The sequence below is a fragment of the Dasypus novemcinctus genome, chromosome 1 (assembly GCF_030445035.2).
Source record: "Dasypus novemcinctus isolate mDasNov1 chromosome 1, mDasNov1.1.hap2, whole genome shotgun sequence".
Classification (NCBI taxonomy): Eukaryota; Metazoa; Chordata; class Mammalia; order Cingulata; family Dasypodidae; genus Dasypus; species Dasypus novemcinctus.
Genome location: NC_080673.1, coordinates 138,926,479 through 138,998,567, shown reverse-complemented (window position 1 = coordinate 138,998,567; position 72,089 = coordinate 138,926,479). Strand labels below are relative to the sequence as shown.

At 35.9% G+C, this 72,089-nt stretch overlaps 1 long non-coding RNA gene across 1 annotated transcript; it reads right to left on the bottom strand.

Moving 5' to 3' along the window:
- Nucleotides 1-31,946: 31,946 nt before the first annotated feature.
- LOC101434073 (uncharacterized) lies at nucleotides 31,947-45,280 on the bottom strand. The gene is made up of 3 exons (XR_009185935.1): nucleotides 44,899-45,280; nucleotides 44,318-44,370; nucleotides 31,947-32,156 (listed from the first exon to the last, which is right to left on the bottom strand). It is a non-coding gene; the product is annotated as an uncharacterized lncRNA (long non-coding RNA).
- Between the last annotated feature and the right edge of the window lie 26,809 nt (nucleotides 45,281-72,089).

The following is a 72,089-nucleotide window of genomic DNA, read 5'->3' as shown; positions in this document are numbered from 1 at the left end:
AACCAAAAGAGTCAAGACTGTGGTGGAGAACATTTGCCTTGAATAGGAAAGATATTTCTGTTTCTGAAGTAGGAGGAAATAAGTAAAGGATAAAGACAGACTTTTTTACATCAAAAAGTGAGAATTCTAAACTAAAGTCAGACAACCTCAGAAAATAGTTAGCAGTGCCTGTCATAGTGTGGAAACTGAATACAATTTGACACATTAAATAACTGTTTAGAATTTTGAGTATACAATAGGAAGATTAAGGAAAAAGGAAAGGCATTTATATATTTCCAAGTAACCTGGAGTTAAGCATGAGTGTGTAGATGGCAGGGATTATGGATTCTCTGATCCTCTGTGATGTGTCCACCCAAGGCCATGATAGGAAAGTATCTAAGAAATTATACTAGAAAAGAAAAAGTGAACTTTAACATTTTTATCTTTATACCTTTCATATAACTACAAATATGATATGTCCTTCTAGCTTTTGGAAATAGCCAAGTTGGAAGATATTTACTATACATTTTTACTCTAGTTTTATCATTTGATATTGTAGAATTCAGCTCTCCAAGGTCAGGGAATATATCCTATTCACCTTGGTATCCCAAGCATCTGAAACCCAATAAGTAAGTATAAATATTGAGTAGAAATACAACTACATATATATTTAAGACACTTTCTAGAAGAATAATATGTTTATGATTTAATAAAAATAGAATAACCTAAAATTTGCTGTTTTCATGTTGTGAAATCTATCTATCTATTTATCTATCTATCTATCTATCTATCTATCTATCTATCTATCTATCTATCTATCTATCTATCTAATGAAAATCTCATCTAGTTGCCAAACCACCACCAGTGCTGATAATTATTGCTTGCTTACATACTCATCCACCACAATGACAAGAAACTAATGTGGAGGGAAACTAGTATTGCTGGTGTCCTTTAAAAATAAAAACCTATTGTACTGCAAGATTTTAATGCCCAGGTGATACCTAATGTGCTGTAAATATGTATAGCAGACAATGTCAGAACAAGCCTATTTCATTTCCATGGAAACATCAGAGCCACAACAGAGGATACTGGTTAAAAATGGATTCTTTTCATTAGGATCACACAAGGGGAGGGGACAATTAACAGACTGAATAGAAAGCCTAATGAATTTAGCAAAAATACAATAAAGCTGTCTCTCTTTTTATGTAAGCAGTTAGGAAGAAAAGACTCCAAAGGAAATGCTTTGTTTGACACATTCTTCCCTATTTCAAGAAACAATTCTACAACTCTCTGATTTCCAATGTTGCATTATATATTTTACGATTTCCTGACCATATTGAATAGGAAAAAGAATAGCAGACATAAACCTCCAATAAGTTTTATTACAATTATCGAGATCCCTTAAAATCCATCTGGTAAACAGAATTGCACACCTTAATCAATATTCAGCAGAAACAACTAGAAAATTCAAATGGCTAAGCTAAAATTTACATAAGCATAATATAAGATTAATAAGCAATACTATAAAGCATAATTTTCCCAAATCAGCTGAAGCTACTATTGGTCAAGATGGAAGGAATTCTTTTAAAAGTCATGCATTTATTTGTCTGATACTCTGTCACTGTCTGGCACCAAAGAATGTAATTTAAAGTGAAAATTGCGTCAGTCATTCAGAGCTTTTGCCTGCACAAGGCCAAACATCTGCATATTTGGATGAATGCCTGACATTCTAACACTAGCTGAGAGAAGATGCATCATTAGTTGTTATCCTAACATCAAGAATTTAATTCATTATGCACATCATATATCAGTGCACTTCTTGTTTTGGATATATTTATCTTATAATCAAAGATTAAGTTGATTTATTTAGATTATGCCCACAAATAAAAGATAATTAAACAGCTATGTTACAGGAAAGAATCCACTGTTGGAGAAATATGATAAAATGAAATAAAACTCTTTGGATGACTGTCTGGATATAGGAGAAAGATATGAGAACAAGAATCCAAAGGTCTACATCCAGCCTCTATCACTACAAGCAATGTGTGTTTTGTCAAGTCATTTAAAGTATCTGTGCCTCAGTTTCCTAATTCATAAAATGAGACTGAAAATTCTTGACTCACCTATATGTAGATGTAGTGAAAAGATTAGTGATTAGTGATAGAAGAGTGATTAAGAGCCAAAGCTTTAGAGTCAGATAGGCCTGGTTTGAATCCTAGTTATGGTTAACTTGTTATAAATTTAGGCATGCTTCAGTTTTCTCACCTGCAAATTGTTGACAATCACAGTATCTAAGGATTAAATGAGAACTTGAATCCTGAATGCTTAATGCCATACCTGGTACACTGTAGGCAATCAATAAATGTGAGTTTGAATGTATAAAAGAGAAAATACATTCAAAAGTGCTTGGAAATGTTGAGAGCAATAGACTCTATCATTACTCATATTTAAAGTGCCAAAATATGTAAATTATGTCCTATTTTCTAAGATCCCAGAACTTTAAAAAACAAAAAACCATCATCAACACTAGCATAAATCATGTACAAAATTAAGTTTTAAAAGTATTATTTTTTGAATGTATCATTTAAAATAAATAAATAAAGAGATTGTAGGAAGAACAAAAAACAAAACAAAACAAAAGCCCCACTCCCCAGAGAACCCAGATATATAAAAATGGGTACACATACATGCACACACAAAGGCAAAGACACAACATGCCAGTTTGGGTGTAAGTGTGTTCTAGTAATAGGCTAGGATTCTGAAATTTGGGGGTCATGATGGTATGATCTTGAAATAAAATTCGTCTGAAATAACAAGAAAAAAGTATTTGTATTTTCCTTACCACATTTACTTTTCTTTATGCCCATTTCTTTTCTTTTTAAATCTTTCAAACATCTGCCCAAAGATATTCCAGAAGTTCCCAGAAATCAGTCTATCCTTCTACACAAAAGGGCTCAAACTGGAAGTCAAAGGTGACTTAAGATATGTTTCATCTGGTGTCACAGTGCTTTAAAAAAAATTACCTAAAATTGAAAATTTGAAGTTGACAAAATTCAGATTCCTTAAGTGATTGTTACGTTCGTATATAAACTTGGCCAGGTTATGATATCCAGTTGTTTGTTCAAAAAGACATTAACTTGTTCGTTACTATAAGGATATTTAATGGAGGATATTTGAGGATTCATGGGTTTAAATCACTAGTATCAATGGCTGGTTACATCTACAATTAACTGAGGAAATAGCCTCTAACAATGAGAGAAAGTATCATCTGATCATGTGAAGGCCTTAAAAGGAGAAGTGATGATTTCAGCTGTGATAAGAAAGAATTTCCATCTCTGCTGCATCCAGCCAGCTGCTCCTGGAGATTCCCAGATTGGATTCCCAGATTGTGTTCTGCCCTACAGAATTTGGGCTTGCCCATTCCTACTAAGCCCATTTTTATTTTAAAAATCTCATAATATTTACTATTTATATCCTGTTGGTTATCTTTCCCTAGAGAAAGCTGACTAATACACCTGGCTTCACTTAAAAAATTAGAAAATCTGCTAGCCCCTAGGTCATATAGTAATACCCACAGGGACATATACCCATATAGCATTAATCTGCTGAAATATATAAGATGCCCCCTGCAGATAGACTTGGACTCTCCAGTTCTCTTTATTTCTCTGATATCAAACCCCAGTGCATTTAATACCACATGCACCCAATTATTTTTCTTATAGTAAAGAAACATTCCTCTGTTCCCATGCATCTATTGAAAGCTAGAAAGGAAGAGTTAGACCTCTAGGGAAAGAAGTTTCAAAAAAAAAAGGGGGGTGTGTGTGACAAATATTTTTGTGGGTATGAAGATTTGAAGACAGTGGGATATACTTTTAAACTGTTTATTGAAATTCAACTTATGTACAGAAAGGAAGATAGTTCCATGAATTCATCTGTGTAACCAGCACACACGTCAAGAAACAGAACATTACCAGCACCTCTTAAGCCCCTTTTGGGCCTCATTCCAGGCACTACTGCCCACAAGGGAACCACTATTCCAACTTGTAATGCCATAGCCTTGTTTTATCTGTTTAAACTTTATGTTAAGGGAATTATATAGAACGTATTTTTTGTTCACCTGACTTCCTTCATTCAACATCATGTCTGTGAGCTCAAATCACATGCTTACATGTGGTTACAGTTCTATTGGTGCAATTATAAAATGAACATAAAGCTTGTCCATATCCCCTTTTCTTACTTATGTTACCTGCCTAGCCTGTACTCACAACTTAATTTGCAACTCTGATCTAGACATAAATCTTTCTTTCAAAAAGAATCTTTTCCTCTATGATTCTCTCAGCACATCGAAATTTCTTAGGCTTTTCCCATCCATCTGAATTCTTGACTCATGATTTAAATCTTCAGATGGTCCTTGCTAATGCACAAAGTTGCACAATCACTGACTGATTTGGTACTCTTTTCATCACTAATCTCTTTCCCCTTCAAGCTCCACAGCAGAGATTATTTCAAAGATGTTGAAAACATCTTGAACTGCCAAAAAGAGAAGTTTGAATTTTTGTTACCTGCTTGCTGGTCTATTGTTCTATATGTTCTTTATGAAGAGGACAGGACATTAAGATATAATAGTTCCATTGTAAAACAATCTAGAATTGGTGCTTAGTGAACAAAAGCATGAGACACAAACTGAAATAACCCTGTTAGTCTGTTCTGAATGTTAAAATATTTTAGATCTAATATGTAACCATCTTCAGTTACTGACTCCATATTGCTAACTACTCTAGACTTTAGAGAGGGAGAATAAAACTAGTGATTCTTAAACACAAACTTATCATCTGTCCAGATCTCTACTAGCTAACAAAAATCTTGTGCTTAAGCCACCCACACATGGGATATGTGTATTTAAAGTGTTCTTTTGTAAAATTTAATATATTATGATTCAAAATATTATGTGACCAACAAAGAAATAAAGATTAAATAAAGATTACAATGTCATAAACAAAGCATAATTTATCTGTGTCCTCTAATTCAAATTTTCTCTTGAGATTTTTAAATAGGCTTTTAAAGCAGATGCTGAGCTAGAAACTAATACAAGAAATAAAGAAAGCCAAGGGGAAAAATAATAATAATGGACAGTTGTACTTGATTGTTTTCATGGTCAGGGCATCCTCCTGAGTGACAGACAATTCATCTTTGTCAGTTTCCATTGCCTAGATATCATTCTGAGCATTGTTATCAGCAAAACCTCCACAAAGTAAAGGATTTTCAAACAGGAAACCAGATGTGATGAGGTCAGGCCCTGCAAGTGATGGGGATATTTGGGTTAATGATGATTGATGCCATATCACATTTCATAAATGGCACACTCGCCAAATCAGGTATTTTTCCTGTCACATAGGAGCAGTCACTGAATGCCTTTACAACAAAGCACCAAGGTCAAAGAGGAAGGAGTGGCCAAAAATAAAACCCAGTGCCCTTGGAAAGGTGGCATAATAAAATTAGGATAACTATGTCGTGTATTGTATAAGATTTGTATGACAATCATTTAAAAATCTGTTATCTGGGATGTCTAAGAAAATATTCAAAATTTTCATAACTAATTTTTTATCACTTTGTTTCTCTAAATTGTTACATTTACATAAACCCTTAATATAATGACTTTATCAAAACTCAATGATTAAAACGGTGAAATATTAACTTTTTCATAGCACATTTGGTGATTTGGGACAAAAATGTGTGCAAAATACAAATCTGTACTCGAAAAGTACTCTCTTTTATTTTATGGGTTCTTTTTCATTTTAAGGTGGGTTTTTTTCATTTTAATATGATCATATATTTAGATGCAATAAGGGAACAATTTCCAAGCATGCTCAAGGGGAGAAAAGTATTCTCCCTTTAATCTTAGAGTAAATCTTTAAAAATGCCTTATGCTGTTCCTTAGGAAACTAACTGTAGAATTGGCATATGATCCAGCAATCTCATTACTAGGTATATATCCAGAAGAATTGAAAGCAAGGACACAAAGCTCATCAATGTGCATAGCAGCATTATTCACTATTGCAAAAGTTAGAAGCAACCCAAATGTCCATCAATAGATGAATGGATAATCTAACTGTAGTGTATGCATTCAATGGAATATTACTGTAAGAAGAAATGCAGCATTAACACACAGGATAACATGAATGAATCTTGAAGAACTTATGTTACAGGAAATAAGCCAGGTGCTGAAGGACAAATATTACTTGACCTAACTGATATGACTTAAGCAAATTGAGCAAACTCACAGAGCTAGTCTGGAAGATAGGTTTACAGGAGACAGGAAAGGAGTAGAGGGTGGTGAGTCAATGCCCACATGGGCAAAATCTTTGTTAATGTGGAAGGATGTGGTTGGACAGTGGATGGGCATGGGAGGGTACAGTGATGTGACTGGGCTCGGTGGTGGTGGTCTATGGGCAGGAGTAGGGTGGGGGAGGTTGAGTTGGACTATCCAAGGAATCAGGAGGGGGATTGGTGGTAAGGAGCAGATGAACTCTGGGGATTTGCAGGTCTGTGTTTAAAACTACATTGTTGGGAAAGTTCTTTTGGCAGATATGGCAGGGGAGGGTTTCTGGTATAGGGCATTGGATGTGTGGGGAGAGGTAGGATAGGGCATACCTGGGCCATGCTTCTAAGGAATATGTAAATGTTCATCTTGTCATATTGCATTATATCAGTCGGTGGAGACCCACAGAGTAGACAAAAAAATATTAAACTCCCCATCCTGGACAAGAATCTCCCAAGAACATAGGCGGCACCCAATAAAACAAAACAGACCAACATGTCAAACCCTCAGTATTATTGCAAGTAACTCTGAATCGTATTCTTCAGTAATTGAAACTTAGTGATTGCCATAGTTTCCAAGGGGAGGGGGAAGGAAGAATAGAATAGGTGGAGCATAAGGCGTTTTTATGGCATTAGAATTGTTCTTCGTGATCTTGCCATAATGGATACAGGCCATTTTAAATTTCATCAAAACCTTCAAAGGTATATGGTCCAAAATGCAAACCATAATGTAAAAACATTGACCATGGTTAGAAGCAATGCTTCAATTTTTGTATATCAATTTTAACAAATGTACCACCCACGTGTAAAATGTTACTCACAGGGGAGAGTGAAAAAGGAGGAAAGTAGTGGGATATGTGGGGAATTCCCTGTATTTTCTGTGTGACTTTTCTGTAACCTATAGTTTCTTTGAAGATAAAATAGAAAAAATAAGACATTGGGGGAATATATGGAAGAAATTGTTACTGTATATATAAGACAACACATCTTATGGTGATGAAAGACACAATGTCTAAAAATCTTTTATATCACTTTCATGTTTTTAAATATTTTTTGTATTTTGCTTTTTTTTCAATTTGGATACTTTTTTTAAAAAATTTTATTAAATTGTCTTTTTTTAAAGATACATAGATCACAAAAAAAATGTTACATTAAAAAATATAAGAGATTCCCACATACCCCCACATCTCACTCCCCTCCCCCCGACTCCTTCCATATCAACAACCTCTTTCATCATTGTGGCACATTCATTGAATTTGGTGAATATATTTTGGAGCATGTCTGCACCACATGGATTATAGTTTACATTGGAGTTTACACTCTTCCCTAGCACATTCAGTGGGTTACGGCAGGATATATAATGTCCAGCATCTGCCACTGTAATACCATTTAAGACAACTCCAAGTCCCAAAAATGCCCCCACATCTCATCTCTTCTTTCCTCTCCCTGCCCTCAGCAACTACAGTGACCAGTTTCTCCAGATCAATGCTACAGTTTCTTCATTACTAGTCACAATAGTTCTATAGTAGAATACCAGTAAGTTCACTCTAATCCATATTTTATTCCTCCATCCCATGGATGCTGGGTTGGTGATGTCCACTCCACCTCTATATCAAGAGAGAGCTTAGATGCCACATGGTTGATGGATGCAATTCTCCCAAGTGGAGTTGGAGGCACTCTCGCATCCCTGGTGCTTTGGTTGACCATGTTCACGTCCCTGTCAGCTGTTTTAAAACTATCATTATTTCATTTTCTTATTAATTTTAGTTGGCTATTTTGTTGGCTTTGTTCTTGAAGAGATTTTGAATCAGAGAAGGGTCACTACTGTGATAGGGGAATATCACTTTTTTTGTGAAATTGGACCTTAGTCTAGTACTTTTATTAATTTTTTATTTTTAGATTTAAAAAAAAAATATTTCTCTCCCCTTCCCACCACCCCCCCTCTGGTTGTCTGTTCTCTGTGTCCACTCACTGTGTGTTCTTCTGTGTCCACCTCTATTCTTGTCAGTGGCACTGGGAATCTGTGTCTCTTTTTGTTGCATCATCTTGCTGCGTCAATTCTCTGTGTGTGTGGTGCCACTCCTGGGCAGGCTGGACTTTTTTCATGCTGGGCGGCTCTCCTTATGAGGTTCAGTCCTTGCACGTGGGGCTCTCCTATGCCGGGGACACCCCTAATGGCATGGCACTACTTGCACGCATCAGCACTGCACATGGGCCAGCTCCACACAGGTCTAGGAGGTCCTGGGTTTGAATCGTGGACCTCCCATGTGGTAGGCAGATGCTCAAGCCATTGAACCAAGTCCACTTCCCAGTCTAGTACTATAGATAGCCAAAGACTTATCTCCTGAAAGTTTCCTTTTTGCTCACATGTGGCCTCTCTCTAAACCAAACTCAAGGAAGTGGATTTGGCTCAATGGGTAAATAAATAATAAAATCAAAATAAATAAATAAATAAACCAAACTCAGCATATCAATGCACTACCAGTACCCTGCTCTGGTATGGGACACAACTCCAGGGAAAGAGCCTCTCTGGCACTGAGGGCTTATTACAAAGTTTCAACTAGCAATGCATCTGGAAAAAGACCTTGACCAAAAGGTGGAAATATTAAGTACAAATGAGTTTCAATGGCTAATTGAATTGGGAGTCCATTCCTGAGGTTATATTTATGTATGTCTCAGCAGGATCTCATTGACTGTCACAGTAAACAGAGTCTTAAACAGTGGGACTCCTAAGGGCTTTAGAGACATCCAGAAACTGTGCAAACATCCAGAAACTGTGCAGACAAGCACAGGAATTTGGCACTGTGTGAGCAGACTTTATTCTGGAATTTATGTTTCCCAGTGTAACAGAGTTAGACTTATTTATAATTTCCCTACACATAGTTCTTCTGCCCCTTTTATTTGAACCTATAATAAGCACTACATTTGTTAAATGTATGTCCCAGAGACTTAAACCTTTGGTCTGTTCATGTGCCAGTTGAGTCCTGAATCTCAGCAGAATTGCAACACATACTCTCCAACTCACTGGACTCACCCAGGGCAACTAACAAGGAGATAATGACAGACAAAGATGGAGAGAGTCTGAAACTGCAATTAAGATAGTCCCATCCATCTGGCCCCTGGGCTCTAAGCCCCTTCTCAGTTAGAAACAGAGTAGGCATCACCCTTCCAAAATCCTCAAGATTGAGGAATGAACAATGGATTAAAGTAGACTTATTATTATTCCACTATAGACTTATTATTATTCTAGCAATGGGAGAACTCTTATCATTGATATAAAGGCAGTGACCACCACAGGTTCTGAGAGGAGGAAGAGGGAAATATAGATGTTACATGTGGGCATTTTGGGGACATTGGAATTATTCTGCATGACTTTGCAATGATGGATGCAAATCATTATACATTTTGACAAAAACCTATAAAATTGTGCAGGACAAAGTGTAAACTATAATGTAAATTATAGTCCATATCTAGTAGCAATGTTTCAATATGTGCTCCTCAATTGTAAGAAATATACCACACTAATGAAAGATGTTGTTAATGTGGGAAAGTGTGGGAGGGAGAGGAGGTGGTGTATATGTGAATCCCCTATATTTCTGAGGTAACATTCATGTAATCTAAAGCTTCTTTAAAAATAAAAATATATTTTAAAAAGAAAGTAAATCATTACAAAACCATTATGCTATTTTTTAGAGTTTGGTGTTTTTAAAGGAAGGATAATGATATTACAACTATCCTAAAATAGTCATGGAAAAGCTTAATAGTTATTATTACATTGCTGTATTTACTAGACTCTTAAAGCATTTCTGGTTTTCTAAAGCTATTGGTATACCTACTTTTCCAAATTAAGCATAATATTTTAAAGAAGCTTATAGTCAGGATTGGTGTGGATGCCTGCATGACTGACTTTATAATTCCTTGCCTACAACAAACCTTGTGTGATGAGAAGAAATGGAAAAAAGAAATAGTTCTAAAAGCCTAGGTGCTAAATTAACAAAATACTTGCATGGTCAGTGGTAGATTAGAAATTAGTTAATCTAATGAAATAGAAAGGGAAAATTCCAAACTGAACCTTGGTTACAAACAGGGGTTTTAACCAACTCCCAACATGATTAGAATGCACTCAGGATAACTGAGGTCATAGGATACTCATGAGAACACAAAAACAAAACCTAAAAATTGTCAAAGCTCTTTGAGACATCAGCATTGGGTCCTTCCCTATATCCTTCAAAAGAATAATCATTGCTCATTTCATGTATTTGAATTCTTCAAGCTAAAGATTCCAAGCATGTCCAAAGAGGGACTGTAGTCAGGTCAAGCTAAACAGATAGGAATGCAGAAGAGAGTTGTTCACATTAACCTGTGAGAACTGTATTTAAGGCTCTGTGATTTCTCTTTTGGAGATCTTATTTTCAGAGCATATTTATTACTAAGAAGCAGAATTACCTATTTCTGTCTTGGCTAAGGGAAGTGCCTAATCAATTAACCTGTTTAGTAAAATATTGACAGAACTCATTCTCTCTTTGCAGTAACTAATCTAATAATATTTTAAACATATACTACAGAAGGATATTTGATGACATTTTGAAGGAAGATCTGCACATGTAGTACCAGAATTAGAACTACAGAAAACAAGTTCTTTTAAATCGGCTTTCACAAATCTTTGATAGACAGAAATGCCTGGTACAAAATCAGTAGAGGAGTGTTCATAGTCTTCTGCCAGAGGTGTAGGTGAAAAGTGAGAATTTTATTTTCTAGTTGTTCAAGGTAAAATTGCTCCAACCTAATGGCACCATGAAAAATGGTGGAGAAAAGGGTGAGCATAGATGAGTAACCATGAGAATCATTTTCTCCCAAAGTTTTCCCTTTTCACAGTGACATCTTGGTTAGAATAGAATTGGCAAGCCTGACAGAATCCACCATTGGCCACATATCCAGAAGATGTGATTTTCACATTCTTTCAAATGTATTCTGAGACACTACCCATTCTGAAAAAAGAAGAGTGCTATATAACAGTTGAATAGATTGCTATTTATAATCTAAATCTAATCCAAAATATATATTACACCACTACATTCCCTTAGCATCTCCCAGGAAGAGCACATGACATGCTGAATCAAAGGTAATCTTTCAGTGTTATCAACAATAACTCCATGTAAACATAAAAAGGGAACTACAGATAATGAGCTTCACAGTTCAGAGGAATAAGGACAAGAACAGGAGGATATTATAGTTGCATATCTTTTAAAAGATTCACACAACCCTATCAAAACCACCCAACAATATTCCAGAAAAAGGACTACATTGAAAATGTGGCACTGGTGTGAAGAAAGTGGCCATGGTGGCTGCTGGGGGTAGGGAGTGGGAAGAAGAGATGAGATGTGGGGACGTTTTCAAGATTTGGAGTTGTCCTGGGTGGTGCTGCAAGGACAGTTTCCGGACTTTGTATGTCCTCCCATGGCCCACTGGGTGGACTGTGGGAGAGTGTGGGTTATGATGTGGACCATTGACCATGAGGTGCAGCGGTGCTCAGAGATGTATTCACCAAATACAATGAATATCTCATGATGATGGAGGAGATTGCTGTTATGGGAGGAGTAGCGGGTTCAGGGGGGTGAGGGGTTTATGGGAACCTCATATTTTTTTAATGTAATATTAAAAAAATAAAGACAAAAAATAAATAAATAAATATATTAGTAAGAACCAGAAAAGTCAAACAGCTTGAATATGGCATGCAAATGCCCAAGTTCTGCATAGAAATTTCCAATTGAGATACCTAAAAGCAGCTCACATCAAAAGCAGCCTCTTAATAAAAACCCATCAATGCTTTTAAGTTCAGTCTTGTTTTTAAAACTAAAATTCTTTTATTAAATTAATGCACACATTGGTAAAAATAAAAATATACAAAAGGACTGGATTCAAAGTATTAGTTCTCTTCCTTCCTTCCCCACCTTAAGTTTAGCTTTGTACCTCAGAATGCACCACTTTTAACAATTTTATGTTGTTTTAGTTTTTTCTGTTATTTGTATTTATGATTAATATAGTCATGTAACCATTTTTAGCTTTACCAAATTTGGACATTATCCATTCCCTTTCTATGAAACTATAGGAAGACCTAACTCATTTACATCAATGCCTGTCACTTTTCCCTTCAATATGATATTATTAATATTCTATTTGGCTAATTTTATAGTTAAATAATCTGCTTACAACTTTATGTTTACTCCAAAAAATATAGTCAATTGCTCTTGGTTCCTCACTTTGTATAATAAGGCCATTTTAGCTCTAACTCCTCCCTTGACTTGCCCCCTACCCGCCATCGTCTAGCCCCTAGTTTTGTCAGGTCTACTTTTCTGCTTAAGTTTTCAATGTTCTACTTCTCATTTGATTTTAAAAACTGAAAATCAATAAAGGATTTTTTTTTTGCTGGATATTCTAGCTATTGTATAGCCTATAGTATACTATTATTATATTTTTGGATGGTATAGACTTTTTGTAATTTTTTTTCCCTAGGATTACTACTTGTCTTTATATTTTTGTATGTATTAACTGTCCTCTTCAGCTCCTTTTATTATTCCAATATTTCAAGAAAGTATCAAATCTCTCAAATCCCATTTTTTTCACTATCTACTTTTACCAGAGTATTACTTCAAGTAACAGTCTAATAAAAAACAAGGGAGGGAGCAGATGTAGCTCAAGTGGTTGAGTGCCTGTTTCCCATGTACAAGGTACTAGGTTTGATCCCTGTTACCTCCTATAAACAAACAAATGAAAAGCACCAACCCTCATTAGGTAGTGGTTCTAGCTCCGTAATTGAGTGTTGGCTTCCCATGTACAGGGGAGGTCCTAGGTCCAATTCCTGGTACCTCTTAAAATAAAACAAAAACATAAACAAAAAAACAATGGAGAGATTTATTTTCTGAGTCCCTGGATGCCAAAAATAAAATGGTTTTTGGTACAGAATTCTAGATTTAAAATTATTTTCTTTTGAACTTCAAAACATTTCCTATTGCAGTCTGATTCTCATTTCCATCAGTCCGTCTATTTATTTATTAATCTATTTATCAATACATTTTCTGAAATCTTGAGTGTAGGTTGAATACATCATATTTCTTGTACACTTAATACTGCCATGTTCATTTCCTAGGACCAAGGATAATCACGAACGTATACACCTTAAGTACAGTTATCAAGTTCAATAAATTTAGCATTGATATAGAGCTTATAGTCTATATTCTGTTTTTCACATGTCCCAATAATGTCCCTTAGAGCCTTCTCACCTCTCTTGTTAGATTCCATCCAGGATCATGTATCGCGTTTAATTGTCATTGTCTCTTTAGTTGCTTTGTTTTTTAACTGTGGGAAATGTATACAACATAAACTTTCCTGTCTCAGCCACTCACAAGCATATCATTCAGTGGGTTTAATCACATTTATTATGTTGCAGTATCTTCGCTAACTTTACTAAACTTTCCCACCTTATTATAGAAGCCCCATACCATTTTGTTATTAGAACCCCATTCCCCTTGCCCCATGCCCCTGGCAACGTTTATTTTTATTTCTGTCTCTATGAGCTTGCATATTATCTGATATTTTCTTTGTAGTTGGGCCTTCAATTAACATTATAAATCTACAAAAATCTCCTTTGCTTTGATACCAACTTAACTTCAATAGTATATACAAACTATGTTCTTACATCCCTCTTTCTTCCCATCTTTATGTAGTTCTTGTTATAACCCACTAATTTATCATTACATTTATGTATTTGCCTTTCAGATCTCATAGGAAATAAAAAGTGGAGTTATAAACCAAAAATACAAGAGTACTGGCATTTATAATTACCCCTGTCATTACCGTTACCAGAGATCTTTATTTCTTCATATGGCTTCAGTCTATTGTCTAGTGTCCTTTTCTTTCAACCTGCAGAACTCTCTTAAGCATCTCTTGTAGGGCTGGTTTAGGGGTAATGAATGTCCTCAACTTTTGTTTATCTTGAATATCTTAACTCACCCTCATTTTTGATAGTTTTGTCAGGATAGAATGGCAGTTTTTTGTTTGGCAGTTTTTTGCTTTCAGTACTTTTCATCTTATTGAGGCTTCCTTGTATGTAACATGTTTCTTCTTTCTTGCAGCTTTCAGGACTCTCTCTTTATCACAAAGATATGGTCTTGTTCTGGAGAAAGCAAAGTAACCCTCATGTACTTATTGGGAGCATGTATGTCTGACCCAATCTGTCTGGCAGTGGCCTGATGAACTTGCCCTGCATGTAGAAGGCAGTTCACAGTGTGTTTTTACAGAACCCTGTGAGAGAGCAGTCAAGTCATGCTAAATGGGACAAGGGATTTCTGGCTATAAAACATAGAGTGCAGTGCCTAGGACTGTGAGGAAAATTTCTCATAGTTGAGAAGAAATACAGAACTAAATAAGGAAGGAATTCCTCGGTCCACATGAGCATGCCCAAGACAAAATGCAGGTGCAGAAAGGATCAGGGAGGCTCCTATAAGCTAGTCTCTCAACTCATTATATGAATAAGCCTTGAAGAACACTTCCCAGGTCAGTCTGCGAGGACTAAAAGTGGTGTTTTCTTTATCATAACACTAGCTGGATATAAACTTAAAGATATGTCTCATAGCCTAAATTCCAGCAAGAACACATCATACAATTATCCAAATATCCAGGTTTCAACAAAAGACTATAAATCAAACAAACAGAGAGTAATGGCCTAGGCAAAAGGCAAAATTAAAGCATTAGGAACCAGCAATGCAAAGGACCAGACTTGAAACAACCAGAAAAAGAGTTTTTTTAAATGGTCTTAAATATGTTCAAAGAGCTAAAAGGAAATCACTCACAAAGAGTTGAAGGATATCAGGAAAACAATAGATGAAAACAAAGTGAATATCAATAGAGAGATGGAGATTACAAAAAGGAACCAAAGAGAGCCAAAGACAACTGTAACAGAAATTATATATTCCCTACAGGGATTCAACAGATGGGAGCTGAAAGAATCAGTGAACTTCAAGATAGACAAATGAAATCATCCAGTCTAAGGAGAAGGAACAAAGAATGAAGGAAAGTAAGCAGAACTTGAGAAACCTGTGGGACACCATTAAGTATACCATTATATACATTGTGAGAATCCCAGAAGTAGAAGAAAAAGAGGCAGAGAGAATATTCAAAGAAATAATGGCTGAAACTTCCCAAAGTTAATGAAAAACATGAATATACACATCCAAGATATTCAGCATACTCCAAACAGGATACATCAAAAAAGACTCATGTTCCATTTAACCTTACTCATTTTCTTTAGAAAATCTTTCAAGATCATCTCTTTACCCTTAGTATCTTCAAAGATCACAATGGTTTGTGTTTCCTTTTCTTTTTTCACTCATTTGGTTAGACATTTGGTTAGCTCTTCAGGTTGTTTGACCTTCCCTTGTTGCTTTTACATAGCATCCTATTCTTGTTTCATGTAATGCAAATTTTCTCAAAACAATATAATTTGGAATATTTAAAAATTTATCTTTCTTTTGTTCACTAAACAATCTGTTGCCTCTAATGTTTTTCTTTTTTACATTTTTATATTTTATATATTGCTTTATCTCTTTATAAAATAGTCTTTTCTTGAATGACTCAGGTGATTCTGGAATATTCAAGACTTGGTTGTTGCTGTTTTGTTTTTTTGTTTTTGTTTTGTTTTTGCTTTTGTTATACAAAGTACCTGGATTACTTCTTCAGTTTTCAACCTATTTGAAGAAATTTAAATTTATTCACTTGTTTAATATATCTCATAACTACTATCTATACACTAGTAATGACTCTCCAATTGATATCTCTAGCCAGAACTTATATCATTTATAAATAATAATAAAACCACTTATTCAAATCTTTACTTTATTCCTAGTTGGCATCTCACTCTTAATATGTCTCAAACTAAATTCCTATCCTTCACCCCACCAAACTTTCTCCTCCAGTGAGAAAGAAAGAAAGGAAAGAAAGGAAAGAAAGAAAGAAAAGAAAGAAATAAAGGAAAGAAAGGAAGGAAGGAAGGAAGGAAGGAAGGAAGGAAGGAAGGAAGGAAGGAAGGAAGGAAGGAAGGAAGGAAGGAAGGAAGGAAGGAAGGAGGGGAGGAGGGGACGAAGGAAGGAGGGGAGGAGGGGATGAGGGGAGGAGGGAAGGAGGGAAGGAGGGAAGGAAGGAAGGAAAGAAGAAACCACCAAACTAGAATCTTACATAACTCCCTTCCATAACCACCATCAAATTCATCAGCAAATTCTGTCAGCCTACATTCAGAATACTTCCAGAATCCAATTTTTCTGTAAAGAGTTCATTGCTGCCTACCTAATTCAGGTCCCTATCCTATCATTCCTAGAATATGACTGTAGCCTCTTATCTGGTGTCCCAGCTGCACCAGTATTCCCTAGCACCTTTATCTTTGGAGCATTCAGAGCAACTATTTTAGCACATTTTTGTTAAAAATTCTACAAAGACATTAAAGTCTAGAAAGCCCTCATTTATCTGATGGTCTGATTTCATATACACACATTCTCCCTTTCTATGCTCTTCTCCAGGCACTCTTTCTCTCACTCACTCTGTTTGAGCCACACTAGCTTTCTTACTGGTTTTCAAACATCTCAAGCTCTTCCCTACCAAAAGGCATTGTCATATTACTTCTGTTCCCTTGCCTGCGTTCTCTTTTCTCAAACATTCATATAGCATACTCTGTCACTTCCATTGTGTTTAGCTCCAATATCACCTCTCCATTCTATAAAATAGGAAACTTCTGCTTACCAGAATCTCCTACTTCTTCACCCAGCCTTGTTATTTTCCATAACACTTATTAAGACCTGACCTTTTATATTAACTTGCTTATTTCTTCCTCATCACCACAGCCATTAAAATAAAAGATTTATGATAGCAGATAACTTTTTCTCCCTCTGTTCACTCCTCTTATCCTCAGCACTTATAAGAGTGTCTGGCACATATTAGGAGCTTACTTAATATTTCTTGAATAAATGAATTAGTGAAGGGATGTGTGAATTATTAATATGATAAAGTTATATATATAAATAAGATCAACAAAATGAGTTAAAAATCTTGCCAGATTTGGTCCTGAGAGAAATCCAGAAAGGCTGACTCAAGGAAAAAGGAAAATGGTTTTGGAATGACAATGGTTAAGTCAGGGACAGGCTGATCACACGGAGACTTGTGAGCTAGGCTGAGGAATTTTAATTTTACTTCAAGAGTCATAATAAGCCATGAAATATTTAAGCAAAGGAGTAACAATCTCATTTAGTTCCTGAAAATGTTACTTTGCTGAGTAAGACATAGAATAAAGAAGGGCATGAGAAGAAAAAGAGACTATCAATAAAGCCATTGTCATAGTTAGGGGAGACACAATGCCCTTTTGGACCATAATGGTAGCAGTCGAAAATGGAGAGTAAAGAAAGAGTTGGAATATATTTGGGATGTATTTTGTAAATAGAAACAAAAGGAATTGCTAATCATTCGCATGCAGCAGGTGAGACAGAGGGATTTTGGGTTGAGTAATTGGGTATGTAGTGCTAATAATTAAAACGGAAAGACTAAAAGAGGAACAATTTTGTGAGCAGAAATCAAGCATTTCATTTGGACTCATGTAAGAATGATGGATTAAAGGCTCTCTCCATCCATGAGAATTTACTTTACCACTCTCCTCTACATAAGTAGATACTGCCTCAGGCAACTTCACAGACATCTGTCTATCTGCTAAACAACTGCCATGGAATGAAGCACAGCAACCCTCTGAGTGTTAGAATATTTTAGGCTACCTTTATTTAGAGATTCCTGAAGCCAATATGAGAGAAAGTCAATGAAGCCTCCCATAGATTTTGTAATAGAACTTAAAGTAAATCAATGCTATATGACTTAACTCGGGGGTTCTTAACCTTTTTTGTTCCAAGGACCCATTTGCCAGTCAGATGAAAACCACGGACCCCTTACTAAATCCACACTATTCTGTGTATTATTTAATAAATATATCACACCTGCACTAACACGTCCCCACAAGAATAATGGGCTGTTTTTTTTTCAATTTTCACTTCAAGCTCATGGACTCCCTGAAACCTTTTCATGTGGATCCCTGGTTAAAAATCCCTGACTTAACCTCTGTTACTCCTTAGATGGGAAAAATCCTAGCAGAAATTCTGACGTGATATCAAAAGTTTATTATGAAATTCATATTTAATGGCTTTCTTTCTCTACGTCAGATAACCCCAAATTACCACCATGAAGTTGCATCTCCTTTTTTACATAGCAGGGAAATGATGAACATCCTAGGAGTAGCTACACTTAGACAGATAGGGACTTATCCATTAGGTACATACTTATTGGAAAGTTCTCAACCTCCATTATTTTCTCCTAACCCTATAGTCAAGAATTGTCAGTAACATATAAAAATCTGGGGCTCAAATAAGTTCTTTAGACTGGAAAGACAAATTTGGAAATCATCAATGTAAAGGAGGCATCTAACCATGGTAATAAGTAAGATACTTAGGAGAGATCTATATAAAGAAGAGAGATTTGAGAAGTGAGTTTGAGTGTTATTTGGTTGGTAGAGGAGGAATCCTGTAAGGGAGACTGAGAAAGAGAGATGGCAGAGAAAAGATGAAACCCAAGGGACTGATGTATGACAAATAAGAAAAGCTAGTGTTTTTGATAAGGTAGAAATGGTCTATTTTATCAAACTTGCTGAGAAAATGGATAAAAAAAAGGACAGAAATTGTGTGGGGCTGTATTGCTGATTTCAACAAGAATAGTTTCAGTGACATAATGGGGATGAAAGCAAAATTGTAATGGCTCAGTGAGTGATTGGGCAGTCAGCAAGTGAAGATTTCTTTTATAGAAAACACCTCATAAAAAAATTGGATTATAAGGAGGAGCAGAGATATGCAGCAGTAGCTGGAGAGGTAAGAGAACATATCTAGAGGTTAGCAGAGAATGCGAAGTGACGTCCAGTAAGCTGAACAGACCCCATCAGCGTGTTAGCCAAGCTTACATTGAGCACACTGTGAAACTGTGGCTAGAGGGGGTTGGAGAAATAAACCCACTGTAAAGCCTGCAGCATTACAGGCCTCAGGGATCTGGGCATAGAAAATGTCTTCCAATAACCTGAGGCAACTTTAAGTAGTATTCTTTTGGGCAATTAAATATTATGTGAAACATTATGAGACTTTGAGAGACTAGAGCACTGTATGTGGGACCTTTAGGGTTACTCTGCTACTGATATTTGTTCATGTAGCTGATGGTTTGGCTTTTTTTGTTGTTAAACCTGTTTTCCTGATATTTTTATGTGTGTAGACTCACCTGGTGCTTGGCACTATCCTAAGCACTTTACAAATATTAACTCATTTTATCCTTGTTACAATCCTAATCATGTGGGTACTATTATTGCCCTCACTTTACAGATGAGGAAACTAAGGCACAGATAATTTTATAAGCAAAGCAGTCTGTTTTCAGAGTAAAGTAACTTTAACTTCTGCATTAAGTTGGTCCTAGTTCATAAAAGGGCTTGTTTGCAAATAAGGGTCATTGCATTGTCAAGTGGAAAGCATTTCACCTAGCCGCTGGATGAGTGATTCAAGCTAAATGCAGAGAACTATCCTTCTGTTAATTAAGTTGTGCCCTCTTTTTTTCGGTGTTGCTAACATAAAGAGCCTACCAGTAAGCAGCATTGGCATCTTGCCTTTCATTAGCAGTTTTCTTTAAACCTACATTATATGCAGCCACCTAGAACAAAAACTTCAACTTTATCATTAGAATGTATTAGCAATTATTATGATTAATGAAAGATAGGTATTTTTACTTTGTTTTACTTGGGGGACAAGATTCCTTCCTGATTCCCCATCTCTTTTTATGATTCTTCTCTGAGAAGTCAGGAAAACAGCGTCTGTGAGAATTGCTGAAGTTGGGCTATCACCTTTGAAACCAAAATCTCAACATCCCTGTTCAGCAAATCTAGTTTTTCCCTCATTCCCATTATCCATGATCTATGGCCTCAAAGTATCTTGAGTCCTTTCATCCTTCTCCTTTTCCCTCTCCACCACTGCTTTAGTTTCCCAGCTGCTAAAACAAATATCATACCATGGGCTGGCGTAAAAAACAGGAATTCACTGGTACACAGTTAGGAGGAAAGAAACCCAAAGCATCAGCAAGGTAATTCTTTCTCCCTGAAGACAGTGGTGTTCTCAGACTGGCTGCCAGAGATCAATGGATCCTTGGCTTTTCTAACACATGACAATGTCTTCTCCCTTCTTTTCTGAGTTTCATTGAATTCCAATGTCTACTCTTTCTCTCATTTTCTTTCTATTCTGAATATCATCTGCTTAGGAAGGGTTCCAGTAATCTGGATGAAAGCACATCCTGTTTTAGCTGGCCACCCCATAACTAGGAGCATGTTTTTCTGAAGTTCACAATTCAGCTTAACACAACCATCTTACTTCCACTCTTGGTCCATGCCTCCTTACTTGTCCATCCTAGATCTATTTCTGTCATTCTAATGACCCTCTTGCCAACATCCTCAATTTCTTTATCTTTCTACATTTCTAGCTCAACATGCAGAAAAGTGATCACTTTAATAAATCTAAACATCTGAATTCCATGCTCCTCTAACTGGACTTCTAAAGACCCAACTATATAAAATAAGACAATTATATGAATTGACATTGTTATAAGACCTGGACATAACTAATCAATCCTTTTAGAGATGGATCAAGGCAGTGCACATTCTCTTTATCTCCTTTCATTAAGACACTGGACTGACTCTGTCTGACTCAATCTCATTTTCATGTTACAGAGAGGAGAAAAGTATGTCATCTGTAAATGTATCTGCTTCCTCACCATCACTATCACCTTGATCTTTTCCAATACATATAGCTAAACATACAAATATAGCCAAAAGACATAAACTAAATAAATAGAAAGCCTGCTACACATCGCTGTTTCCTCTTACATGGTACCTTTTATTTATATTCATCACAACAGCCCTTCCAAAATAAGGATTGCTTACTACATAGTACTCAATATGTGTCAGGCGTTGTTCTAAGAACTTTACATACATTAACTTATTTAATCTTTAAAATAACCCTATTATGGGGAAGCAGATTTGGCTCAACTGATAGAGCATCTGCCTACCACATGGAAAGTTCAGGGTTCGAACCCAGGGCCTCCTGACCTGTGTGGTGAGCTAGCCTATGTGCAGTGCTGATGCATGCAAGGAGTGCTGTGCCACATAGGGGTATCCCCTGTGTAGGGGACCCCCAAGCATAAGGAGTGTGCCCTGTAAGGAGAACTTCCCTGTGCAAAAAAAGCGCAGCCTGCCCAGGAGTGGTGCCGCACACACGGAGAGCTGACACAGCAAGATAATGCAACAAAAAGAGACACAGATTCCCAGTTCTGCTGACAAGAATGCAAGAGGACACAGAAGAACACAGAGCGAATGGATACAGAGAGAAGATAACAGGGAGAGAGGGAAGAGGAAGGAGGGGGGAGGGGAGAGAAATAAATAAAAAATAAATCTTTAAAAAAATAAAATAAAATAACCCTATTAGGTACACACTTTTATAATCCCCATTTTAGAGATGAAAAACTGAGGCACAGTGGGTAGATTGAGTTAGGTACCCAATGAAAGACTTGTTTTTAATCTTAAGCCACTGTCTTAAAGTTTGCCACAGGCTTCCAATACAACATATCAGAATGGGTTGGCTTTTATAATGGGAATTTATTACATTTCTGAGGCTGTAAAAATGTCCAAACAAAGGCATCATTAGAGAAACTATCTTACCAAAAGTTGGTTGCTGGCAGTCCTAGACTCTTGCCACATGGCAAGGCAAAATAGTGGCAGTCTCTGCCTTCTCCTCCAGGTGTACTTCTCCCCAAGCTCAGCTGTGGGTGTTTCGACATATGACTCATCTTTCCCCTTTCCTCTAGGACATGTTACTTCAGCTTTGGGCTGTTCCACTGAATCCAGTCTCCAGCCTCACAGCTTCTCAGGTTTCTCTGTCTTTCTGCAGCAACATGATCCTGCAGTCCACTTTCACAAGGCAGGGTAAAATGGCAGCTCTTCTCCTCTCTCCTCCATGTATATAGGTCCCCAGTAAACCATTAAGCCCCACCTTGGGTCTCACAATCTTATCAAAGGGTGATCTAATCAAAAGGCCCTACATAACTAAGCTTACATGTACATGAGTGGGTTAGCTTAAGAGCATAATTTTCTGAAGTCCACAAAAGACTCAAGCCAGCACCACCACATGTAGGTATGAACCCATGCAAATAGGACTTTTTGAAGATGTTATTTTTAACTAAGTGTGGATCAGATGAATCAAGATGGACCTTCATCTGTATTACTGGAATCCACTAAAAGCAAAAGAAATTTGCATACAGTGGGTCAGAGAAGGCCTCAGGGAGGATCCAGAAGTCAGTGAAAACTAGAAGAGCAACACGAGAAGAGAGAGATCATCATGTGGCAAAGGGCAGAGATACAAGCCAAGGAATCTCAAGGATTGCAAGAAGCCAGCACCAGAACACCAAAGATATCCAGAAGAAAGCATAGCCCTGCTGATTCCTTGATTTGGGACATCTAGCCTCCAAAACTGTGAGAAAATAAATTCTTGTTGTTTAAGCCAGCCCATTATATGGTATTTGTCATAGCAGCTCTAGCAAACTTATAAGGAAGATAGAAATTGCACACATGAAATGAGACAATGAGTTTAAGTAAATTGTTCAAAGTCATACAGTATCACTTCTTCATGTCCCATTGTCTCTTTGCCTTGTTCATAAATTTTATGTTAATCATCAGGTGCAGTCATCTACTTACTTTTATTGTTTCAGGTTTTTAAGCTTACAACCTTTTTGTAAATTTTTAAATTTCTTTTTATTTCAGCATTTTAAATTTCTCTGAGCACTATTTTTGTATTTTCTATTTCTCTCACACTTTATTTCCCACAATCTGAGGGATCTAAATGATTAAGAAAAGAAAATGTCATTGAATTGAAAGTGTGCGAAATGTGAATATAAAGAAACCATTATTTTCATGTATATTATTCAAAAATATTTTTAAATATTCAAAAATTAAAAGGAACAATTTCCTAGTTTCCTTACCATTACATTTACATCCACAGACTACCCCTTTCAACCATAATCTCATTTATAAATCAGCAGTGTTATACTCACTATAATGCGCTACCATCAACTCTATTTATTTCTACACTTTTACAATAAACTTTACTAAAAATTCTATTTGCTTTAAACTTCAGCTCCCATTCTCACCCCACATTCTATCTCCTAGTAATTTATACTTTAGAATTTGCCTCCATGAGTTTACTTAACATATTAATATTTAGTTCATATTAGTGAAACTATACAATACTTTTATGTGCTTTTGCTTATCAAATTCTCACCTCACTCTAAAGCAGTGCCCATCTCCAGTGTCATCAGTGGCACAGCCCACAACCTTCACAACATTCGGATATAGTTGCTTTTTGCAAGAGGTGAAGAAAACTATTACCCTAAGTGGCTATGATGTTAGTGAAGAAAACGGATGTTTAGCTTCCAAGGGTGCCAACACTGATTATTACATTCCAAGTAATAGAACTCATGTGGGTTTTTTTATTTGTTTATACTTATATTTAAGATATTCAAATTCTTTTAAAGTACAAGGCTCTGGGCAAGGATAACACTTGCCCAGATCCAAGGGAAACGTGCTGAAGACAGAAATTAAGTTCAGTTGTAGAAAAATAAAGACACACTTCCTGCATATCAATTTTCAGGGCTTGAAACTGTATTTAGTGCAAACTATTATAAATTTCCCATAATTTGCAGATGCTCATTAACAAGTATTTTCTTACTAAATTGGAAACTTACTGAAATCTGGAATTAGGTCACAACTAATTATTGTGGCCCTGATGAAAAGCCTATGTTCTTGCATATACCAGGAAATATTTGATGTAAGTAATGCATTGTTTCTAAGAAAGTTAAACTAGGATCAAGTTATGTATACAAGATGGACATGCAAAGGGCAAAAATACCCCTAAGTGATCTAAAGGAGTGTATTTCAAAAGATAATTGGATACAAATAGCAAATCCAAAGGCAATTACTAATTTAAAATTTCCTCTTCTTTCCTCATTTTCTTCTTTAGATGAATAATTCCCAATAGTAAATATAGAAAACCAAGAGCTTTTTAACCATTAGATTTTCTTAAAGCTATTACTTGTAGAAAGTTGGTATACAAGGAAATATGTTTATATTAAACTAAATTTTAAGTAAAAGCACATTATAGTAGAAATAAGACCCTCCAGAGAATAATTTTATGAGACCATTATTGCGCGGTAGCTTGGGCAGTTGAACTCACATGAAACAAATGGCTCCATAAAACAAGTCCCAAAGTGGCCTATTGCTTAATTAAATTCATATACAAAAAGTCCCTCTGCCTTGACATGTGTACATACATATATTAAATGTATTTTAAAATCCAGGCAGAAAAATATGACCTCATAAAGATTCAAAGGTTTAGACGACATCACTTCAGAGCCAAGGAACTTCTTAAGGCAATATTTCACATGGAGCTGTGACTTTTAAAATAATTGCTTTTTTAAAAATATGGTGAGAACTGTAAGTTTGATGTATATAATATGTTTAACCTTTCTGTTTATAAAGACATGACATAGTCATATGAAACGCTTGCATTGAATGCAAATACCGGTAATGCTTATTCTTTTTCCTTGTTTCATCAAAACGGAAACATTTTTAAAGAAGCCTGGATGTACATAGAAAAAACACATTTGCAAGATCTATAGACAATCCTTCAACTGAAATATGTCTGCTTAGAATGTTAATTTAATGAATGCAAATAAATTGACTCATGTTTTTCACCATGAATATAAAATTGTTTTACCACAATGCATTACTGTATTCTTGTGTTTCATGAACCACCTACATGTGGATAACAGTCCTCCAGGAACAGAATGTGGTCCAGTCTGTTCAATAGCCTAAAACATCTTAAAGCCATCTGGTACTAAATGAATTCAGGAAGATAGAAGCAAGGGTAAAATGAAGAGACATTATTGAAAGCATGTTTCTAATTGATTGTTATATGATTTTGTATCTGCAAATGCACCAAAATCTCACACTAAGAAAGTGGAATAAATCATCTTAGCCCTTCTATTTTCACCTATTCTTTTTGGGAAACTCCTTAAAAACACCTATTCAACTAGCACCCCGAAAGAAGTACAAGAAATTCTCAAATATAGAGGGTAAATGAGGCCAGTCTAAATGTGAGGTAAGATGTTCTAAATTGGAGTGAAATTCTCAGTCCATATAAAGTGAAAAATGAGATGGTTTTTTAATTAATTTTTGAACACTTTTTTTGTTCCTTGACGTGCATATGTCTTATTTAAGAACAAACAGCATTCATATTAATAAATATTATTTGTTAAGTACCTGCTGTGTATCAAGCACTATGTGAAGCATTTTACACTCACAATCTTATTTAACCCTCATGATATCTTTATGGAAGTAACCTCACAGATATAACTCCAAATTAAACCATTGACAAGTAAAACAACAATTTAGAGATACATCCTCAATGTTTGCCTCACCAATGCAATTTAAACCAAAAAATAAACTGGACAATCCAACCAACGTTTAACCCTGCAACTATAAAGAACTACCTATGAAACTTGAAAGGTTCACACTTAGAAAAAGGAGGCAACTGCCTAAGTCATTTACGTTCACAGAGATGGCAAGCACACAATATTTTCTCTGGGCCAATTCTCTAAAGTGTGTGATAACTAGTGAAAGGTCACAGAAAGTAAGCCCTTGTGCTACCCAATATTTAGGTCTGAGCAGATGGTGCAAGACTGAAGCAGCAGAAAGGCTGAGCAGGTTCCCTGTCTGAAAGAATAGCATGTGTGCACTGTACCTTATCACTACTTATCACTTCCACCTCAGTACCCCTTTCACTAATGCCACAGCTGAGGGGTAAGGGACAGATATTACTACTGCTTTACAAAAGAAATGCAGCCTGTACTCAAAAGAAAGCATCAAGGATGCTGAATAATGAGTACCAAGCATGCTCAGGACTCATCAAATTATAGGCATTATACAAGGAGAATTATGTTTACTTTGCCTGAGTAAATAATCATAAGGAGGCCAGAAAGTCTTCTCATTATCCCTACCACTGGACATTATGCTCCACCAAATGCAGGGATATGACATGCTTTCCCAGTTATGAGGATCCCTGATAAGATGAAAATATTGTAATAATGCACATTTCTCAAAAAGCAAGCCCACTGGTTCTTCTAACAATTAATTCTACAAAGGAGTAGAGGGATGGGGATCTATTTCCTTTTCAACTGGAAATTGTTATTCAAAAGATTATAATAAGAATATCTAAGATATATTCCTGCATTTTACTCCCCCATATTCTTATGATCCTAATATTATTTTATCACTTGTAGTAGGAAAAGTAACCATGGCCACAGTAAGATTATTTAGGCACTTTAGAAATTTAAATTCATCATTCAGTAAGGTTTGAATCTTTTAATACCTAAATTGAAGGAAGTGGCATCTATGCTGTGGCATACAACTTGTGAATTCCAAAAATAAATACTGGACTATATTTGTAAACTGGTCTGTTCCTCTTGGCATATTAGATTGTATTAGATTCAAAGGTTTCACTTTTATTTGATTAAATTATGACTAAGACTTTGACTTTGCCACATCAGTGGAATGTTTAGTCTCTGCCCCCTTGTTGGGCGGACACTCAGACAGTAAATACAGACAGAGCTAAATACACAGAGAAAAACACAGAGGAAGACAGACAACTCATTAGAAATGGCAGAGGCCCCAGAGCCTAATAGTTTACAGCTGACCTTGTGAAAAGACCTGAGTCCTGAAAGATATGAGCCCTGGGGAGACAGATGAGCCTTATATCAGCCTACAGCTGAGATTGGAAGAAGCTGAGACCATGGAGCCTTAAAAGGAAGAAGGAAGGCTGAATCCTTGTAGACATTGCCTGCCATCTTGCTCTAACACGTGGCCAATGACTTTGGGTGAGAAAGTTCCTCTTATGGTACTTTGAGTTGTACTCTTTAGGGCCTTGTGACTAAGCTTCTACTCCAAAGAAATATCCTTTATAAAAGCCAACAGAGTTCTGGTACTTTGCATCAGCAATCCTTTGGCTGACTAATATATATGCTTTAAAGAATTTTGTTCTGCCACCATTCTGTCATATTGAGATATTGATGCATTTTTAAACATTTTTAAACAAAAATCTCTTCTGTCATGTAGTACTCTTGAATTTTACCCCTTGATTTTTATTTAGTGACTCATTTTAGGAGACACATATATACAACCAATTTTATCAGTTGCCGATGAAATACAAGGCATTGTCCTGTGGTGTTTCAAAAGACATAAATATATACAAACACAGATATTCTTGAATTCATATTCAAAGAGAATTAACTGGCAAATAACAGAGGCAAAAGAAATAACCAAAGTTACAATGCTAAACAACCCAAGAGAAGTGCTATTTGAATGATAGACACTAAGAGAGTTTCAGAGTTTCAATTTTACTTCAGAACTTTTGAGTGAATTTTTAAACCCTAGTGTGTGGCCAGATTCAATGTGCTTTGTTTTAAAGGTCCTGGAATGTAAATTTCTTAGTACTCCAGGGCTCCAGGATCTCCCTGGCTCAATTCACCTGATGATGAAAGGAACCATCCGATAAGCTGTTTACCATTAAACGTCTTTGACCCACTCAGTGACCTTGCAATCTTTTTACTGTCTTTTGCCAAAATACCAACTACTCAATATTAAGAGAATTTTTACATTTGAGTATTTTTGTGAATTAATGGTATAAAGAATATTTAAGCTGAAAGAGAATATAGAAAAGAATGAGATTCTGAGATCCAGGTAAGTCACGTGAGTCTTGGTAAAATAAACGAATCTCATGGGAAGAGACCAGAGATGAGATTAGAAACTGGATTTCCTAATACGCTAATCCAGTGTTAGTTCAATCATACTTTACTATATTGGTTAATTATGAAGTCCTTCAAATTAATAATCATCATAAATGCTTTCTATAAGTTTTTTTCTTTGATCATCTTTGATTTTTGTTAATATTGTTTTACAAATTATGCCTCTTTCTGAGAAGAAACACACAAGTACAGAATTCTTAAAGTAAACTGAAAGAAAGCAGCTTGGCATAACACAAAGCAAAGTCACTGCTTGGACTCAGATTTTATGAAGCACACAAATCTGTCTTTAACATGAGACTCATTTTCTTATTTTTGGGTGTTGAAAACTGGACACCATAGAATAATTGGGATTGAATATGACTTTATTGTTAACACTGATTTGGAGATCTTTAGTTGCACATCCTAATATGAGGTTCACATTTCACTTGTGAATGAAAATCATCAGTCAAATCCAGTGGACCATGCTTAAGTATTCCTCCAAACAGCTCTTACTCAATAAAAAGCCAGACTATGCTAATCTCTCTCATGTCATACTACTCTTTTCTTTCTCTGCACTTATCTCAATTTGTGTAGTAATATCATGATTTAAAATTATATTTATTTGTGTGGTCATTACTTTATTATTTATCAACTGATATACCTTAAGCTCTGTGGAGAAAAGGAATTAGCTGGCTTTTTACCAATTTTATTGTGGCACCTGGTAGTCATTCAGTAAATATTTTAGAATGGACAAACAATAAAATCAACAGGGCTTGAGTACCCCTCTATATCTGGAATTTGGTGGATATTCTTAGCTTTTACCCTGGTATAATTAATGAAGAGAGACTAAAGGAGGGGGGAATAATGGGTCACATACCATAGGTATTTTTAAGTCTATTACTGTCTAAATTAGGCAAGGCCATTTTAGACCCAAGTGATAAAATCCAGTCAAAACTCATTTAAAGAAAATTGAAAATTTATCACCAAAAAACTGTGAAAACCATGGGTGCAGTTGACTTGAGATGAGACATGATCCTGTATTCAACACACATCATTAAAACAGATACACCACAAAATAAGAGATGTTTGTCTGTTTGGTTCAATGATGTATCCCAGCTTCCTATACCAGTGCTTGTCACTTAATAGGTGCTCATTAAATACTTGTTAAATAAATGAATGAGCAATCTCTGTCTTTCAGAAAAACTTTCCTATCTGATGGTTTGGTAGGTCGAAAATGGTCCCCCAAAGATGTCCATGTCCTACTGTTCTGAACCTGTTAATATGCTAACTTATATAGCAAAAAAGTTACTTGGCAGTGGTGATTGAGGTTAAAGAATTTGAGATGGGGAGATTATCCAATTATTATCCAGGTGGGTTTAATCTAAATCATATAAATCATTAAATTAGAGGACCTTTCCAAATTCCAGTCAAAGAGACATATATGACCATGGTAAAAGGGGCAGAGAAAGGCAACATGAGGACCCAGCCTTTTGTCATTGGCTTTAAAGATTGAGGAAGGGGATCAAGAGTCAAGGAATGTAGGCAGGCTCTAGAATTTGGAAAGGGCAAGGAAGAAGATTCTCAGTAGGGCCTCAAGAAAACCAGTGCAATTCTGCCATACTTTTGGTTTTAACCTGGTAAGACCTATGTTGGGTTTCAGACTCACAGAACTATAAGATTTAAAAAATCAGCATTGTTTTAAGCTACAAGTTAGTGGTAATTTGTTATAGCAGGAATATAAAATGAATTAAAATAGCTTCATTTTCAGACTAGTTCCAGCTATGTGAAAACTATAATGGTCCCAACAGTCAGATGTGTATGTAGATGGTGCTTAGTATGTGTGATCTGGAAAAGAGGTCCTTTCTTTTCCAGCTTTCATCAGTCCTTAGGAAGAAAAGACTTTGATTGGAGAGGCAGAGCCATGTGATTGAAGGCTACAAAGTAGAAGAGGGGGACTCTAAAACCTCCATAACTATTATCTTGGCCCTCTCCTTCCATCCTCAGGCAAGGCTTCTTTATAGTCTCCACTTCCCATATAGTCAGTAATCTTTTGCACTCTGTCTTTGCTTCCCAACTTTCAGAAAAAAAAAAAAAATACTCTTGACAATGGCATTGATTATTCTGGCTTTTCCCGGGGGTCACTCCTTCACTTCATTTAGGTCTCTTCTCCAATGTCAATTACTTATAGATGGCCTGATTCATAAAATTCTCTGTTCCCTTACCTTGCTTCCTTTTACTGCAAAGCACCTATCCCTCTCTAAAATTATATAATATGTATACTTGATTTTTCACTTGTGTCTGATTCTCCACCCGAATGTTATTCACAAGATTGGGTACTTTGTCTTGCTACTCTCTGTAAGACAGTGTGCAGAGCGATGCCTAATACCAGCTGGCACACAAAAAATTTTTGTTGAATTATTTATTTTGCAAATCCAATTAAAACGTTTTGAGTTTGAACTACTTTTCTACAAATTGAAAATTCCCTCCTTTTTATATATGCTTCTCCTACAGTTTCTATGACATTATTCTTTAATGTTTTTCTTCTTTCATTTTTCTCCCATTATTTCCATCCCAATGTCGAGCAGTCTTTTTTAAAAGCACATGATATGATCTGATCCTCAATCCTCTTTGTTATTCATTCTCTCAAATTTCTTCCCATATGGTCTTATCTGCTTCCATGGCTTTAGCTACTAAATGTTCCATAACAACTTTAAGAGTTGTCTTCACCCAAGACCCTTTTCTAGAATTACAATTGAATATCTCAGGTGGCCTGCCGATACCTTCCATGCAATCAAAATTATGCATATTCATTCCTTTCCTCTCAGATATGCCCTTGTGTCTAATCAGTGGCACCTCCCACTCCCTTAGTCCTGTTAGACTTCCAGCAATTCTTCTTCCTCAACAGCTCCCAAAAGCATTCATTTTTCTCTAGCCCTAATGAAATGGCCATATGTTCAGCCCTAATTATTTCTCACCTGGATTCATGCCACAAACTTCTAATTGTCTTGTTACCTCCAGTCATGAACACCTAATCTACTTGCCATATTTGCTATTAAAGTGATAAATCAAATTCATGATAATATCATGCGAAGGCCCACCATGCTATCTTCCTTATGCTCCACCCACATTGCCGTACATCATATGTTTGATGGTTCCTCTCATTTCTGTGCCTTTATACATGCTGCTTTCATGCCTTGGAATGGCTTCTGCCATCATGCCCTCTTGGCCTGGCTGACTCTTACTCATGATTCAAATTCCAGTTTCTTACTGCTGCCGCTAACCCTACCCTCAAATTTGCACTAGGTGGCATTCCAATATGTTCTCACAATTTCCTGCACTTTTTGCCGTAACTCATTTTTATTCAACACTTTATTAAAATTACTTGTCTGTCATTATGTATCAGTAAGGTAATACTAGCTGCTGAGACAAACCACCTCAAAATTTTATCAGCTTAACATTATAAAACTTTATTTCTCAAGCATATAACACTTCTATCAAAGACAAAATAACAAAAGCTGTTTATTCATAAACTTGTGTGAAGACAGCCTATATGCCGTCACTATCATTCTAGCAGGGATTCAAAGATGTTAGAAAATAAAACAGGTTATATAGAGTATGTCTTAGCTTCCAGGCTGCTATAACAAATACCACACAACAAGTTGGCTTAACAACAGAAATTTATTGTCTCATGAATTTGGAGGCTGGAAGACTTGTTTCCTTCCAGAGTCAGTAGCCTTCTGGTTGACTGGCAATCCTTTCTTTTCCTTGGTTCCTTGGCTTTCTCAACATAGGGAGATGTCCTCTCCTTTTTCTTCCAGGTTCCATTGACTTTCACTGTTTTTCCTCCCCATGACATTCTCTTCATAGAGCTTGAAGTTATAGGATTAAAGATCAACCTCATTAAGGTGTCTCATACCTTAACTAAAAATAAAATCTTCAGAAGATCCTATTTACAACAGGTTCATACTAACAGAAATGGATTAGATTAAGAACATGCTTTTCTTTCCTCCTGAGGTACATAATTCAACCTGTCACAGAGTATAAAGAAGAAATACTGAGACACTCTCTGATTAGCAAGCATCCAATTAAAGAGATATTTTTGGAAACAGGGTAGACTTTCTAGTATCAAATTAACTAACAGCAGTAATGTGAGCTATACAAAATATTACAGAATAAAGTAGAGAAAGTTCTGTTTATACTGGCCAAAGGACTCTCCCTAATATTTTGAGAAAGGGATGCAAAAGTGTTATTGATCCATCTGAATACCCAACCAAAAATTGTTATTTTGAGTTTTGAGCTATTTTTGAGGTAGTAAAATAATTCTTAACAATATTTTCTATTCATGACTTGTAAATGTTTCTAAAATGAAATTGTCAGAAATAAAGAATGAAATAAATATCAGCACACTACCGTGTGAAAAATAAAATAAACAACCTTCCAATTACTTTTAGAGGTATGCAGGAATGAATTATCGTCTGCTTTCAGGTTTTCATGAATAATTCAAATTCTGCTGTCAGTAGATCTAATTAGTAATTATCTAAACTATTTCTAAATTATCTGATTTGAAGTTGCCTCTGTAGCAACTTGATTTATTTCTGATATAATTATTAACCCCATCTGTGTTGGTCTTTTCTCTCTTTCTGTTGCTAGTAAAGGAGCAAGTAAACCTGCAGATTCAATATTTATTAATATACCATTACCAATTAGTCCTTCTAATGCAAAGAAACTGCAGCAGATACCATGCAAGGAGATAATGTTTAAAACTTTAGAAATGCTTGCCTTACATTCTACTAATTCAACCATACAACTACAGGAAAGGGGGGAAAAAAATAACCTTAAGTGATTAGAATAAATTCTAGAGTAGTTATGATGGAAGGAGAGTGAGGCAAAAGTTCACACTCAGGGGTGGGTTAATACGTATGTAAGTGTGACTGTGGATGCACCAAACGCTGGGAATCCTTGCCACAGCTTACATAATTTAAGCTGTCATTGGTGTAAATCCCTCACATAAACCATGAAAGCATTCATAGGTGTTTTAGTTCCTAAGGCTGTCATAATAAAACACTACAAAACAGAAGGCTTAATTTATTTTCTTATAGTTCTACAGGCTACAAGTCTGAAATCTAGAAGGGAGAATCCTTCCTTGCCTTGTCCTCCCTATGGTTGTTTGCTGACAATTCTTGGACTTCATTCTCTGTCTCAGTCATCTCATGGCAATCTCCCTTGTGTCTATGCATCTGTGTCCAGTTCATCAGTCCTACTGGATTAGGATTCACCCTAATCCAATTTAACTAATAAGACCCTATTTCCAAATAAGGTCACATTCCCAGAAGCAGCATTTATTGGACATGAACATGCCCTTTGGAGGATAAAATTTAACCCATAATGAGAACCAAGAGCATACAAAAAGAAAAATTCACTAAATGCAAATTAATGCTGGATCATAATGTTAGGGATTATGGTTCATGTATATTAAACTGCAATACATTTCATGGTGTGTATTCCTTAACACCTTTTGGAATTACAATAGCACTCTCCCCCAAAATAAAGCAACAAAGTTGGCAAAAGAGAACATGATATCTCTATCCCCAACTAAACCTGAAGGCTAAAAAATCCTAAACAGACATTAGATGAAACAAAACATAAAATAAAATTACAATTGCAATGCAAAACATACTACACTGATTGTTCCTACTGCGTATAAATTCTGAGATGAAAATTTTACTTAATCATATACTTCTTCCCTTATTTCATTTTAATATTTCCTAGAAGGGGCATTTAGATGAAATTGCATTATCTTTGTCTTCTTCTTAAATATTAATTGTTCTACTGGAAGTTTTAAGAATTAAAACACTTTCCATGCTATTTTTCCAAAACCGTCAGAAGCATTTAGTTTTAACCTACAGGAGTACATTATAAAATTTTATTCCACAATTGCTCTTTTCTCCAATAATAGCTTTGCCTAGTATTGTCATTAATAGCTTCTTGCATTTCCATACACATTCAAAGAATTTTAAAACATTCTATTTCCTTTTTTATTCTTTCTTTATACAAATTTTACTGACAACTGAGAAGAATAAAAGATGTGATAAGATCGCGGTCATTTCTTGAGTCTTTGCCTGCTCAACATTTTCACTATACAGAGTTCTTCCTCTTGTTTTGTTCTTTCTCTTGGATGTATTTATAGAAACTTTTCTTTTTTCCTTTGAGCCCTCTAACTACATTATTTCATTTTTCTTTCTTGCCTCCCTTATTGTGTGCCTGCATTCCTGCATGGCTAACTTACATCTATTCCTTTCAATCTCTTCTCTTTTCCATTTCCTACACAATTCCATTTTGTATTTCAGTGCTTAGAAAAACCCACCCTCATCCACAGATATATTTTTAGTCTCCTCTGTATTTTTAACCTGTGTTGGCATTGCTATTGTGCTTTCCATGCTGAAATCATCTTTCATCTTTAAACTCATTTCTTCCCACTTTTCTCAGCCCTAATTCAGTCTGTCACTGACTTCATTTTAACCAATTATTTTGTCCAATACCTTAATAACAAACTCTTCAAGTTTAGAAACTATTCATTGCATTAGGGGCATTGAAATGGTATCTAATCATCACAAGGTATTTACGAGTCCAGAAACCAGACATCCTATACACATCTCTATGGTGTCAAACAAATAAGTGAGTTGGTGGTACTGTATTATTGAGTACGAAGTCTGGCTGAGTCACTAGTACCTACCTTCCTAAACTAGAACAACAGGAAGTCTAGAAGACCCCCTAGTAGATGGCAACTATTGTTGGTCAGTTGACTGATCCAATAGACAAAATGATGGCAGTTGGCACCACTATCAAGGCCAAGCCTATATTCACTTATATGGGAACTACTCTGTATCCAATTCCTTCTGGGACTCAAAAGTACTTAGTGAATTTGATAAAAGAATCTTGGCAACAGAGTACAGTCCTGAATCTTCAAACTGTATATATCTGTGGACATCCAAGGGCCCCCTAGATGATGATGCAGTTAAGAATAGCTTAGCCTAAAAATCAGTTTCAAGTGAAAGAACTCACAGCTAAATCCACAGAATATTATTTTCAGAATAAATTCTAAAAAATGTCTGTGACTAGTTTGTTTAAATCTAAAAAATGATCTCAGCCAGGGGAACCTTTGTTAAATAAAATTTACCTTCAGTTCTCAGACCTGTTCCAGCTTTGGTATTTAATGATATCCCAGTAAGTCACTGTGTATTCTAAAATGAAAGAGCAAAATTAAAGGAAAATAAAGTATTCCCCAAACCAAAAAAAAAATGTAGAGACTATATAAGTGGCATTGTAGCTATAGTTTGCCTGTGAACCAATAAAATGTCACACTTATGAGTAAGGCCAAAAATTGTTCATGTTACCTCATGTCATTTGACTAGTACCAGATTAAAAAGAAAGAGACATTAAATTTCTTTGGCAGTTTAGATGCCTTATATCTGTTTGAGCCATTTAGTGTTTATATAACTTTCTTTCAAATATCAATATCAGCACCTCTGACTCTGATCATTTTACAATCATGTTAGCACTCATTAGTAACTGACAGTTTCACTCAATATTTTGTATGGTTGTTTTCAACAAGAGAAAATTATTATACCTTATATACATTATGGAACCTGTGATATGAAGATTAAAATTAACTTGGACCCTACTGTCATGACACTTTCAAATTAACCAAATGCTGGTTAAATATACCTATTTTCAAAGTCTTTATACCCTTGTAAGAGTTTAAAGTCTATAAACACTAAATACAATATAAACACTTTATATTTTTTTATACTGGTGTCCACAAGCATCTGGGTAGCTAAAAAGCACCTGATGAAGCATCAAATCAAGCAATCTCTCACAGGAGGTAAAGAATGAAAAATCAACTTTCAGAACCTGGAAACAAGGTTGCCTACTCAAGGACACCTGCACCTGAAGTAGAAAGAGAGGCATACTTCATACACAGCAGTAAATAAATGACATGTATACTTGGATCATGAATCAGATAAAAAGGATAACTTTTTAGACCATGAGAAGAGGGTAAAAGTAAAATACCATCAACATTAAGTGGATTTTTTTTAACTTTTTATAGATTTTACATTTTAAACACATATGTCATGACATTTTAATGTAGTAGTTCTGAAAAGGAGAAATGCACATTGATTTTGTGCCCCAGAGAAAAATAAACAATAGCACTTTCAAAAAAGGCTTTGGCCTGCAATTCCCTTTAACCTTACAAAGGACATTTATCCCCAAACTGAGTGACGTTGGTAATGATTGCTTCGTTACTCTTGCCATCTAAATATTCTGATTTTTATCCTGTCAGTGAGTCTCCGTGATGTCGAGTCTGTAATATGATGTGTTGTGAAAAAATTGCCATGAATCTACATTTACATAGAGAATACCACGAAATTCAGAATAAATTGCATCATGTAGGATCATTATAGAAAGATTTTCTTAAACTTTTCACATATTTAGCTATAAAATCAGCAAATTTAAAAGAAAATTTTAATGAGAGGCATAAAAATAATTATGTATATTCATGTGGCTTATATTTTAAATATTATCTTACCTGAAATGCTTTTCCTTTCTGTTTTAAATTTTGTCAGAGACAGTTTCTGTGTGTGTGTTTTAGCCACATAGAAGAAAATACATGTGTAGGAAACAAGCTAAATATTGAAGAGGTTAAAAATGTATATTCTATTCTTGATACAGGCCAATTCCAATAACAGTGATGAGTTATATTTGGGCAAAGAGGGATTATTTAAATATTCTGAGCTTTAAATATTGTCATCTGAAATTTCTTCTTGTCGACATATGTGTTATCTAAAGTCTATTAAAGCAAAAAAAAGTGAAATAATTTTATATACTTTTTTTGACATGAAAATAGCACTACTAACTCCACCAAAATACATACATTGAAATCTAATTAAAGTACCCTATTTAGATTGCATGAAACAAAACTACTCTACAGAGGAAAAGATTTGACAGCCTTTTGATAACTCTTATTATAGATCCTGATCCTTTTCAATCTGGCCACCATAGCAGAATGCCAGAAGTACAGAATGGGTGAAATATAAACCTATAGCATATATAAAAATATTGGTTTACTTAGAAATATCATCAACACAGTTGTTGCTTTGACAATAGAAAACTCCTGCTTAACATTTTTAAAATTTCAAATCAATGACAACTTATTTACACATGTCTGTATTGTTCTCTCAGATCACAGACGTGCTCTAAAGAAGAACCCCAGGAAACAATTCTTGGCTTCTCGGAAGACACCGGGAAGCCTACAGAGCCTGTTCTCATCTGACATAGGAAAAGAATAGGCAAACAAAGGGAAGAGAACTCCTTTCAAATATATGGGAAAGACGTTTTTATTTCTCCACATCCATTCTTTTAAATCATTTTTCAACTTAAAGGCCCAATGGTACTTGTGCACAGTGTTTACAAGTTTGGTAAGTCTGCCTACAATGACCAAAGCCACCATCTCCTCTGGACTCTGCCTGTTTTTACTAAGTGTGTTCTCTACAAGGACAATCATTTCTGAGTACTGTACTATAATCTGGTGCCAAAGAGGCTTCCAAAACACTATATTTTCATTTCCACTTTCAGTAAGATTCTTTGGAGAAGCTTAAATGCTAATTTGAAATTTCTTATTAGAGGATGCATCTTTGTTTAAGATTCAAGACAATGACAACCTAATTCAGCTGGCGTTATAACTATTCAAAATAGGTGTTTTTAATCCATAAACATTTTGCAAACAAGCTTATGGCTCAACTTTGTTAGGCTCACATTCCTGCTCTGCCTCCCTTTGTATTTCACATTCAAGAATATGAATATCTCAGAAATATCAATACAAATCTTGTATCCAACCTAGTCAAATTCATTTTCAGTACAGTCAAACCTTCTCCAAAACACTAAGTAGTTTAATACAAACACCGACCTTTCAAATTAGGAAAAGATGAAATGATGGCACTTTTCTATAAAATATTGTTTACATTAATAACATAGCTTGATATTGTTTTTCTTCCATAATTCAAACAAAAAATGTAAAAACAAGCCCCAAATTAATTATCTTTTTCAATAGTTTGTCATTATTACATGTTCTATTGAAACTAAACTTGTAAAATTCAAGAACTGAAGGAAAATTTGTGGCAAATATTAAGTACATGCATCGGTCTCTGTCCCTTCCTGTAGGTCACTAAAATGACAGTGAAGAAAAAGAAAAGACTAACACAGGAGGACTAATGAGCAGAAGCAGAGCTACAATAGCCAAAAGATGTCAACACATTTTTGGAAGATGAAAAGCAGATGAATGAGAGGTAACTAACTCATCAAAACAGGAGAAAACTAAAACCTAAAAATAAGAAAGCTGAAACTCTATGGGAGCCAGTGTGGCTCAGTGATTGAGCACTGGCTTCCAACAGATGATCTCAGGCTCAATCAGCATTCCAGTAAATAAAAAAAAAAGAGATGAAATTCTACAGGACAGGGAATGTTAAACTGCAGCAGCCAATTTATACAGCCGAATCTCAGAAACACTCAGGAATTGGGAGCACCAGATATCTAAGAATGTGAGGACTATGGTAAAGCCAAAAGAAGCAGGAGTATTTGCAAGTCAATTTTAAAAAGCAGCTAGAGTTACCAATTCCCTTTCCAATCCTAACCACCCACCCATCCACAAGAATATTCTTCCTCACTTTTATATAATATTTGAAGTAATAGGTAAGAATAAGATCAAGATTTAGTACTGAAAACACAGGACTATGTTTGCATACATACAAAATTACAATTTCTTCTACACAGTGTAGGCTTCTAGCAGCCAAGTTTATGCTGCCAGGCAGGCAGCTAGAGGATATTCTCTGGACAAATCATCAAGCCCAAGAGAAAAGATATACACATAGTTTTGGGACATCACCAACAAAGCAGACGTGCCTGGACTGATGAGCCTACAGCGATGCCCAACAGTTAACAACTTTTGCAGTTTTTAGCTTCTTCAATCTTAAATATGAAAAGGAAGTCAAAGACCACCAATAAATTGAGGAAAGCCTTTAACATCAGAAATGTAAAGGTAAAGAAAGAAAACAGAACAGAAAATAGGAAAAGAGCTCAAAGAAACAGGTAAATCAGGGACACAGAAGTCAACTTCAAAACGCACATATGTAATTGATAACTTCAGAGAGATAAGGGAAGATATTGCTTCTGTGAGAAAAGAACAGGATGTTATTTAAAAAGTCAACAAAAAAGAAAAATTTTAGAAATAGAAACATGGTAGGTAAAATAAAAACTACAATTGAAGTTTTGGAAGACGAAGTTGAGAAATCTCCAAAAAATTGGATGAAAGACAAAATAAAAGAAAGACAATTAGAAAATTAATCCAAGAAGTTGAATTGCTGACCAACAAAAGTTCCAGAAAAACAAAGTACAAAGAAAATGGAGGGAAGAAATTTAATCAAATAAGGTAAAATTTCTCTAAACTGAGACATGTGCATTACAATAATGAAACCACCTGAACTCATGACAGCAAGGCACACCACCAAGAGGTTTCAGGGCTTTGGAGATAGAGATATTATCTTAAAAGCTTCGTGGGATGGCGATGATGATGATGATGATGATGATTGATGATAAACTGTTATAAGCAAATGTACAGGATAATGTACAAATAAGGTTAGCATTGATTTTCTCAGATTTTTTCATTCTAAAATTTCCTCCTACCTACTAGTTAGGTGATTAAGTGTAATAAAGATGTTTTCAGGCATGCCAATGTGCAAAAATTCACCTTTCATGTACTCTTACTAAGAAAGTACTCCAAAAAATGAGGAGAGAAGCATAAAAATAGTATAAAACCCTAGGAAATATAGATTCTATCTTAATAGAGATGGAAAGGGAATCCACAGAATGATGGTAAGAGATAAATATCAAGATGACAATAAAGAACAAGTGGTCTCCATTCCACCAGGAGAATAAAGGGTACCAGGAGAATGCTTCCAAATGAAAGAAAACATATGGTAGATTTACTGGTATGTTTGGTCTCTTTTTAAATAACCTTTTTATTTAGTAATAATTTTAGGCTTACAGAAAAGTTGAGTGGCAATAGAAGAATCAGTCATGGGTACATAGGAAAAAAAGAGGCAAATTTTAATTCCTCAATAAGCAAATTACAATAAAAAATAAATTTAATTATAATATAGTACTTTTGTATATTGTTAAATTATAACAATATTTTCATATCCATAAAAATGTACATACTAAAATTTATTTCATTTAACCAAAACATATAGTATAAATATACTGTAAGTTTAAGGATATAAATAGTTCTTGTGAGTTGTATTGGAAGTGGATGGTGTCTGAATGCTAAGTCCTTGTCAACCATAGGAAAATCAACAGATAATACTAAAATTGAGAAATCAAGAAATAGCAGTATGTGCGTTTAATTTGGAAATATGGATATTAAAGCCAGAAGACAGCTAAAATTGTCAAAAGATTTTACCTCTGGGGAGTGGAGACTTGTGGATAGAACATAGGATTATTTTTGTTTATTATGTCAAGTATTACTAATATTTTTAATTAAGTACATATTTCCCATGGTAAAAAGAAACTATTTTAAAAATCATTAATTAAGGCTATTCTGGATAGTGGGATTACAAATGCCCTTCTTGATCACTTTGCTGTAGTTTCCAAACTTCAAAAACCACAAACAAATATATATTTCCTCCAGTGATTGTAAAAAGCCTCAATTAAAAAAAAGGAAACAAGCATACATAGCAGCAGCTAACATTTTGCTAAAAGTAATAGAGATAGACCAAACTGAAATACATATATATATATGTATATATATATATACACTATACTAATATATATATTAGTAGTACTAATTATATTATATTAGTACTAATATATATATTAGTAATGCCAGAAATAAAAATGAACATTGAGGGAAGAAGGGAAAATCCTTTGCTATGCATTATCAATGCAAAAAGAGTCAAGGGAAAGTTGAAATTCATTTTTTAGGTGTAAACTTAGAGGGAAGCCTTTATACCACACAAAAAGGAATAGTTACTACCTAGCATGTGAGCCAATCTAGCTATTTCTGTACATTTTGATAGAAAAATGCCTATGCATGCTAGACCCTCTTCTAAAAATCCAAAGGACTGCTACTTCTTTTCTACCATTTCATAGATTAAGAAATTGCTGAAGAAGTTAGAAAGCTCATGAAACTTACATCTTACCCATTCCCCAAACCCTTGGACTCCCATGCAATGCTGCTCCAAGATACCAGAAAGGACCTTTGAAGATGTACAAAGCTGAGAAAAAAGTTAAATAACAGTATCAATAAGAGCTTCTACAGGAACACTAAAAAAGAAACATATTCCCAAGAGTTGGTAATAGCATATGATGGAGATGCATATCATAGTTCTCTGAAAACTTATTTCCTCATCAATAAAATGTGTGTAATAATGACACCTAGTTTGGAGAGATGTGGTAGAGACTGTATAAGGTAATACCACCAAAATACTTAAAATTCTGCAGGACACTTAATTAGAGATCAATAAATTATTGCAAGTATCTATATTTGTACTTATAAACATATTGGTAGTATTTTTTTTAAATTACTCATTTCAGTGCTCTTTTAGTCACAGGGAATTAGCATAAATGTTAAAGTCAGAGAAAAAAACCACAATGAGCACAAAGACTATGCCTTATGTAGGCCACAGAAAAAATAAAACCAGGTCAAATCCAAATTCATCAGATTCTGAACTTAAATGTGTCATGATGAAACTTAAATGGTAGCTTTTTAACTATTGATGAGATCTGAAGTTAACAGAAAACTAGACTTAAGAGATTTTGAAAATAGTAGTAATAGTCAAAGAAAACAAAAACAATAAGAAAAAGAACAAGAAAAAGAGGGAGACGGGGAAGAGAAAAAGGAAGAGGGGAAGCAGGAGGGAGAGGAGAAGGGCAAGGAGAAGATCTTTGTCATAGCTGAGTTTAAGCCCAAAGATGTTCTCTTTCTTGTGGCCTAGGGATCCTCCAGTTTGTCTGAAGTCTGATAATTTATTATTTTACTTTAATTAAGGGGTAGTGCTTTCTTGGGAACACAACCTTCAGGATACAATCTTTTTAATAGTTGACCTGGTACCTGCCTTATATAGGAAATAGATAACTGCACAAGAAGTAATATCCTTCTAGCCAGCAGAAGTTAGTTAAATTTATTGGCTAATTTATGAACATTAACATCAATATCTTCAACTGATTAGATACCTAATTTGTGTCCTAGGAAATTATGGTGAAACAAATGCCCTACTGTTGTTAAAAATTTAAACATTTTGTCTCATGAAACAGATTTGCACATTGCTATCTGGACATTGAAGCAGTATCAAAAGCAATTAGACTTACTTATGAGTTGGGCTCCATTCCTTACCTTGAGAAGTCATGTAACCACATGTTCCTCAATTGTATTTTGTACAGATAAAATAAAATATACGCAATATAGAACATGACTTAAAGTAAATGCTCAATAGATTATTTTCAACATAAACATCGTGTGAGTTTATATGATGCCATAAATCAATATAAAATTTTTTTCCACTTATCATCCCCATTGTAAAAAGTGTTAAGACTATTTTGCTCAAAGGTGCATAGTTAATAAGAAAACAAGTCAAGAAATTATTTTGTTTATTTTTTTTACATTTGCTTATCCAAGCACTAAAGTCTTGCTTTTCCTTGGCAAAAATTTATGTGACAGAACCGAGATTCAAGCACAGCAATTCCAAATCTGCTCTTTCCTTATCTTCATCTTTCACAATCATAAACTACTGCAGGATTATTTGCTAAAACATAAACTCCCTTCTCCTTTTTTTTCCCTCTCTTTCCATCCTTTACTTCCTCCCTCTCTTCCTCTCTCCTTTCCCCCTCCTCCCTTCCTTCCTTTCTCCTCTTCCTTTCTTCCTTCCTTCCTTCCTTCCTTCCTTCCTTCCTTCCTTCCTTCCTTCCTTCTTTCCTTCCTTCCTTCCTTCCTTCCCTTCTTTCCTTCATTCCTTCCTTCCCTCCCTTCTTTCCTTCAGTCCCTTTGCCCTGGTTGTCAATGAATAGTGCTTTCAGCTATGTGTAGAAAGAAGGGAAAAGAAAAATGGCTCAAATATCTAAAAAATGCCCAAATTAAGGTTTCATTTTTTTTCAGTCACGAATGGGAAAACCTCAGCAGGAACCTGTGATTTGCTCTAGGGCTAAAATATTTTACAATATGCCAATTGATTATTGAAGCACACTATTGACTTAAATTTGAATAGTCAAAAGAGAAGAGAGGACTTTATGACAGGTCAAAGGAAAACGGTTCATGTAGTGACCTGAAGCTATGCCAGAGGCATAACTTTCAATACAGTAAGAAATTACTGTAACAATGCCAAAAATGTTGGAATTTTACCTGATTTAGGTTACTTTATACTATACTCAATATATGCTTGAAAATCACTTAAATTTTTTATGAGAACCCACATAAATACTCCCCAATACACTAGTCTTTAGTCTAGGATAGAACCAGCTTGCTTATTAAATTATAATTTATAAGAGTCATAGACTTTCATAACTAGAAAATATCTAAAGTTTCCCAAGTTAATTGATTCATAGAAGACCATTTCTGGCTGTGTTTCTCTCAAAGAAGAGATTCCATAACTGACTAAATATGTTTGGGAATCATTGGGTTAAATAAGTACATCAACTTTTCTTTTTCTTTTTCTTTATTGTTTTAAACTGCAGTATTTCACAGAACTTTAATAAATGAAAGCATCTTGTGAGTTTCAAAGAAGATGATACAGATTGCTTTATATTCCATAGAATATTTTTCCCAATAGTGAATTTATCAAATGACTCCGTGGAACAATGTTTAGAAAAAATGCTAATGTAACCCAGAGGATTAAATAGAAGACAAAATTGGAAGTCAGAGAATGAAATTATTTTCTCAAGAACAACCAGCTAATTAGTAGTAGTGCCAGGAGTGGACATTTCTCACCTGATTTCTAGGGTACTTTCCACTGCATCATTCCAAATGTTAAAGACTTCTCCCTGAGACAAAAGTGTACTTTGTATCTAGGAAAATAATGAACTTCTAAATTAAGCTAAATCAAATTATGTGTCAAAAATCTAGATGGTAGGAATGAAAATATCCTAAATGAGAAGTTGGAGGACTCAGAGTCTTAGTAACAACTTAATTGTTTTGATCTCACTCTCAGGAAAATGCAGAACATCTTTCCTTATCCATATGATAGGATTATTATGAAGGTAAAATAATGGGCTTAAAATACTTTGAAAGACTTAAAATGGTATACAAAGGAAAACACAGGCATTGGTATTGATAATAAATATCACCTATTTTATCTTAGATTTCAGAATCTACTCTTGGCAACTACTCTAATTTGTTGTTTCCTGTTCTGCTTAGGAAGGGGCGAAAAATCTAAATGCTATGCAATTAGATAGTTTTATTCAATCAGGTGATTTGTGGTTTTATGAAATGATTATTATAATTGAGCAATCACAAAAGAAAGTAATCAATTAAAGGCATAGGAAAGAATGAAAACAAATACAATCACTCACCAAATCAGGGGAAAACTCAACAGCTGATCTCTCATGTGACTGGGGAGCCCCTTTGCAGCGGATCAGAGTCCTGATTGGAAAAATGGTTCCAGAGCGAGAATCCCCACCTGATTGAGGCTCCAGGTGGCAAGTTAGGGACCATCCTTTTCAAGGGGTTCCAAACTCATAACTCCAGTGAGTCTTGCAACTCGTGAGGAATGACCTCATCAAAAATAACCAAATCCATCTGGCTGGTGGTAGCCAGCCCTCCATAGGAGAGACTCGGTGTCTCGAAGGGTCTTTGTTCTATTCTATGCATAGTACACTGATCAGGAACATAAAGATTTTCAGCTTTTAGTTTTACAGGGGATACAAACAGGACATGCAAAAATCATGTCTGGTATTTGGTTCTTCTTAAAAATGTTTTTTGCGTAATGGATGATGGGGTTGTCTGCATAGCAGTGTTACAACATTCCGAAGGGCAAAGAACAAGTTAATCATTCACAATTCTAGGCTAAAACATCAGACACAATTGATTAGAAAGCTTATGAATTCACAATTCTTAATAATAATTTTCTTATAGTACATCATTTCCTCTTTAAATATGTTGCCTTGTCACATTCAGTGAAGATCTTATTAGTATTCCAAAAAATGAAGGAACCATCTATGATCTTGTACCATTTAATCTCATAGCAAGAAAACATACCTTGAAAATACAGAAGTTAAATGGTTGGCCAAAGAATTATTGGAATGTAAGGCATTAAGAGGATAGAATCATTGTTTTCCAAACATGGCAATATTCTAATACAATGTACAAAACTGAAATAGTAAATAGTTAAGCATTTCCTGGTAGAATTCCCTGATGGAATAACATGAGTTTAATCTAAGCTGAAGTGTTGATATATTTAGCATGCAGATATGATAGAAGCACATTTTAGAAAGTAGCAACTGGATAAAAATCCATAAAGGACTCACTCTGTTATTTCTTAAAAGGACAATCTTTCTGATGATTCATTTATTCATTTAACAAGAAACTACTTAGTTCTCAGAATGTGCCAGGAATGGTTTAACTCCAGAAAACACATTGGTAAACAAAATAAGAAAGGTTTCTTTTCTCATGAAGTTCACATTCTTGTGAGTAAAATGGCTGATAAACAAGGGAAAATAGATATTGCAGCAAAACTTGTTGAAGATAATAAAGTAGGCTCATGAGCTAGATAAGACAGGGAAGGTAGAGGAACCTAGGGATGGGAAGAAAATACTTAAGATAATGCACAGGTATTTTGGGTTGAACTGTGTACCCCAAATGATATTTTGAAGTCATAAGACCCAGAACCTATAAATATGAACTTATTTGAAAATAAGGTCTTTGCAGATATAATTACATTAAGACAAGATCATACTGAATTAAGGTAGTATCTGATCCAATAAGACTGGTGTCCTGCTAAAAAGAAGAGGAGACATAAAACAGAAAAGAGAATGCCATGTCAATATGGAGACGCACAGAGAGAAGACAGTGATGTGAAAGTGGAGGTAGAGATTGGAGTTATAATGTCACAAGCCAAGGTACACCATAGACTGCCAGTGATCTCTAGAATGCAGGAAAAGGCAAGGAAAAATTCTTTCCTTGAGTCTTCAGAGTATGCATGGCCCTACTGACACCTTCATTTCAGACTTCTAGCCTCCAAAACTATGAAAGAATAAATTTCTGTCATTTAAAGTGACTCAGTTTGCAATACTTTGTTATGGAGCCCTAGGACACCAATTAATTAGGGAAGACCTGTCTGAGGAAGTGTTAAGTAGGTTATCACTCAAATGACAAGAAAGAACTAGAGAGCCATGTGAAAATCTATGGAGAAGGGCCATTGTTGATTGGGAGTCATCAGTCCTGAAGGAATCATAGGAGCAAGGTTAAAAAAAAAAAACAGTGGGGAGACCAAGGAAGGTTCATAAAAACCAAAGAATAAGGGGACAATAGTTAAGAGTGATGATCAAAGGAACTTTACTACTACCACTGCAGCTAGAGTGATGAGTAGAGTTATGAAAAAGTTAACAGCAATGTTGAAAGGCTGTGATTCTGCAGAAATAGGGGCCTCTCAAAACAAAAGATACCCTAAGATCTTTCTTTAAGGTGCAATTGAAAGAAGTTAACTCATGGAATGAGGAGGGAACAAGAACAGCACAACAAATGGTACAGCAGTTAGTTCAGCCCAGCAGTTTAAGTGGAACAGGAATACAAAGACTGGGGAAAATTAATACAATCTTCCAAACGTAAAGAACAGCAGCTATAGATGGATAAAAATATCTCCTGTTCAGCATTCTGATGCAACAATAAAAGACTAAAATGAGTGAATTAAGAGATGAAAGCAGTATAGGAAAATTTTAGAAATTAAGGAAGATATATTCTAAATTGGTTTTAGGAATAAGACAAAATAGCCTGGAATACCTAAAAACTTGGAATGCTACTAAAGACATTTGATCAATCTATCACCTCAAAGAAGGAAACTTGAAAATGCAAAGAAATGATAATCAAAAAGATAGGACCTAGGAAACGACTGTGGCTCAATCACTTGGGCTCCAATCTATCATATGGGAGGCCCTGGGTTCGCATCCCAGGGCCTCCTTGCGAAGCACGCCACAGAGCACAGCCTGGCTTACAGACACACGGAGTGTGGGCTGACCCGCAGGTGCCATGGAGAGCCAATTCAGCAAGGTGATGCAACAAAAAAGGGAAACAAGCAAAAAAGCACAGAAGAGTATGCAGCAAATGGACATAGAGACAGGAAGCAAGCTGCAAGAGAAGAGATGAAATAAATACATACAGACACAAAAGAATGCATGTAAATGGACAACAGAGAGCAGACAGGATGCAAAAAGCCACAAGGCTGGAGGGGGGGCATGATATGTGAAAAAAAAAAAAAGAAAGAAAAAGATAGGACCTGGACTAAGATTGAAATTTTGCCTTTTACTTCTTGTAGCTAGAGTTAAATTTATACTTTATTGAGGCCGGGTACATTAAATGAGACTCACATTCAGCAAACACATTGGATTTAATGAATTATGAATCATTTTTCCCATTTTCCTACCCACCTCCAGCCTATGTTTAGCATAGTATCCCATAGTTGGCATAAGGTCAGTGCAAAATAAATGTTGGAATATTGTTGGTGTAGTGGCATGTGCAAGGACTTTGGAGTCATATGGATCTGGAAACTTCATCTCTTAAGCATATAATAAAGGGATTCTGGCCTCTATAAAGTGAAATGTGAAATAAAACTTCTTTTTTCCTTTCCACTCACCTAAACTTTTACTCTTCCCAAGCACATAATAAAATCCAGGTATTTCACTTCACTATCAAAGAGAAGTTATTATTCAAGTTAGAGTATACTGTTCAGGCTAAGTTTACTAGAGGTAGACATTTTTAAGAAGTTTAAAAGGAAAACAGGCATGTGCTAGACAAATAGTACCTTATCTCTTACATTTCTTTTTCTTTCTTAGTAGTAATTGTATCAGTTAACTATTGCCACAAAATTATAGCGTTAAAAACCTCTCCTAAACTCAGTTGCTTAAAGTGATAATCCTTTGTTCACAAAAATGTGGATAGACTGATATTGATGCACACTAGGCTTGATTGCTCTGATTTCACCTGGCTCAATTCCCACACCTGTGGGCATCCTAAGATGTTGCTCTAGACTGGGTTGTGATGGGTGATCTCTGTTCCATGTAATAGTCGTTCTTTTGTTGGCAGAGAAGCCCTGTCTTGTTCTCATAGAAATAGCAGAAGTTCAAGAGTATGTCCAACCACACTCAAAGGCTTTGCTTGTGTCAAATATGCCAGTTCCCTATTGGACCAACAAGCTATTTGGCCAAGCTCAGAATCAAGGTTAAGAAATATCACTACACCCATGGAAGTAGGGAAAGACAGTGAATAATTTTAAGCATTAACTTAATCTGCCACTGTATATACAACTTTTTTATCACACTGAAATGATGAAACTCTAGGGTTTTGGCACAGGCTTTGGTGTGAAAATAGGCCGAAAAGAACTTTGGGTATACTGATAATTTGTTTCCAGTGCTGGGAAAGGAGGTCTCAATGAGTTACAGCTTAATTAATTAATATTCTACATTTAGATTTGGGACTCCAGCAAGTGTTAACTTGCATTGCTTAATTAATTGTGCATACATGTCCCACTTGGACCCATTGCAATGTTTTGTTTTTTTAAAATAGTTTTAAGAATTCAATGAGATAACTTAGTGTGGAGTACAATGCATAACACAAAGTAAGAGACACACCTTGTGGATAGTGGTTTGGAACCATATGTACCCCAGTGTGGTAGTTTGAGTCTTTTGTGGACTCCAGAAAATTATGTTCTTAAATTAATCCATTCCCAGGGGTGTGAACACATAGTAGGTATGATTTTTTGATGAGGTTAGTTCAATAAAGGTGTGGCCCACTCAATCAGGTTGTATCTTAATCTTTTTACAGGAGTCCTCTATAAGCAGAATGAAATTCAGACAGAGAGAAAGCCACAGGGTACAGCAACAGAAGCTGACATTCAACAGAACTGGAAGGGACGGGAGAGGTCAGGAGAGGCTGCCATGTGCATTACCATGTGACAGAGGAGCCAAGAACCAAGAATCACTGGCAGCCAGCACCGAAAGCCAGTCATCGGGAAGAAAGCATACCTTCATGATGCCTTGACTTAGACTTTTTTTTAGCCTCAAAACCATGAGATGATAAACTCCCATTGCTTAAGCCAACCCATTGCATGGTATTTACATGAGCAACCAAGGAAACTAAAACATACCTGAATACAGTTGAACTGAACTGACAGTTTGGTCTCCATTTTAGAACTAGGCAGGATAATAACCCTGTTTGAATTTGCCAAACGGTCAATTTCCCAGAACTTTCTTAAAGAACCAGTACCCTTTAGTATCATCTCTAATATAGCTTAGCCACCGTCTGTTTAATGAAACATATGCCTTAGACTTGAATATACACAAAGGTATGTCAAGAGACCCTTTCTAATGCCCATATGTGTAAATGTCACTATTGCATATAATTTTTTACATATCACTGTTGAATGTAATGCATTTAAATAACCTCTTCAGACCTCTAACAAGGGTATTCACATACCTGATTACAAGCTGAGAACTACAAAACCACAGTGAGATTTAAATACAGAGTGGTTGATGAGGCTCACCCATAGCCACCTGAAACATTTTTTCCCTTACACTGGTCTCAAGAATACACAATTCAAACTTGAGCCTAGACACACTTACAATTACTACAAGTTGTAAACTTCCCAGATTTCCTGTGAATTGAAAAAATGACAAATGTTACATCTGGGAATGGCAAGATTCTGCTCAACCATGAGATGGAATTCAGAGGAATAACAGGAGGTGAAAGATATTTGCTAGAATCAGAAATGAAATAAAGCACACAAATCCCCTGCAGATGCACAAAGGAGAGATTGCATATGTTCTACTCAGCCTTTACATGCTCAGGTAAGATGTGCAACAACCGAATACAAACAGTAGTCAATAACCTGAATAACAAGCTCTGCCATAAGAAATAAATATCCCCATGCTCCCATTATGCAATGAACATCCATTAGCATATAACCTTCCACTTATAAGTACACATGGGAATCCTGCCAATAGGACACTATACGCCGAGGCTGATTAAATCAGCATTACAGAGAGAAGAGCATAAAAAGAGACCTTCTATCCAATTTAATTACAAGTGCTACATTTACTGGAAGACAGATTTGAAATCTTCTATCACCGACCATTCGTAAGATGAAATTTCAGACTTGTAAGGAAAAGATAATACCAGATTCTCTTTATTACCAACCAAAATTGTTGTTCTCTTATGAATGCCTTTCCACCTTTAATATTGGGGTGTTCATGTAAATGCTAAATTCTATTAAGTAGCAGCAACAGCAATAATAATGGCTGCCTTTTTTAATGATTTCTATATACCAGGATCTATGCTATGTGTTAAACATGAATTATGTTTTTTAATCCATAAAAATATTTTAAGGTGAATCCTATGGTTTTCCACAGGAGAGGTAAAAGAGTCACAGAGAAAATAAGCATAAAAGTAGAGACAAAATTCAAAATAAGATGGTTTGACTCCAGAGCATAAGTTCTTTACCAAAACATTTTACTGCAGTGCTAAAGAGTGATTGAGAGCATAGACCAGAATTCAAATCTCACCTCTTTGGCTTACTTACTATGTAACTTTGGTCAACTTATATAACCACTCTAAAACATCAACTTTCTCATCTGCAAAGTAGATATGAATAAATGTACCTAACTACTACTATGCTTATTGTAAGTCTTAAATGAGATTAAGCATGTAACTCATGTAGCACACTTCTAGTAATATTTACCTTTAACTTCCTTAATCATCAACTGGTATATTCACATCCTTTACTTCAAGCAACTCCCTTTGAAACTACCACTTCCTATCCTTCCAGTTCACCTACTCAGTAATAACAAGTCAGTTATTAATAATAAAATATTATTAATTATTTAATATTCTTAATATTAAATAAACTAATTCCATATTTATTGAGACTTACTATGTGCAAGGCACTGAAGTAGTACTTATATATTTATTAATATTTAATCCTCACAACAATGCAATAAAATAAGAACTATTTTTATCCCATTATATAAATGAGATAATTGAGGCACAGAGATGCTAAGTCACTTAGTCAGAACATGAAGGTAAGTGGAAGAGCCACAGTTCAAACCAAGATAATCTGGTTCCAGAACCATTCTAAAACCATGCAGAATATCTCTTTCTAATTCCTGTATTTTTTTACCAAATTAAAACTTCTAAAATATAGACCCTAGTTCTTTTTCACTATCAGTCCCCAACCCAGATTAAATCCAGCTATCCTTCCAATTCTGCAACTGTATTTGAACATCTTAACACTTCCAGTGAAAGATACGTAGGTGGTCTCACAAGAAACATATGATCTCAGATGTCAAAGTGACCTACAGCATTCCCTGAAAGTCCAACAGTATTACTCTAGTACTTTTGCTTCCCCAATTCCCAAAATGACTATTTCACCAACATCTTAGTGAAGTCCAACTACCATATTTCAACTTTAACGAAATTTTTTCAAATGCCAAAATCTCTGAACTCTTAAAATTTCAGTCTGCCATGTGGCAAATTATGCCATTGCCTGGGCATCCTGGAACCTCAAAAGCTCTACTATCAAAAGTTGCAAAATGGGTATCAATATCTTGGAAGAAAAAAATATAGACTCAATAATGAAACATTCTTGTAACCACTAGGAATCAAATTACTGTAAGTTGGGGAAAGGCAAGCAGTGAATCAGAGATATTCAACAACATTCCCAAAATATTAACGAAAGCAGTCTAGAGCTACAATATTTCAAAATCTACTTAAGAGCACAGGTTTTAGTTATTTTATGGAGTTTTTTGGATTGATTTTTTAAAATTTTGTTTCATTTTTTAATGCCACATCACCAATACTCTTGATTGCATAGAAAACAATACTGTGGAGTAAAAACACAAACAAAACAACTACCACTCAATGTGATTTAGAAGAATGACTCTGAATTTAAAGCTTTAAGACGGTCTTAGCCTATTTATCTCACTTATGCTATCCTTTTTTTTTTAATATAACAAAAGTGACTGACAATAAAAATGTATGTCAAAATCTGAAAGAGTTATCTAATATATAGAAAATAAAATTAGTTGATAATATACCATACTTTAATTGGTAACAGTTTTTCTTCTTGTGGTATGTTAAAGTGATGATTCATCTTATGAACTGATATCATCTCCAATTCAACAAAATATCTTTAAAATTCCTACAGGTCTTCTACGTCCTATGCTTTAGTCCAGTATTTTCCTTAGAGTAAAACCTTGGATCTGTAGGTAGGGAATGAAGTGAGAGTAGGATTTTGTGTTCAAGATAGTTTTAAAAACATGTGAGTTTTAAAGAAGGAAAAGCTTAATTACTGAAGAAATTCTCATAGCTTTCAATGAGTTAATACCTTATAATGGCACAAAAAGTATAATAGACAGAATGATGACCCTCCAATGACATCCACGTCCTAATCCCTGGAACCTGTGAATATGTTACTTTACTTAGCAAGAGGGACTTAGCAAACATAATTAAGGATCCTGAGATAGGGAGTTTTTCCTAAATATGCAGATGGATCCAGACACTATGCTGCTGACTTTAAGGATGAAATAACAGGCCATGAACCAAGGAATGCAGGTGACCTCTAGAAGTTGGAAAAGACAGGTAAACATTCTCCCCCAGAGCCTCCAAAAGGAACATAGCCCTGCCAACACCTTAGTTTTAGGACATTTTATCTCCAGAACTGAAAAAATAATAATTTTGTGCAGTTTTAAGCCATGAAATGTGTGGCAATTTGTTAAAGAAGCAATAGAAATCTACCACAAAGTACATATGTTCTAAAGTAGTTTAGGCACAGAGATTTTGTGTCTCATGATTTAATATTCTGAAGAACAATCTTTGGGAAATGCTACTTCAGCATTTCCCAGCTACAGCAGAGCTGGCGGGTAAGAGACTGTACTCTGGAACCAGACCAAATGGGTTCAAATGTTGGTTCTTCTGCTTACAGCTGATTCACTTAGTTTCTCTGGGTATTTCAGATTTCTTGCCTATAAAATCCAGAGGATGATAAGATCTTCCTCAAAGAGATGTTGTGGAAATGAAATGAGTTACCCACTAAGTCATTAAAAGTGTCTAGCACATAGTAAACATTATATAAGTGCTTACAAAAAGGAGGTTACACTGATAGAAGTTACTGACGGATTAGGTAAAAAATATATTACATCAGTTACACGATATTAGAACAGTATATAAGTCAAAGATTATGTGTTTTGCAATAACAATGGGTTCATATGGTGATAACATTTTAGGAATAAACAGTTCTTTATTAATTAGACACAACAAAACAATGAATGATTTTAAGTCCTTACTCTGAAAACAATTTAATTGCTGACTTCATCAAATTCCCATCACCCACAATCCCCAAAAGCAACTTCTGATTTTAAGAAGCAATACTACCTTTGCTTACCCACCTATCAGCTTGAATCCAAACCATATATAACCGTCCCTTCCCCCCTAATAATTTCAATTAATTAGTAATTGTTCTTTGCCAATCAATATCATTTTATTTGTCTGTCATGTTTCCATAGCAGGGCATTTCAATATAATGCTGCCTTATTCTTCAAATTCAATAAATATTTAAAAGTTTAAAGCATATTAGGCATACTACTACTTGCTTGGAATAAAAAATAAATATACTTATTCCTTGGCATCTATTAGATTTTAAACTAGATTGTAAAGGTTTTTGTGAACAAAGAAGTAAAGAACATTATCTTAAATTCATAAATTGTTCTGAAAACTCAAAATGCCATAATATAGCTCAAATATTAGTTATTGCAATCTAGAAAAAAGTGTACTCTAAAATAATACTAATGAATTTAACTTATATAGGCTTTCAACCCATCTTTCTTAAATATGTATATTTATATATCTTATATATCATGAATATATATCTTAGCTACATGATGCAAAACACACATATACATACATTACACACGTATACATATCTGTGCAAATAAAACTAACAATTTCCAGCAAAAAACTATGACTTTTGCTAATTGTATTTATTGGATAGTAGAATACAAATGCTTTAATATTTATTGAAATTAATCTATCTGTGTCTTAACCTAGAAATAAACTCTCCTTGTTTGACTCATTAATTTCTGGTTACTAGGGAGCAGAGAAAATCAATAGTTTCTTACTAAGCACTAAAGAGAGAAAGTGATAGAAAGTGATAGAAAATTCTAAGTAAGAATTGAATAGGATGGTAAAGCAGATCCCCTTATTTTCTGTGGCAAAAATTTAAAAAAATACCTGCCAGGAGACCAAATATCATAACAACATGGGCTAGTGAGGCTATACTTATGAAGAGCATGTAGAATACTGCACCCAAAATTTTTCCACACTTAAGAGTTATCTCTATGCACACTGTCTGATCAATTATAATGGAATACATGTGTAATCTAATACTAGGTCAATAGGAATCAGGCATTTACTATTTTCCAGGTATATTTATTCATTGATTATATATTCATTTCTCAATTGCTGTACATCAAACACTCCAAGTGGCAACAGGAATGTAAAGATGTATAAACTGTGGTCCTACTCTGAAAGAGCCATATGACAGCAAATAAGAATAAAGCAATATAAAAACTATAATGGCAGAAATTTGTGCTGAAATTTAGAAACCCAAGGAAGACGTAACCAATGGTAAAGAGAAGTACAAGGGTCAGAGAAGCACCATGTTAGGTCTTTAGATAAGAACACTATTGTAGAATTACTAGAGATGTCCCTCATTTTTTTCCTGCTTAACAGATGAGACTAACCCTTTCCATACACAGGAAATTGGACTAGGGAGACTGAAGAAGTGAAAATGCCTGATCCAAACATCCAAACTCGACTAATTATCCCAAGAATTTGAGTAGAACCAAAAAACAAAAACAAAAACAAAACAAAAAAACTTTTAAAGTTAAGGGTAATAATACAATTTTTGTGGGAGCAATAAAATATGTGATATTTCCCAACAATTCACTTATTAATTAAATACCTGCTTAGTCTCCCCTCTATGTAACACTTAAGCTAATCACAGGAGATATAGCCCCTGTCCTCAAGCATAAAATAGTTTCATGATGGAAAGGGCCATATACTAAAGGCTTATGCAAACAAATTCCAAATTACAACTAAAATAAGTAGAATGATGGTGAGATAAAGCTTGTTAAAAAGTATCTGAAAGAAGAAACTGAACTAGATTGGAGTAGTGCGAGGCTTAAGAAATCTCATTATCAAACAGACCAGGGTAAGAAAATATAACACTAAGTCAGGAATAGAGAAATAGTCCTAAAATCATTGTGTGTTGTATATCCAGAAATTATGAAGATCTGCCACTCTAGCTGGCAGTAAAATAAATTTCTTTCTATTGTTTTGATCTCCCCAAACATAACTAATGCATTAGATATGTGATAAAGTATACATATAACTACTTTCTCTTCTTGGCAAAAATTGATCAAATAATCAATTGATCCCACTATCTGTTGGACTCTCTTAGAATCTTGTCAAAACTCTTTCTTCTCTGCTTCCTCCATCTCTCCCTCTTTTCTTTCATGACAAAGAACACTGTGATTCCCACTCCCAGACCAGTCTCTCTTCCCATTCTACTCTTTGCTATTTTTGTTTTGTTTTGCTTCCCGCTCACCCTTTGCTTTATTCCCCCAACCTCTTCTGAGACTCAGAACTTCTCTTCCTTTAAAATAAAGCTTAGGCATTACCTTTTCCAAAAAAAAAAAAGACGTAATGGAAACCAAGTTAGCATCTGGATCATACTAGTAGTGAAGGGCAAGCATGAATATCCAGGAAACCATGCCCTTGAAATCCACTTGTTCTTGCTCTTTTGGAAGCCTTCCTTGTAAACTCACATCAGATTTTTCCTGTATCCCATAAGATCTGAACCCTGAAAATTAAAATTAATTTACTAGAAGTGTTTGATCCTCACAATCAAACAAGGAAGGAAAAGTAATTCAAGAGGAAAGAACGGTATATGCTACAACATAGACTCATGAGAAAAGAAAATTTTAAGTAGAAGTCAAATATTAATAGTGAAAAATGAAAAATAAGATACTTTTTATTTCCAAATTTGGATCTAAGACACGCTCCTTTTCCAAACAAAAGAAAAAACTGTGCCTAAGTTATTCCTCATTTCCCAGTTTTAAGGGTTCTAGAAAATGTAACTATTAAGTATGCACAAAATAAGGTTATATTTTTCTCATGAATATTTTTCCATGATCACGGATATAGAATCTTGATTTTTGAAATTAATTTAAATCAATTTGCATAGCAATAAAGTAGATTGACCAAATTCCTTACTTAAAATGTTACATATATTAACAAAGTATTTAATATATTTCCCAAAATGTACTTATAAAATTTATCATTTCTGACTCAGGCCAGTATATGAAACTTCAGATAGAAAATAATCTAAAAGGTGGAAGCAAAAGTAAGAATCCAACAGTATCTTGGGGAATTTGGGAATGGAAATTGTTTTGGGTTCAGTTACCATTGTAATAAAAATTTTGGAAAGCTGTTAGTAAAAAAAGTATATACATACATATTTGTGTGTGTATGTATTTCCAACATCATGGGATAAACAAGTAACAAAATAAGTAAATTAAACTCCAGCATTAATATTACAGGTAGAAAACAAGAAAAGGAAAAGCAATCAGGAAAAAAACAACTAATTTGTCTTGGGAAGATAATCAGTGAGTCAAATATTCAACTGAAGTAGAGAAGTAGAAATAGCTCCAAAGGACTTTTCAAATGTTACTTAATCATTATTGTAAGATTTTAGTCAAAAAACTAAAAGCCTAAGCAAATGATTTCAAATAAAATTTCACTTTTCAAGATGTTTTTTGCAAGATAAGATATAAAATATGTACTGAGTTGGTCAAGTTAAAACTGACCACGTATTGCTGGAGTTCAAAAGACTCTGTTAATGCTTGTTAGTTCCTATGGTGGGAGAAATTAATTAATTAGAGTGTGTGGTTTTCTTCACTCTCCCTGTTTCTTTCATTTATAGTTCACTTCTTTGGAAATGAATGTTGTTCAGCATATTCACTTAGAAACAACAGTTATAAATCCAGTACTTTGAATTTCTTCTTTAAAGCCTAATTTCTGAGTTTTCTTTTTCAAATTATTTCATTTTTCAAAGTATAAGCATGTAATAAAATTACTGTCAATGTTTCCAAAGCGTTTTCAAAGTTTTTGATGATTTTGATGTCACCTTTATTTGTGAAAAATAATTGTTTATTAAATGTGGCCCAGTTAAACAAAAAGAGAAATAGAAAGAAGCCCAGAGTTTAGCCATGAGTGGACCTGTGAAGGAAAAGAAAAGAGGAATGAGGAAGGATGTTACTTTTATGATTTTTTTAAATTAGTGAAGGTGTGGGTTTACCGAAAAATCATGCATGAAATACAGAATTCCAATATACCATCATATTATTAACAACTTGAATTTGAGTGGTATAATCATTATAATTGATGAAGCACATTTGTATAATTGTACTATTAACTATAGACCATGCTGTAACGTAGGGTTCAATATTTGTGTTGTGAAGACCTATGGATTTTTTTAAACCTTTTTTTTTAATTTTTAAAAATTTATTTATTTATTTATTTCTGCCCCCTTCCCCTCACCCCCCACCCCGGTTTTCTGTTCTCTGTGTCTACTTGCTACGTCTTCCTTGTCCGCTTCTGTTGTTGTCAGCGGCACGAGAATCTGTGTTTCTTTTTGTTGGGTCATCCTGTTGTGTCAGCTCTCCGTGTGTGCGGTGCCATTCCTGGGCAGGCTGCACTTTCTTTCGCGCTGGGCGGCTCTCCTTATGGGGTGCACTCCTTGCGCGTGGGGCTCCCCTGCGCGGGGACACCCCTGGGTGGACTCTTTGCACGCATCAGCACTGCGCATGGGCCAGCTCCACACGGGTCAAGGAGGCCTGGGGTTTGAACCGTGGACCTCTCATGTGGCAGACGGACGCCCTAACCACTGGGCCAAGTTCACTGCCTGAAAAACTTTTTAATCTGGTAATATATATAAAACCTAAAATTTCCCCATTTAATCACATTCAAATATATAATTCAGTGCTGTTAATAATTTCCACAATGTTGTGCTCCATCACCACCATCCATTACAAAAACTTTTCCTTCATCCCAAATAGAGTTTTTGTCCATTTCAGCCTTAGCTTCAATTCCCTATATGTTGCTATCCCCTCAGAATGTATATTCTAATATAGCACTTATGAGTTTGCTTATACCAAATATTTCATAACAGTGAAATCACGCAATATTTGCCCTTTTATGACTGGCTTATTTTAATGAACATGATTTCTTCAAGATTCACCCAAATTGTGACATATAACAAAACTTCATTTATTATTTTTTACAGCTGAATAATATTCCATTTTATGTTTGAATACTTTACATTTTGTTTAGCCATTATCTGTTGATGGACAGATGGGTTCCCTCCAACTTTGGGCAATTGTGAATAATGCCACTATGAATATTAGTGTGCAAATATCTGTTTGAGTGTCTGCTTTCATTTCTTTTGGTATACCTAGACGCAGGAGTGCCAAATCTTATGGTAATCCTATAATTAATTCTCTGAGGAACTGACAAACTGTCTTCCACAGTGGCTGCATTATCTTATCTTTCCACCAGTGATGAATGAGTATTCCTATTTCTTCACATCCTCTCCAACACTTTCATTTTTCTGTTGCTGCTTTTTTAACAGTAATCTTGTGGTAGCTGTGAAATGGTATCTCATGGTGGTTTTGATTTTCATTTCCCTAATAACTAGTGATGTTGAGCACTTTTTCATGTGCTTTTTGGTCACTTGTATATCTCCTTTGGAGAAATGTCTATTCAAATCCTTTGCTCATTTTATTTAATTGAGTTGTCTTTTTTCCTTGTTGAGCTGAAGATTTCTTTATACATATTAAACCCTATTTAAATACATGGTTTCCAAAACATTTTCTCCCCTTTTGTAGATTGTGGTTTTACTTTCATAATCAAACCCTTTCATTTGCAAAAGTTTTTAATTCTGATGATGTCCCATAAATCTAGCTGGTAATTGTATATGACTTGAATTGGTTTTATGATCATTTGTTTATAAAAAGTATTTCAGTATTCTCAGTTTAATTTGTAAAAAAAAAAAAAAAAAAATTAGACTTTCCCAATTGAGTGCCCCCTTGCCAAAAATCAGTTGGCTATAACAGTGAACAAAGCCTCAAACAAAAGTGTTCCTGAAGGTTCTAGGGATGTCAGGACACTATAGGCAAGTCACACAGCCTCATGAACTCAATACCCCCAAAGTGGGCCCTATTTTGGCATAGATGAAAATCTGTTTCCCCAATATAATATAGTTATGCTCATTTATAATTCTACTAATCATAATTCTTCTTCTCCTTTTGTTTGAATCTATAATTTTCAATATACCTGTTAAATATATTTCTCAGAGACATCAATCTTTGTAAAGTTCGTATACAGGTTGAGCTCTGAAACCCAGCAGAATTGCAGCCAACTCCTATACTCTAGTTCTTCAGGCTTGCCTTGGACAACTAACAAAACAATGATGATAGACCAGTCCTTTTCAAACACAAGGAGCAGCTTTAACTGAAAGCAAACAATTCCTTTCCAGTGTCCCACAACACCTAAGTCCCCTATCAGTCTGAAGCACTCACAGTGGACATCATCTCAAATTCCTCAAGACTTAGGAATGAACAAAAATAAGGGAGAGAGTGTAACTATGGTCCAAAGCAGACGTATTGTTATTATCTTGTGTTAATGAAGTAACTTGTAGCATTGATGCAATTATAAATGAAATAAAAAGTCAGTTGCCTGTAAATGTGAGGGTTCATTTCTGAACACTCAATTTGATTCCATTGATCTAAATGACTGTCCTTGTGCCACTACCTTTTTGTTTAGATTACTGTGGTTTCCTAATAAATTTTAATCTCAGGAATTATAAACCATCTAATTTTAGTCTCTCAGTCCATTAACTTGGAATATTCTTCCATTTATTTAGGTCTTTCTTGATGACTTTTCGCAATATTTTGTAGTTTTCTGCATACAAGTCATTTACATTTTAGATTTATTCCTAGATATTGGACTCTCTTAGTCACTATTGTAACTGTCGAATTTTTTATTGATTTACTTTTCTGAGTTTTCATTACTTATGTATAAAAATACAATGGATTTTTGGATGCTGTACCCCACCACTCTGCTGAATTCATTTATTAGCTCATGAAGATTTATTGTGGATTTTTCAGGGTTTTCTACATATAGGATCATAGCATCTTCAGATAGGGAATGTTTTAATTCTTCTTTTCAAATTTGGATGTCTTTATTTCTTTTTCTTAACTAACTACTCAGGCAAGAACTTTCAGAACCATGGTGACTATATTAGCCAAAAGGGGTGCTGATGCAAAGTACCAGAAATCTGTTGGCTTTTATAAAGAGTATTTATTTGGGGTAAAAACTGACATTTACAAGGTCCTGAAGAGTCCAAGTCAAGGCACTATAAGAGGTATTTTCTCCACCAAAGTCTATTGTTATGTGTTGAAGCAAGATGGTTGCTGATCTCTGCGAGGTTTCAGCCTTCCTCTTCCTCTTAAGGCTTTGTGGGTCCAACTTCTTCTGATCTCCGCTGTAGCCTGGAGGACTTATTTTTTGCTGAGCCTTCTCAACTGCTCAGGGCTCTGGTCTCCAGCTGCAAAATATCAGGCAAACGATTCAACTCTTCCGAGGGCTTTAACTGTTTGAGCCTTCTCCTTTCTGTCACACAGTGGGACCAAAATGACCAAGTTCTCTCTTCTTCCATGTCCTCTTGATTGAGTGTCCACTTATATAGTCCACAAAAGAAAGCAGAGACTCAACCCTGACCTATGCCCTACTGACATAGTTGAATCAAAGTCCTTAAGTTGATTTAATTAAGGAAACTTAAAACCTTCATACTTAAATCAATCAAAGGGTTTCCTGAGGAAACATCAAATTATCTTCTACAGAGGCTGCACCATGAGCAGTGAAGGACTGTTCATATTTCTTTACATTCTCTCCAGTACTTGTAGTTCAGGTTTCTAAATAATGGCCATTTGGGATGATATGAAAGGATATTTCATTGGAGTTTATATCTGCATTTCCCTAGTAGCTAGTGGTGTTGAACATTTTTTCATGTGTCTTTTGGTCATCTGTGTTTCCTATTTGGAAAAAAGTCTATTCAATTCTTTTGCCCATTTTTTAATTCAGTTGCTTGTTATTTTGTCAATATATTGTGTAATCTTTTTATATAACATGGAAATCAATCCCTTATCAGATATGTGGTTTCCAAAGGATTTTTTTTCATTGAGTTTTGTTAAGAAGAACCTTCTTAACAAAATTGTTCAAAATACAAGTGTGTTTAATTTTGAGGAAGTCCCATTTATCTTTTATTTTCTTTTGTTGCTCATGCTTTGGGTATAAGGCCCAAGAAACCATTACCAATCACAAGATCTTAAAGAGGCTCCCTTACATTTTTCTAGGAGTTTTATGGGTCTAGCTTTTATATTTAGGTCCTTGATCTATTTTGAATTAATTTTTGTATAAGGTATGAGATAAATGTCCTCTTTCTTTTAGATATGAATATTCATCTTTCTTTTTTTTTTAATTGACTTTGTAATAATATTACATTAAAAATATATATGTGAGGTCCCATTCAACCCCACCCCCCCACCCCACCTTTCCCCCCCCCCCCAGCAACACTCATTCCCATCATCATGACACATCCACTGGATTTGGTAAGTACATCTTTGGGCACCTCTGCACCTCATAGTCAATGGTCCACATCATGGCCCATACTCTCCTCCATTCCATCCAGTGGGCCCTGTGAGGATTTACAATGTCCAGTGATTGCCTCTGAAGCACCATCCAGGGCAGCTCCATGTCCCAAAGACGCCTCCACCTCTCATCTCTTCCTGCCTTTCCCCATACCCATCAGCCACCATGTCCACTTTTCCCAATCCAATGCCACCTCTTCTATGTGGACATTGGATTGGTTGTGTCCATTGCACCTCTATGTCAAGAGGAGGCTCAGATTCCACATGGATGCTGGATGCAATCCTCCCACTTTCAGTTGTAATCACTCTAGGCTCCATGGTGTGGTGGTTGTCTTTCTTCAACTCCATCTTAGCTGAGTGTGGTAAGTCCAATAAATCAGATTGTAGGTGCTGGAGTCTGTTGAGGCTCAGGACCTGGCTATCACATTGTCAGTCCAGAGATTCAAATCCCCTAAATATATCTTAAACCCCAACATTAACTGCACCTCCAGCACATTAGCATGAAAGTCTTATGAAGGAAGATCCCATCTGAGTCCAGATTCATCACACATAAACACCATTTCCAAAGAGGGGCCATCTGACCTGGTAGTTAACCCCATCGGCCATGACCATAACTCCCATGGGTCTCTTTAGCCCTCAAAGGAACCAATATCTGGGGGTTGCATCTGCTTTATCTGTCTCTCTGACTCTGCTCAGTTGTGCATGAGGGCGATCCTTCTGCCAGCCTCCAGACTCTTTTTTAGAAACTCGTAGCCATATAAACTCATTTCTCCTTTCCATTTCCCCCTTACTTTAGGTCAAACAGCATTTTAAAGTCATGTTATTTTATGTAGACATGGATATTCTGCTGATCCGCATTGAACCTTCCGTTTAAGGTCATTTTCCAGTTGCATCATCAGTTGGTAGTTGATAGTGGTCCCTTGGTGCCAGGGAGGCTCATCCCCGGGTGTCATGTCCCACGCTGGGGGGAAGGCATTGCATTTACATGCTGAGTTTGGCTTCAAGACTGGCCACATTTGAGTAACATGAAGGCTGACAGGAGGAAATTCCCATGCACAATGTTGCTCTAGGCCTTGTTCTTATTTTAGGCTTATCAGCTCACAGGCATAGTCATTAGCATCAGGGGCTCACTGTTGAACCCTCACTCCCTCCCGGTCCCCGCCGCTGTACCTGGGAGACTGTCGCTGCTCCCCTATGGACCACAACTGAGCACCACTGGCCAGGAACCCAGTACCCCCCCTGCTGTGGTTTTTAATTGTTGCCACTATGAGTATATCCAAACATTACCATGCACCCTGGACATATGTTCTGTACAGCTCCCTGTCAGCCATATATCACCTGTCATTGGTATCCCATACCAGTATCCCTCCATTGCCATTGTTGAAACACTCTGTGATCCAGAACTCCCCGAAATTTGAAGCCCAATATAATGTCATGGTCCCTTACTAGGGAATGGCATATATCGATAGGTTTAAAGGTTAGATAAAGAACTTGGATAAAGTTAGATAAAGAACTTAGATAAAGAATGTTGACTTGAAAAAATTCTACATCCTATCTTTTTCTTTTTTTTTTTTTCCCCCCTAATTATTCAGCTTCTCTTCACAGGAGTCCTAGACCACAGCAATGCATATATATAATATACAGCACTCCCATACATCCACCACAAAACCTTTTTCCTTCCACAGCGATACTCTTACACCCTATTCACATCATATTTACTTAACGTGATGTATAGAGTCTAAGACATTAGCTTTCTAACAAGGTGACATCTGTGCTTACATTATGGTGCATACTTTAGGATACACAGTTCTTTACATTCTTAGTTATCCTATGTTTTACATTATGGTTTACATTATCAGTCTGTCATCTCCTATATGTTATGGTGTAATATTACATGTTTTATATCCATCCTTGTGTACTCTCAAGAAACTCCTCTCTTATCCCCCATTTACCTTGGTTCCACACATTTAACATCCATTTTCCCTTCCACCTTGGTGCCCACAGTGACAACCAACCTCCGTTTCCTGAGGAGCCACTTCCAGAGATAGATGGAATAGTGTTCAGGGCCTAACTTGCTCAACTGCCCCAATGCCCTGGGAGCCACCCTTTCTCTCAAGGGATACAGTTCCCTCTATTTGATGGCATTAGTCCTCCCCAGGATGTGGGTCCGCCCCCACTCTCACTACTTGGGTTTCTACCCCATGGTGTCACCCACTCTGGCAGAATGAGCATTTAGACATTCCCCAGGAGCCCGTCCTGCATCAGACCCTCCCCTCCGAGCATTCTAAACAGGTAACCCTCTTTATTATATTTTGATATGATTTTCTCAGCATTTTACTCTCCACCAACACCTGACCCTCTCCTGTGTTCGTATGCTACCCCTCCCTCCCCCCACTTTTGGGCAATGTTACCCATCCGTCCCTCCCCAGCCACCCTCAAACCCGCAAAGCCCCAACCAAAGGCAACCCCTTGCCCCCCTTTTATCTCTTCTTTGTGTTCATACTTACCACCATCTCGTCTTAAATTCCACCCCTGCAGACATCGGCTCATATCCTTCCTCCACCCTCCGATTTCCTGTAAGCCTATCGTTCAGTCTCTTGCTATCTAGGGCAGCTTGGTTATTTCATATCATTGAGGTCATGTAGTATTTGTCCTTCAATGTCTGGGTTGCTTCACTCAACATAAGGTTCTCAAGATTCATCCATGTTATCACATGTGTTTGTAGTGTGTTTGTTCTTACAGCCGAGTAGTATTCCATTGTGTGTATATACCACATTTTATTGATCCACTCATCTGTTGATGGGCATTTGGGTTGATTCCAACTTTTGGCAATAGTGAACAATGCTGCTATGAACATTGGTGTACATATATCGGTTTGTGTCCTTGTTTTCAGTTCTGCTGGGTATATACCCAGCAGTGGTATTGCTGGGTCATATGGCAAATCTATGGCTAGTTTTTTGAGAAACCGCCATACTGTCCTCCAGAATGGTTGGATCCTTCTGCATTCCCACCAGCAGTGGATGAGTGTTCCCCTTCCTTCACATCCTCTCCAGCACTTGTATTCTTCTGTTTTTTTCATAGCTGCCAATCTTATGGGTGTAAGATGGTATCTCATTGCAGTTTTGATTTGCATTTCCCTGATAGCTAGAGATTTGGAACATTTTTTCATGTGCTTTTTTGCCATTTGTATTTCTTCTTCGGAGAAGTGTCTGTTTAAGTCTTTTTCCCATTTTTTAAATGGGTTGTTTATCTTTTTATTTTCAAGATATAGAAGTTCTTTATATATGCAAGTTATAAGTTTCTTATCAGATATATGATTGCCAAATATTTTCTCCCACTGTGTGGGCTCCCTTTTTACTTTCTTGACAAACTCCTTTGAGGTGCAGAAGGCTTTAATTTTGAGGAAGTCCCATTTATCTATCAGTTCTTTTGCTGCTCGTGCTTTTGGTGAGATATTCATAAATCCATTTCCTATTACAAGGTCCTGTAGATGTTTCCCTACACTGCTTTCTAAGGTTTTTATGGTCTTGGCTCTTATATTTAGGTCTTTGATCCATCTTGAGTTGATCTTTGTATAAGGTGTGAGATGGTAATCCTCTTTCATTCTTCTACATATGGCTATCCAGTTCTCCAGACACCATTTGTTGAATAGGCCACTCTCTCCCAGTTGAGAGGGTTTGGTGGCTTTATCGAATATTATGTGGCTGTATATGTGAGGTTCTATATTAGAGCTTTCAATTCGATTCCATTGGTCTATGTGTCTCTCCTTATGCCAATACCATGCTGTTTTCACCACCGTAGCTTTGTAGTATGTTTTGAAGTCAGGTAGTGTGATTCCTCCAATTTCGTTTTTCTTTTTTCAGTATGTCTTTGGCTATTCGGGGTCTCTTTCCTTTCCAAATAAATTTCATAGTTAGTTTTTCTAGTTCCTTAAAGAAGGCTGCATTGATTTTTATTGGGATTGCATTGAATGTGTAGATCAGTTTTGGTAGGATAGACATCTTAATAATGTTCAGTCTTCCTATCCATGAACAAGGAATAGTCTTCCATTTATTCAGGTCTTCTTTGATTTCCTTGAACAATCTTGTATAGTTCTCGGTGTATAAGTTCTTTACCTCTTTAGTTAAATTTATTCCTAAGTATTTGATTTTTTTATTTACTATTGTGAATGGTATTTGTTTCTTGATTTCCTCCTGATCTTGCTCCTTATTGGTGTACAGAAATGCTACTGATTTTTGTGCATTGATCTTATAACCTGCGACTTTACTAAACTCATTTATGAGTTCTAGAATCTTCGTTGTAGATCTCTCAGGGTTTTCTATGTATAGGATCATGTCATCTGCAAATAATGAAATTTTGACTTCTTCCTTTCCAATTTGAATGCCTTTTATTTCTGGTTCTTGCCTCAGTGCTCGAGCAAGTACTTCTAAGACAATGTTAAATAGGAGCGGAGACAGTGGGCATCCTTGTCTTGTTCCTGAGTTTAGAGGGAAGGAGTCTAGGATTTCTCCATTGTAAACAATGTTGGCTTTAGGTTTTTCATATATACTCTTTATCATGTTCAAAAAATTCCCTTGTATTCCAATCTTTTGGAGTGTTTTTATCAAGAAAGGGTGCTGTATTTTGTCAAATGCTTTTTCTGCATCAATAGATATAATCATGTGATTTTTTTCCTTCAATCTGTTTATATGGTGTATTACGTTGATTGATTTTCTTATGTTGAACCATCTTTGCATACCTGGGATGAATCCCACTTGGTCATGGTGTATAATACGTTTAATGTGTTGTTGAATACAATTAGCAAGTATTTTGTTAAGTATTTTTGCGTCTAGGTTCATTAGAGAAATTGGTCTGTAATTTTCCTTTCTTGTGATGTCTTTGTTTGGCTTTGGTACTAGGGTAATGTTGGCATTATAGAAGGGGTTGGGTGATGTTCTTTCTGTTTCGATTTTTTGGAATAGTTTCAGCAGGATTGGTGTCAGTTCTTTCCGGAATGTTTTGTAGAATTCACCTGTGAAGCCATCTGGCCCTGGGCTCTTCTTAGTTGGGAGATTTTTAATAACTGATTCTATCTCTCTGCTTGTGATTGGTTTGTTAAGATCATCAATTTCTTCTTTCGTCAATATGGGCTGCTTATGTGTTTCTAGGAATTTGTCCATTTCCTCTAGATTGTCATTTTTGTTGGAATATAGTTTTTCAAAATATCCTCTTAAGATAGTCTTTATTTCTGTGGGGTCAGTGGTGATATCGCCTTTCTCATTTCTTATTTTGTGTATTTGCATCTTCTCTCTTTTTTTCTTTGTTAGTGTTGCTAAAGGTTTGTCAATTTTGTTAATCTTCTCAAAAAACCAGCTCTTGGTCTTGTTTATTTGTTCAAGTGCTTTCTTATTTTCTATTTCATTTAGTTCTGCTCTTATCTTTGTTATTTCCTTCCTTCTTCTTCCTGTTGGGTTGCTTTGTTGTTGTTTTTCTAATTCCTTCAAATGTGCAGTTAGTTCTTCAATTTTTGCTCTTTCTTCTTTTTTGATATATGAATTTATGGCTATAAACTTCCCTCTCAGTACTGCTTTTGCTGCATCCCATAAATTTTGGTATGTTGTGTTATCATTATCATTTGTTTCAAGGTAGTCATTGATTTCTTTTGAGATTTCCTCTTTGACCCACTGTTTTTCTAAGAGTGTGCTGTTTAATTTCCAAATCGTGGTGTGAAATCTGGGCTTCTGTCCCTTGCAAATCTCCAGCTTGACTCCACTGTGGTCAGAGATAATGTTTTGTATGATTTCAATCTTTCTGAATTCGTTCAGCCTTTCTTTGTGGCCTAGCATATGATCTATCTTGGAGAATGATCCATGTGCGCTTGAGAAAAATGTATATCCTGCTGTGTTTGGGTGTAGCGGTCTATATATGTCTATTAGATCCAGCTCCTCTAATATACTATTCAGATGCTTTGTTTCTTTGGTGATTCTCTTTTGAGATGTTCTGTCCAGAGTTGATAGTGGTGTATTAAAATCCCCCACTATAATTGTCGATGTATCTATTGTTTCACTTAGTTTTTCCAGCGTTTGCCTGACGTATTTAGAGGCACCCTTGTTAGGGGCATAGATATTTATGATTGTTCGATCTTCTTGACAGATTTTCCCTTTGACTAAAATGTAGTATCCTTCTTTGTCTCTCACAATTGTTTCACATTTAAAGTCTATTTTGTCTGATATTAATATAGCTACTCCTGCCTTTTTTTGGTTATTGTTAGCTTGTATGATTGTTTTCCAGCCATTCACTTTCAATCTCCATGCGTCTCTGGGTCTAAGATGTGTCTCTTGTAGACAGCATATGGATGGGTCATATTTCCTTATCCAATGTCCCAGTCTGAATCTTTTGAGAGGTGAGTTTAATCCGTTGACATTCAGTGTTATTACTATCAAGGAATTATTTGTGTTAGCCATATTTTGATTGGATTTGTGTTTGTCATATTTTGTTTGTATATTTTTTTTTGTCTTTTTTGTTGTTGTTGTTGGTCTTATACTCTCCTCCAACTCTGCCTTTCCTGTTTTTTCCTTTCATCCTGCAGAACTCCCTTTAGAATTTCTTGAAGGGGAGGTTTCTTGTTGGTATACTCTTTCAGTTTTTGTTTGTCTGCGAATATTTTGAACTCTCCATCATGTTTCAATGCTAGTTTAGCTGGATAGAGTATTCTTGGTTGGAAATTTTTTTCCTTTAGTACCTTGACTATATCATACCACTGCCTTCTTGCCTCCATGGTTTCAGAAGAGAAATCAGCACTTAATCTAATTGAGCTTCCCTTGTATGTGATGGTTTTCTTTTCTCTTGCTGCTTTTAGGATTTTCTCTTTGTCTTGAGCATTGGATAATTTGACAAGTATATGTCTTGGGGTGGGCCTGTTGGGGTTTATGACTTGTGGAGTGCGCTGTGCTTCTTGGATTTGCACATCTGTCTCTTTCAGTAGATTTGGGAAGTTTTCAGCCATTATTTCCTGCAACACTCCTTCTGACCCCTTTCCCTTCTCTTCACCTTCTGGAATGCCTATAATACGTATGTTTGAGTGTTTTGCATTGTCATTCAGGTCCCTAAATCCTAACTGGATTTTTTCTATCTTCTTATTGACCCCTTCTACTATCTGTTTGATTTCTAATGTACTGTCTTCCACATCACTAATTCTCTGCTCTGTCTCTTCTAGTCTGCCGATATTTGCTGCAAGTGTATTTTTGATTTCTTGAACTGTGGTGTTCATTCCCATCATATCTGTTATGTTTTTGCGTATGTCTGCAATTTCCCCTCCAAGTGATGTCTTCATGTTGTTAACCTCTTTCATTACTTCATCAAATTTGTCGGTGATAAATGTTCTGAGATCTTTCATTGCTTGTGCCAAGTTTTGCTCCCCTTCGTGATTATTGGTTTGTTGATTGGATTCAGCCATGTTTTCCTGATTACTGGTTTGGTTTGTAGTTTTTTGTTGCTTTCTGGTCATCTCTTTATTTTGACGGATTTAATCAGTTCCTTAGCTTCTTTGTCTGCTCTTGGAGGTTAATTAGCTGTTATTTTTGCATAGGTGTTATATCTTCTCTTTGTCACTTTTTTCTTCTTATTCTAGTTACTTGTTGTTGGTTAAGTTCACTTTAAAGGAAAGTATTAGTGTTGGGGAAAGGCAATTGTGTAAGCAAGGGAAAAGTGTAAAGTAGTATTGGTGATATATGTTAACAAAGCAAGAATATGAGATCTGGGAGGATGGAGGTTAGATTCATGTAAATTGTGTAGAGTTATAGCAGTAGGTAGAGTACCTATTATGAGGTAGATGATTGAATATGGGAGGAATATGGTATGAGCTAAAAAGCTATTGATTTTGTGAGAGAGGGAAAGAGAAAAGAAAGGTAATAGTTTCAAGAGTGGATAACAGACAGAAAACAAAACATAGGTATTAGAAATGAAGACTTAGACCCTTTGTGGATCGAAGAAAGGGAGGTGGGAGGTGGAATATAGGAGAGCCAGTAGATGGTGGCGGATATCAAGATGTAGGGGAAAGAGGATAGTGTAGGTAGCCTAAATCAGTTCACACAGAAATGAGGCAGTGAAGGATGAGAAAACCCAGCGAATGTGAGGTGTTTCCTGCCGCACCTATTGTATAATTGAGTTAAAATAAACTAAGTAGAATATGAGGGACAAGAGGGAGAGAGACAACAGAATAAAAAGGGAAAATAAAGAAAGAAAAAAAAGAGGGGGGAGGAAGGGACGAGAGGAAGAAAGGAAAAGAGTGTGGCCAGGGGTGGGGAACAGGTAGGGGAAAGAAAAAAAAAAATAGAAAAAAACAGATATACATGAACCAGAATTAAAACACCCACTACACAGCACCTACCACAAAAAAAAAAAAAAACCCTTAAATAACTGAGTAAAAAAAGACTTTGGGGGATACGCTGTGAGAGAAGACTAGGGGATAATGCGGTGTTAGCAATCAGGAAATTGAAAAAAGTAAAGAATAAGTCAAAATGAAAATAAAAACAAAACAAAATGAAACGATAAAGAAAAAATGCCAACGTTGAAGGCTAGGGCATTTAAGGACCTCAGATGGACCTCAGTGCGTGATGGATTCAGGGATGGAAAGTCTGAGATATTGAGGACTCAAGAGGTGTGAGTCTCTGTAGTGTGGGCCACCAGAATTTAGGGAATTCAGACCTGGCAGCCTCCAATCTCATCAACAGGAAGCCTGGGAGCCCTGCAGTGTAACACAGCCCTCAGGGATCCCCACAGCTGGGTGCCAACCCTATGGGAGAAGTCAGATCTGCAAACTCTATATTGTGACTGAACCCTGCAATTCACTTTGCTGGGCTCATTAGTACGTTATCTCTCATTTGAGCTTTTGGACAGCTCCTGTCCTGTGATTCCAAACCACTGCCACTAGAGGGCGCCTCTACACCGCAGCCACTTTACTAGTACAGATCCGAAGCCCGGCCAGTGACGCGGAAAACGGATTCCAATACCAGATTTCTCAAGCTTCGCAGAATATTCCCTAATCTGCTTCCAGACGTGTCCCCCCCCCCCTTGCCGCAGCCTAGATCAATTTTCCAATTACTTCTCTTTATTGCCTACAGCCTATTTGGGTTGGAGAACGGTTGCCAGGCTTTTGGGGGCGGGGCTTCAGGCGGAAGCGCTATTGTTTATATTCGCACTCAAAAGTTTCTCCCGCTTCACAACAAAACACCGTCTATCTTCCGAAATCGATCCACAAAGGCGATCTGTCACATCAACCTGTCAACAGCTCACCCAGAGCTCCCGAACTCCTTAGCCCTTCAGAGTCATCTAAAAGCGGTACCGCCGGGCTGGACCGCGGTTCCCCCCACCCCCAACAGGGAGGAGCCCGTGCGTGGGTCTCACCTGCAGGCAATAGAACCCAAATTATATCTACTAGACCAATCCTCTGCGTTACCTTTCCACCCAATCGATGTCCCGACACTTCTGCCCTGCAAAAATCCTGAAAAAGCCTCGCCTTGGAGAACCTGCCGCCGCGCCCAGTCGTCTCTTCCCAGGACAGACCACAAAGGCAAGTTTACTCAGCGACCATCTTGTCTCCTCCTGAATATTCATCTTTCAAGCACCATTTGTTGAATAGGCTGCTCTGATTCAGGTGAGTTGGTTTGACAGTCTTGTCAAAAATCACTTGACCATAGATGGTGAGAGTCTATTTCTGAACTCTCATTTGGATTCCATTAGTCAATCTGCCT